Genomic DNA, 72,089 nt, shown 5'->3' on the forward strand with positions numbered 1-72,089 from the left:
TGGATTTCCAGTGGCCACCCATTTCAGTTCTCCATCCCATTCCTTTACTGACATGTCTGTCCATTGTCTCATGCACTGCCAGACTGAGAATTGGAGGAACAACACCTCATCTTCCAACTGGGCACCCTCCAACCAATGACAGTAATATTGACTTCTCTGGCTTTCATTAAACCCCATCCCTGTCCTCTCTCTATTCCCTGTATCCCTTTGCAGATATGATAAATTCCACAAGTCCTCCATCACATCCAATTAACACCTTTTGTTGGTCTGGATTCCTCCCCCATTGTTTGAATTCTGAGACTTTCTGATATATCCTGCTTCTGCTTTTTTTTCCTTCAAGAAGGTCTCAGGGTGAAAACTCAGCAATACATCTTTGTCTCCTATAAATGCAGAAAAGACCAGCTGTGTTCCTCCACCATTTTGGTGTTTTTACTGCAATCACAGCATCTGCAGCCTATCTTGTTTCACTCATTAATGCACAAGTTGCTGTTGGCTTATTTAAACCACCGAGGGTTATTATTGGCTGGAAGAACTGATTAGCTCTGTAGATAACACCAATTCACAGCACATTCTTTCTCTCTGCCTCGTGGTCCAAGTCCCGGACATTGCTCCACGCCAGGTCACGACTGCGGACATCGCTGGAGTGTTGCAAGTAAGGTGTGCACTACACTGAAGCCGAGCTGTAGTACTGCAATAGATCAATACTTGCAGGGAGCCGCACCCCTATTGATCAGGGAACTGGATGTAAGAGTCCCTCTTTGTAGTGTGTGTACTCAAGTGTGTGAGCATATCGAGTACAAGTTCACTATTGTTGGAGGTCTGAGGTGAATGTCAATATCATTGCTTAAGTGAAATAATAATTGTACTATTTAACGTTCTCCTCTCTCTCTTTGTCTTCTGTGTGTTAATTAAAGTTACATGTGGTTGTACACTTGTGTCCAGTAACTTCTGCTTATCATGATCAATTACAAGAAAAATGGACTCCTAAGTTTCAACTTTAGCTGATTATGATGCCACAGAAAAAGATCCTATGGGATATTATCAGGTCTGAGAGTCATCAGTTATGTGCAGACTCAAAAATGTGGCAGCAGAGTGGTGCAGCAGTTAGTGCTGCCACCTTGGCTCCAAGGACCCAAGATTAATTTTAACTGTGGCTATGTGAAGTTTTCATGATCTACATGTGACTGCATGGATCTCTTCTGGATGTTCTGGTTTCCCTTCCATGTCCTGAATAAGTTAATTGGCTACTGTAAAGTGTTTCTTTCTCCCTCCCACCCACCCACCCACCCACCCACCCACCCACAGGTAAAAGGCAAAAGAATAAAAAGTGGAAACTGATGGGCATATGAAATAGATAGCAAGTCAAAGAGTGACAAAAAAAAAATCAGGAGACTGAGTGAGTGTGTAATGGGGATTGTTCATGTTAGTGCAGGGAATTTTAAATGGAAATTTGATGGAAGTACTTAAAATAATTGTCAGAATCTCCAGTGGACATTTTGTTTTTCACATACCAAAATATTATGCACTGGAATGTAGATATGAACGTGAATTAAATAATTATTTAGATCACCAAAGGATCATATCAAAGGAGGCTATTTGGCCCATCAAGTTCATACCAGGCCAGTCCAATTAATCTCATTCCATCCTCTCATCTTGAAGTGCATTTCTTTTCCTTTTGGATATATTTTAGCTCTATTGTAAAGGCACTAAAATTGAATCCATTTCCACTACCATCACTATATGTAACTCCATATAAAAAAATCTTTCCTTTGTTTGAAGATACTGATGCTCCATTTTAGTTGTGGGTTGGGACTCATTTGCCTTGACTTGTGTCAATTTGATTGAAGTGCTTCCAGTAAACAAATGCAAATGAGCAAAATTGAGAATGGCCTTGGAACAATGAAAATCAAAAATATGACATGTTGTAAATCTAAATTGAAAATAGAGAATCCTGAAAGAACTCACTTTAGGCTCCATCTGTGGAAAAAGACAAAATACAAGGTGAAATACCTTTCATCAAACTAAAAAAACAAAGATACAGTGAAGCATGGGAGTAAAATTCAAATCAAGAACTTGAAGCAAAGCTCTGTACAAACACTTCATGTAGTCCAGAGGGAGTGCTGTATTGGCTACCAGTGTAGTCTCAAATATAATGTTAAATTCCAGATCACTATGTGCCCTCTCAGGAAGATTTGAAAGTTTTCTGAAGATCAACCCTTCAATCAGCATCAATAAAAACCATGAGGCCATTCAGCCCCTCTGATCTGCTTCCTTATTCAATTATTATCCCAGATAGGACTGCAACCTCATCCATCACTATGACTTCCCATCTTAAAATCTTTCGAGATTCTGCTTCTGCAGCCCTTCGAGGAAGAGTTCCAAACACACACACCCCTGCAAGAAGAAAAAAACGTGGTCTTAAATGGGCAATGCCTTTTTATTAAGCAATAGCCCCGAGTTCCAGATTGGGGGTCATATTCTCATTGCGTGGTTCAGGATTAATCTCATTGTTTTATTAAATATCTTTCTGCATCCTACGAGGTGGAGTTCCAAAAATTTATGATCCTTTGACAAAAGACAATGTTCCTTCATCTGCCTGAAATGTGTGAGCCATCACTTGTGAATCCTAAATTTTCCCTCCTAACACCCCTTGATTACTTGGTTCTTGGTGGTGGACGTTTTGAACTTTGCGGCTCCCCACTCCAAAACCCACGTTTCGAACAACAAAGTTCTTGATGCCTGTAAAAAACTTTCCTTCAGGTTTCAGACGATTTACCATAAAACATTGGGCACGACCGCCTGATCTCCAACTCACATTTCTTCCCCAAGGGCATCCCCCCACGTCAGCCATTCAGTTTAACCCATGAGTTCCATTGCAGGAAGCCAGCAGGTCTCGCAGCGTCCACACTCAGATTTATAAGCAACCTTTCGGGCCTGAGCCCTTCCTCAAGGTCAGGCCCGAATCGTCGGTAATATAGTTTCACCCCCGATAGACCTGCTGGGTTCCTCCAGCGCCTGAAGACTTTCATGATTCACCATCCAGTTCCATTGCCCCGATAAGGTTGAGAACTTGAGCTGCAAGGGGAAAAGGAGAACTGTTACTGCCAGAACATTATAAAAGTGATTATTAGAGAACCGATTGATTTGAGTTTTTCTCATCTCGAGACACGTGGCAACTCTTCGATGGTCTGTGTGTGTGTTCACCAAATATGGAAACAATGCAACTGAAACCATTATCACTTCGCGCCTGCAGAGCTTTGGTTGCAAATCACAAAGCGGTCGGGAGTGGACCTCAGATATTGTAATCACTTGTTCCTTTTTCACCCATTTTGCGGTTTGCGTGCAATAAACCGTCGGCCACCTTGGTTCGATGTCGGCGTTTAACATACGACTCGGAACTGCAGAATCGAGACAGCAGCAATTCCTGGAATGACGATGGTGTTTCCGGACTGGTGTCAGGTACAAAGCAAAAAAACAGGACGCGGTGTGGCCCGCATGTCGGAGGAAAGCGCGCAGCCACGAATAGAAACATCTGCCTCTCCCAGTCACCCTGAAGTGAACTTCCTTTTCTCCAAACTCCTCGCCCTCTGCCAATCGGGCCCTTCCTGGAACGCGTCCGACATTCCCACCGGTCAAACCCCCTTCACTCTGGCCTCTTTTCCTGCAATAGCCCAGTTGTTCCGCCCCACCTCCAACCCGGGCCGCTTCCTTATCACCCTCGATGCTGCGCCTTCACTCGGAGCTTTGTATGGGGTCCCGCCTCCCCCGACGAGGCGCCCCGCCCATTGCGAGTGGGGACCCGCCTTTTGTCGGGGACTCATTCCTGTTCGGAGTCGTGGTGCTGCAGCCGGCAGGTAGGTGGTCTTACCTTGTCAAGAGAAGGCCAGGATTGGACTGAGCGATGGGTTCGGTTTGGGACTGGCGTCCGCGCATGATCCTGGGCCACCGCGGTTCCAATCCGGTGCTGCCGGCCTCCCCGTGACTGCGTGGGGTTTCCCCGCGAGCTCCGGTCTCCTCCCGCCTTCCCAGACGACGTTAATTGGGCGACACGGGTCTCAGTGGCCGGAATCGGCTTCTGCCGCGTTCTTAAAGGGTTTGGTATTTGAGACTTCGAGCCGGAAACTATTTCTCGCGTGTTCGCCGTCAATTGCCTGTCATCGGACTTCCTCTGAATAGAAACTGACGCTGTGGTTACTCGGAGGTTCATCGATTTTTTTTCTGACGGGTGCCCTCGTCCCGCTTTTCATGAACGTCGCTTCCAGATTCTGGCGGCTTGTTCTCCCCACCCCCATGAATCATTTGCTCGCTCTTCGCTCGGGAGACTGGTGAAGAAAAACGCCGTCAGGCTGGTTTGAGTTGGGGTGAATTATAGTCACTTCTCGTATGCGGTCGAAACGTTGCCTTCGGTCTTTTGCAACAGCGACCGGGGTTTCTTTTTACGCAGTTGGTTCTTGATCCTCCAAAATATTCCGTATGGAATTTAAGCTGGAGGTGGGGGAGGGAGGGTGTGCTGAAGGAGGAGATTCTTGAAGAGCTGTCTTAAATTTAAGTGACTATGGTGGGGGCCGGGGTGGGGGGGGGGGGGGAGTGGTGGGGTCAGGTGCCTGGAAGTTCTTTATCGCAGTCGTGGAGTTGTTTTGAGGGACCCATTAAGACTTCAGTGTGAACCCAATCACGTATGCTGGCTAAAGATCAAAGTAATTAGCTCTGTGCTGTGTAGGAATTGCCTGCATTCTGACTGGTCAGATTTTGTGATTGCAACGATGAGTAAGGAGTGAAACACAGAAATGCTGAAGGAACTCAGCAAGTTTTGCAGCGACCATAGGAGGTAAACCAGTATTTCTGGCCTGAGTTCTTCAAGGTATGTGCAAAAGAAAAGCAGGCAGACATCTGAATGAAAGAATGCGGGGCGGGGTGGGGGGAAGCACAGACAAGATAATTGGACGTGGATAGGACAGGAGAGAAGAGGTGAGAATTAATTGGGGAAGGGGTTGTGAAAAAGAAAGTGGGGGGGGAAGGGGAAGCACAGACAAGATAATTGGACGTGGATAGGACAGGAGAGAAGAGGTGAGAATTAATTGGGGAAGGGGTTGTGAAAAAGAAAGTGGGGGGGGAAGCACAGACAAGATAATTGGACGTGGATAGGACAGGAGAGAAGAGGTGAGAATTAATTGGGGAAGGGGTTGTGAAAAAGAAAGTGGGGGGGAAGGGGAAGCACAGACAAGATAATAGGACGTGAATAGGACAGGAGAGAAGAGGTGAGAATTAATTGGGGAAGGGGTTGTGAATGCAGATGTGAGGGAAAGAAGAACAAGGGGGGAAAAGAGCGACTGAGCAAGGGGAGATGTTGGTGGCTAACGGAAAGAGGAGTTGATATTAATGCCATCCATTTGAAAGATGAGTAGATATGAAGTGTCGTTCGTCCAATTTCTGGGTGGTCTCAGTCGGGCAGTGCAGGAGACCATGGACAGACATGTCAGCAAGGGAATGGGGCAAGGAATTCCACTGGGAGAGCCACACTATTGCGGCAGACGGAGCCGAGGTGCTGAATGAAGCGATCTCCCAGTTGTATCCAGTCTCTTCGATGTAGAGGAGACCACAACGGGAACACCGGATGTAGTAGATGACCCCTGCAGATTCACGAGGCAACTGTTCTTTCGCTCGGGTGGACTTTTTGGGGCCCTAGATGGTAGTGACAGAGGTGGTGTGGGTGCAAGTGCAGCACCTCCTGCATTTACCGGGATTGGTAAGAAGAGAGGTGTGGACGAGGGAATCATGGAGGGAGCAAAGGTGGAGTGGGGAGGAGAAGGTAGAATGTATCTGTTGGATGGATCACATTGTAGGTGGTAGAAATGGCGGTAGATGCAGAAAATGTTGCAAGAGATGGACCAAATGATTTTTGAGGTTGGGGTGAAAGTTGGCAGCAAAGTGGATAAAGTGATGAGCTCCTCATGGGTGGACGAGGCAGCACCAAAGTAGTTGCTGATGAAGAGGAAACATTGAGGAGTCTTGCCTGTGTTGGCTTGCAGCATGGATTGCTCCACATAGGCAATAAAGAGGCAGGCATAGTTGTGGCCCATGTGGCTACCTTTTTGACTTGGAGAAAGCGGGATGAGTCAAAGGAGAAATTGTTGAGAGTGAGGATAACTTCTGCTAGCCGGAGGAGGGTGATGGTGGAAGGGGACTGATTAGGTTTGTGAGAAAGAAACAGAAGGCTTTGAGGCCTTCATTGTGGGATGGAGGTGTTAGATGATTAGGTGTCCATGGTAAAGATGAGGTGGTTGAGTTCAGGGAACTGGAAGTTGTTGAAGTGATGGAGGGCAGGTAAAGTATCACAGATGTAGATGGGGAGGGACTGGGTGGGGGGGAATGACAAAAATGGAGTCCAAGTAAGTGTATACCAATTCAGTGGGCCAGGTGTATGCTGAAACTTTGGGTCTGTCAGAACAATTGGGCTTGGGTTGGATGTAGAACGGGGTTGGGGAAACGATGAGTTTGGAGGCCATGGGAGGGAGATGAACTGAAGTGATAAATTCAGAGATAGGTGTGAGACTGTAGTTTGATGAGTTGTACTGGGGTCCTTTTGAAGGGGTAAGTACGAAGAGATGTGTGAGAGCTGATGTCTGGCTTCAGCCAGATAGAGGTCAGTGCGCCAGACCATAACAGCACCTTGTTTACGGGCTTGATGGTGAGGTTTGGATTGGTGTGGAGAGCAAGGCATTCTGACAGGGTGAGACTGGAATGAGTTGAGTAATAAAGCTAAATGCAACATCCATTGTGTATTTAGTTTTGTGTTAATCATGCAGGGGAGAAGAAATTTACACAACTTGCAGATATTGTTGAAGATGTTGGTAATTGATTCACATGTTCTTTGTTGTAAATATTAAAAAAAAAGTGACAACTGAATGAGATACAAAAGAATAATTGAAGACACAGGAAACTACAGATACTGGAAACTGGAGCAAAACAATCAAGCTGCTGGTCACGCAGCAGAAATGGAAGAAGAAGAATGAATGGTCTTTGAGCAGCAGTCCTGATGAATGGTTCTGTCCCAAAATGTTCCTCATTCTTTTTCTGCCAGTTTTGCTGCTCAGTCAGCTGAGTTCATCCAGCAGATATAGGTGTGGTTTTTTTTTTTACAACAGTTGAGTGAATTTATGAGAATTTACAAATTTTATGATTTTAGTAATTTTTCAGCATTATTGGAGTAACATTATTGGAGTAACCAACTGAAAAACCTCACAAAGATAAGCGTATACAGAGCCGTTGTCATACCCACACTCCTGTTCGGCTCCGAATCATGGGTCCTCTACCGGCACCACCTACGGCTCCTAGAACGCTTCCACCAGCGTTGTCTCCGCTCCATCCTCAACATCCATTGGAGCGCTTACACCCCTAACGTCGAAGTACTCGAGATGGCAGAGGTCGACAGCATCGAGTCCACGCTGCTGAAGATCCAGCTGCGCTGGATGGGTCACGTCTCCAGAATGGAGGACCATCGCCTTCCCAAGATCGTGTTATATGGCGAGCTCTCCACTGGCCACCGTGACAGAGGTGCACCAAAGAAAAGGTACAAGGACTGCCTAAAGAAATCTCTTGGTGCCTGCCACATTGACCACCGCCAGTGGGCTGATAACGCCTCAAACCGTGCATCTTGGCGCCTCACAGTTTGGCGGGCAGCAACCTCCCTTGAAGAAGACCGCAGAGCCCACCTCACTGACAAAAGGCAAAGGAGGAAAAACGCAACACCCAACCCCAACCAACCAATTTTCCCTTGCAACCGCTGCAATCGTGTCTGCCTGTCCCGCATCGGACTTGTCAGCCACAAACGAGCCTGCAGCTGACGTGGACTTTTTACCCCCTCCATAAATCTTCGTCCGCGAAGCCAAGCCAAAGAGAAGAGTAACAAGTGAATGAAGTATGATTATCTAGTGAATGGAGAGGACATTGATCTTAAGGAGAGCTTGGTCATAGATGCTATTATGGTGAACCTTGCTTAAAAATATAGCAATTAAACTCCCATGCAAAAACTTGAATTATTTTTGGAGTCAGCATAGCTTTGTGGGGGAGGTTATTGAGGAAGTGATTCAGCTGATTTTCAAGGGTAGGTCAGTAGTGGCTGTCAATGTGAACTTCAGTGAAGAACATGAGAATTTTAGCTGGCCTTGAAGATTGTCAAATGAGTTTAAGTTGAATACAGAATTTGCTGGGTTGTGGAGATAGAGCAGTGGAGGAGGTCTCTGACTGGTGGTGTTTACAGGGGTTGGTGTTTGTGATTGTATACAAGTTATTTGGATGTAAATGCAGGTGGTCCAATTAGTAAGTTCGCAGGTGACACAAGATAATGGATAGTGAGGAAGGTTGACAAAGGAGACAGCAGGGTAGAAATTTGGTTGGAGAAATGGACTCCATGTCGATACAATCACAAACAAGGCGGAGTTTGAGGCGATTTGGGATGTCACCAAAGACTCTTGCAAATTTCAGCAGGTGTATCTTGGAGAGGATTCTGACTGGTTGTATCACTGTGGTGTGGATGTGCCAAAGCACAGGATAGGAAAAGATTACAGTTGTAAACTTGGCCAACATTATCATGGGCATCAGCCTTCACACCATTGAGGATATCTATAAGAGAAGAAAGCATCCTCTATTCTCAAGGACCCACTTCCCTCAGGCCTCGTCCATCCAATGGCACAAAAAAGCTTCTTCCCGTCTGCCATCAAATTTCTAAATGGATAGTGAACCACAGACACTACCTCACTTTCTCTTTTGCTATAATTTATTTTTTAATGTAATTTATAGCAATACTTGTACCAGTAATGCAATCACAAAGCAATCAATTTTGTGACGTATTTGCAACGATAAATTCTGATTCAATTCTGACGTTTAATCCAGATTAGTGTTAGATGATGTATTTTACAAGGCCAGTGTAAAAGGAAAGCACATAGTAAATGGCAGGACCCTTCAGAGCATTGACTAGAGGAATTTTCTTTTTTGTGAATATTTTATTTGTATTTTCACACAAGCTTGTACAGTCATACAGCGTCCTGCAGTTCACAATCCCATATACATATGTTCATTTTCTTTATGACTCTCTCTCTCTCTCTCTCTATACACAATCCCGTGTCTCTACCAACAGTCCTCCTGTCACGCGTAAAACAAGACAATTCACTCACTATGATCAACACCAACAAAACATTAACATTAAGAAAATGGATTTGAGGAATCTTGAGTGCAAGACCATATCTCCTTGAAAGTGGCAACATAAGTGGAGGGTGCCAAAGACACTTGCCTTCATTAGTCGTGTATAAAAGTCATGTTGCAGCTGTATAAAAGTTTGGTTTGACCACATTTGAAGTTTGCAGTCCTGGCCACCATGTTACAGGAAAGAAATGGAGGTAGAAGTGGCCCACTGGGATGTTCCAAGGATTGGAGTATTAACTATAAATAAAGGTTAAATAAGCTTGGTTTATTTTTACTGGAGCATTAAAGGCTAAGTTGTAATAGAAGTATATAAAATTGAGGCATAGTGTAGATGAACAGTCTTCCTGGGGTGGAAGCTGTAAATACTGAAAAGGCAGAGATTTAAATTGAGAGGCAAAAGTTTAAAGGAAATGTGTGAGGGGTCCCTTGTTTTTAAAGAGTGGTATGTGTCTGGAGCATGCTATCAAGGGCAGTGGCAGGGGCTGATTATGACAGCAATATTTAAGAGAAATTTGGACCAACACATGAAAAGGCAGGGAATACTTATCGGTCATGTGCAGCTAAATGAGATTCATTAGATTGACATCATGGGCCAAAGGACTTGTCCCATGCTGTTCTTTCTCTGTTCCACAGCTTCACTTACTTCAAAATTGTCATGTAGTATAAACATTTTAGTCCTTGCCTGATTGATGTGTAATTTTTCTGTTTAATTTTAGAAGAAAATGCACCATTTGCAGGCAGGAAATTTCCACGCTGTTGAATTTTTTTGTACTGTTGATACAATGCTTTAGTTTATACCATGCAGCATCAGGCCATTGAGGTTGTAACGGAAACTACATTTTTATTCAATTTAAATTTCGACATACAGCTTGGCAACAGGCCATTTCAGCCCTCAAGAGTGTGCAACCCAATTACTCAGTTGACCAACACCCCTGGTACATTTTTGAACTGTGGGAGGAAAATGGAGCCCATGAAGATACAGAGAACATACAAACTCCTTACAGACCGCACAGGATTTGTACCCCAGTCCCAATCACTGGTGCGGTAAAGGCATTGGCATATACCAACCGTGCCGCCCATTCTTTTTCCTGCATTTAATTGTTGGGTTCAAAGTTAAAAATGGCGTCCATTTTTGTTTTCAAGGGTACATTGGCTCATTTGTTTGAAGTGTATCTTGTTGCTGTCAATTGTTAAATCTGGCTTTCTTATTTCATTGCCAGGTTGATAATCCACAAAAATATTATCAGAAATGTTACATTACCAATTGTACTGGATTTAGTTTTGGAGATATATGGATTCCAGAATATGAAATAAAATGGTCAATTTTAAAGTTGCTTCAAACACTGATTCTGAATTGGGACTAAACATATGGAGTAAATGAAAATGAACAAAATAAATTGCTCTGCGCCCAGATAAATATAGTTAAGAGGCTTAAAGTTGATGATGACAATGAGCAACTTGTGCACCAGGTCACTGTATACAGCGACGTCTTCCCTTCCATGACTAGGTCATGTTAATAGCCAGGCTGTTTTTTTGACCCACCTCATTGCTTTGAATGAATGCATGTTTATTGTCATTGCACTGAATCTCTTGCTGCAGCTACGTGGGTACATAAAATACATTAACACACAAAAAGTGTCACTTAAATTACCACATGGCAGAGGAGAATATGAAACTATAAATAAATATTCACAATTGCAATTGGTGTGTAAAATATGATGTTATAGTAATGCAGGCAGATCTATGGTGAACAGAGTCATGTTATGATTAAGGTAGAGCAGGAATGTTCAAGAGCCTGATTGCTGTTGGGGGGGGAAAAAACTGACCGAATCTGAAAGGTTGCCTTCTTTGCAGTTTCTTTGATATGCTGGCCCAAGGAGAAATCTTCTGAAATCTGAACAGCCCGTAACTTGAAACTACCAACTTTCTCCACTGTTATCCCACCAATGAAAGCGGATTCATGGTCCCTTAGCCTTCCCTTCCTGAAGTCCACGGTAAGCTCCTTGCTGCTGTTGAAAGCAATTTTTTTTGTTCTGGTAGCTCAAAAATAATCATTACTGCTTATTTGGCCAACAAAATGGTGTTGTTGGTGAATACATAGATTGCATTGTTGAACTTGGCTATGTTATCATGGATATAGAGCAGCGGTTTTCAAACTTTTTCTTTCCATTCACATACCACCTTGATGTGCTCCTTGTGTTGATTTCAGTCCTCACTGATCTCAGATCTTTGCTGACCTCTTCCTTTGAACCTGATCTTCACTGCAAGATTCAACCTGCCTTTGTCATGATCTGGAATGACCCTCACTAGTGAAATAATTCATGTTCCTTTGCTCTGTACTAATGGATTATTCTCTCCAACTTTGCAGTCTGTTCTGTATTTTTTTTTTTGTACTGTGCATAGTTGACAAGCTGGACTGTTTGTAAAACCAGCTATCTCATTTCTCATTATCCCAATAATCTTGAACTTGATTGTCCTCTGCAGTCCTGCTTTGGACTGCCTCTTCAACATTTTGGCCTAACTCCTGCTGTCAGACTGATCTCCCCATTTCAGTTGTCAAACTGTCCATGCTTTGGTTCACTGCTTCCATTCTCTCTGCTTTGTTGCTGTGGCTTAAAGAACTTGCTCCTCCCCCAATATCCACTCTGTTCAGGTAAGAATGCAGATTTCAAGCTTTGCTTTTCAGATTTCCTGAGTCAAGAGCATCTGTGTGAGCAAGAAATTGGTAGGCTGAGGGTGTCAGGGGCTGTCTACATACTGGGCAGTACTAATTCATTACTAATAGTGGATAAATTGAAAGGATTTCCAAATGCCACACAACCAACTTCTCATTGCATGGCGTGGAGTGTGGGAAAAAAAGATCTGGGAATTGCCATGCTAAAGGAGAGTTGGAATTGGTGGAAAAGCTATAAGAATGAAAACTTGTGCGGGGAGCCAATAATGAGTCATTTTAAACTTGAGGTTGTAGCAGCTCTTGCAGTGGGCATATGCGAAGCAAGGGGCTTTCCTATGCACAAGAACATGGATTTCTCTTAAAGTATTATGGAATCTCCACAGTTCATTGAAAGAATGAGACTAAATTTGGTTAGACGGAAACATAGCCCTGGTGTGCTTTTCTCTCACTCCAACTTGCATGTTGACAAAGCTGAAGAGAAAACAGTCATGGATAAAACTTGAGAGCCTGAGTATTCTGTTTACTTTCAAAATAAAATTATTGTCATTCTTTTTAAAAGACTGCTGAAAGGGAAAATGCCTAGCATTGTTGTGACATGGGCACATATCAAATGATACACAGATTTTGGTTTCAACACAACTCAGTGTTGGGTTTTGGCTATGCTATCTTGAAGGTCGTCCAAGTAATTCTCTATGAAGGTAACTGTAAGATTACAACACTGAGGCGAGCATTAAGGAAGGATGTTCTTGCAATGGAGGGAGTGCAGAGGCGATTCACCAGGCTGATACCTGGAATGGCAGGAATGACTTGTGAGGAAAGATTGCGCAAACTGGGATTGTACTCGTTGGAGTTTAGAAGATTGAGAGGGGATCTCATAGAGACATATAAAATTCTGGCAGGACTGGACAGAATGGATGCAGATGGGATGTTTCCAATGATGGGAAAATCCAGAACCCGGGGCCATGGTTTGAGGATAATAGGCAAACCATTTAGGACCGAGATGAGGAGGAATTTCTTTACCCAGAGGGTGGTGAATCTGTGGAATTCATTGCCACAGAGGGCAGTAGAGGCAGGTTCATTAAATATATTTAAGAGGGAATTAGATATATTTCTTCAGTATAAGGGTATTAAAGGTTACGGAGAGAAGGCAGGGACGGGGTACTGAACTTTAAGATCAGCTATGATCTCGTTGAATGGCGGAGCAGGCTCGAAGGGTCAAATGACCTACTGCTCCTATCTTCTATGTTTCTATTATTCTTTCTGCTATGACAGGATTTGTACATCCTCTACTTGTAGGTGACAATAATGACTTGGTCATCCGACCATCACCTGCTCTAAATTTGACAATGTTGATTAAATTTGGAAATGTTTCATAAACTGGTGATAAATGGGAAGACATCCATGATGACATGTTATCATGAACAAGTTGCAATATTTGAAGTAATCATTTGTCAGAATTTGGGTAAATATAAAATCTTCATAACTTTAAAATGAGTTCAAATATAACAAGTTGCAGATATTGCTCAGCCCACACATCAGAATCTCCCTCTCAAATTCACTGGACTGTTGTGCATCAGTATATTTATGACCAGCTACTCTGCAGGAGCATGTATTGAATGGGTGAGCTTCATTCTACCAGCTTTCAGGACGGTTTCAGTTGAATATCTTGTGTAGATGCTTTTAGAAGATTGAGTTCTGCTTTGTTTGTCTTTTGATGATGTTTGTACCATCAAGATGTTTCATGACATCCTGCAGCTGCTTATTCTGAGTTGTTTCCAAGTTGGTTAAGCACACTTGCTATTTGTCCAAAATGGATTGTGACACTTTTGGTGGGAGCAGTTTTTTGACCTTTGGTTTCATGAAAGAATTTGACCACAGTCTTGAATGTTTGAGGAAATGTTGTGATGCTAGCTGGACTGTGCAAGTCTGGCAGTGTCCACTGAGAGAAATGGGTAGTTAACGTTTCAGATTGGGATTCTTTTGAGCCATTGCCATTAGGATTAAAAAAAATACAGGGATACACATGAGTGCAAATACTGAAATGTAGAGCAAAAGACAATCAGCTGGAGGAACTCAGCAGATCAAGCAGTATCACTGGGAGGAAACAAAGTGGGTAACTTTGTACCATTCATTGAGGCACAAAGTTAGTTGAGTAGAAAAAAGCTAAATGTAGTTTAAAGTCAAGAAATATGTCTTCCTTTATTCCAGTAGTTGATGATGGGTTGGGTAGGGGACAGCTAGTAAATTTGGAATGTTCCTGTCCACATACAGTGTGGTAACAGGCCATTTTGGCCCAGAAGTCAGTTCTGTCCAATTTACACCCAAGTAACCTGCACCCCCCGGTACATTTCAAATGGTGGGAGGAAACCGGAGCCCTGGGGAAAACCCACGCAGACACAGGGAGAACATACAAACTTCTTACAGACAGCGCGGGATTCAAACCCCAGTCCCAATTGCTAGTGCTGTGAAGGTGTTGCGCTAATCACTACGCCAACCGTGCTGTCACTTCTTGAGGAGGAGGCCTGCTCTCTGCTCATTGCTTCGTGCCTGTTAGAAGTCAGGAAAGAATTTGGAACCTGTATTATGTGGTGCTGCAATTTTATTTATTTATCTATTTATCTATTTATTTGCTGCTGTTTTATGTTTATTATTAACAACTTGGCTTTATCACAATTTCCATAAAGGACATTCTGTAGTTAGATGATTGATCCACCACAGGGTCTCTTATTCCTGATATTTTGTGCATTAGGTTAAGTTTCATTTGGAAGGAGTCTGTATTTGCACATGGGTAATGACTTGTGTATAAAACAATAGAAAATATCCAAACCAAGCTGAGAATGTCATACAGTATCTTAATTATAGCTTGCACTTTTATTATAATTTGTTACAGCTAGCTCTTCCCATGCTGTGAACTATGCTGCTACTCGTAACCATTAAAAACAATTGTTACATTAATGAAATTCTTATTATTTACACTGTATTTTCAGTTATTTTTGTTGGACCGTGTATTTTATAGGCCCTTTTATAGGGTAAGAAAATGCGACTGTAAAGGTGGAGATTCTCCACCCTTGCATCGCCGACCTTCATAAATGCTCCGTAAGCGGCTTCAAGGTGCCAACTCCGATCCCTCTTCAGGCTTGTGGCGGAGGTGGAGTGGAGCTATGGGCAGGCCGATGATGTCGTGATGACGCCGTCAGCCCATGACCAGGAGCCACCACCAAGGCTCCCACTGTGATTGGTACTGAGGTTAGGGCTCCCTCCCACCACCCAGATAAACGTCCTCTTCCTGTTTTCCTCCTCTGTGACTTGCTCCTTTACCAAGGCCGCTGAGCAGGAAGGCAGCGAGGAGCCGGAGAGAGTGGGAATAGACATACAAGGTGAATGGGAGTGGAGGGAGTCCGGCCCGAAGAGCATGGAGGCCCAACAGGGACAAGGAGAGTCGGAGCCTGCTGAGCCGCTAGGGCCAGAGGGCGAAGGGACCTGGGTGTTGAGCTCCACAGCTCCGGAGAAAGGAGGACAGATGCTGAGGGGTAGAGATGGAGAAGCAGAGCTGGGAAGTCTGTTGGATGCAAAAGGGGAGAGGTGTGCTTGATGTGGTGGAGGGGGAACGCCGGGTGGAAGAGGGGTCAATGGGCTGTCTTCGTTACCCATAATCCCCCAGGCAGTTGGACCTCATGGTGATGAGTGGCATTACGGAACCACTCATCCTGCCTCCATATGTTCTGGAGGATTTTACAAGGTGCAACTATTCATAAAAGCGGTGCCGGAGCTGCCTTTTAGGGCTGCTCCATAAAAAGTTACGTTCAAATTTTTCTCCACAGATGGAGCCGGACTCAAACCGGAGGCCCCTATTGCTTCATGGGACTGGCCTAATACAATTTTTTTTCCTGTTATTTTGATCTTTATTTTAGGCTGTCATGCACTGTGATAATGTATCCCTCTCTGTGAATTTAATATGTTGTTACTAGTTCAAGTAAAAGGCATTGCTGATTTGAATTTGTGTAGCACCTTTTTTTATGTTAACATTACCATTTGTGTGCCAGAATTTTCAGCCTATTCTCCAAAATAAAGCAAATGGATCAGGAAAACACTGATTGAACCAATTATAATCTAGGAACAGTAAAACTCAAATAATTTGACCATTTGAAAATCCCAACGGCATCTGTCTGAGGTAATGTTTGCAGCCCTTCCTCTTACTCTCCAGAGCCTTAGTTCTTGAACTATTCTTAAATTTTACCTGGTTCAATGGGAAATTGATAATAATGTACAACATTTGAAAAATTGTGAATGAAAAAAAGCAAGTTTTAAAAGAAAAAAAAATCCAATAGTCTTGAAAACCTGTTGGTTTGACCCATCAAATCCCTAAACATGCTGAATTCCATTTGTTTGGACACTTCTCAGTTGTATTGAATTGCCATATAAACGTCGTGTGAAACCTGAATGGGCAATGCCAGCATATAGAAATCAAAAAATCTGGACGTCAGGATCTCTTTTCCTGCTCGTCATCTGAATAATCTTTTAGATGGTGGGTTTCATTTTAAAAAGTCTTGTGAAGCACCTTTGGGGGTGGCACCATTAACGTAGTGGTTAAGGGCAATGCTATTAAAGTGCCAGTTATCGGAACCTGGGTTCAAGTCCAACGTTGTCTGTAAGGAGTTTGTACATTCTCCCCATGTCTGTGTGGATTGTTCAAAACATACTGGGGTGTGTAGGTTATGGGGTGTAAATTGGGCAGCATGGACTTGTGGGCCTAAATAAGGTGATCACATCTGAAAAAAAAATTATAATTATCATGTAAATTATGTTTTTTCCATATAAATACAAGATCTCATTATGCCAATGAGCTATATTCACTTCTACGTCATCCTTCCAAGAAATCGCCACACATTTACGCACTACAGCTAATGCTAAGTGAAGAAAAGCGATCTGAAACTTATCTAACCCCAGATCATTAAATGGAACAATATAACCCAACAAAATTTTTTTTTGGATCTAATAAAAATTTTAGTCTTAAACAGTTTTGAAGAAATTCTCTAATTTTTTCCCAAAATGGTTGAACACTATCACAAAACCAAACTGAATGTAAAAATGTTCCTATACAATGTCCACATCTAATGCACAACTCTGAATTACTAAATCCATATTTCTTCAATTTCTCAGGGGTCAGATACAAATGAGGTAAAAAAATATATATAATTAACCATACTATATCTTACATTAAGCAATTTAGTCACTCCATCATGACACATAATCTCCCAATCACCCTGATCAATATCACAAATTAAATCTCCTTCCCATTTAATCCTAAATTTATCTAAAGTTACTTTATCCATAATGTTTCACAACAATGTATACATATCTGAAATAAAACTCTTATTTAATGAATGAGAAATCAAAGATTCAAATTTCGTCAACTTAGGAATTTTCATCTCTTCCAAAATCGTCTTTCACAAATGCTCTAACTTGATAATACGCAAATAGTTTGCTGAAATTCCAAATTTTACCCTAAGTTGATTGAAAGAAAGAAATTGACCTTCTTCAAAACAATTCCCCAACACTTTTATACCTTTAATCTGCCATTCCTTTAAAAATCTATTATTGAACAAAAAGGAGATCAATTTATTTTGATATAATGGAGTTTGAATTGATATTTTACCTTTCGTACCTCTAATAAAGTTCCTTTTATTCAAAATCTCTAACAAATGTTTTAAAATTGGTACATTTTATATCTGTAATAAAACAGGATTCCACTTAATTATAAAATGATGCGAATAAGACTGAAATAATAGCCAATTCAACCCTAGCCCAACTAGGAGGATGCAAATCATCCAACATACGATTAATGAATTTTAATTGTGCAGCTTCATAATAATTTTGAAAATGAGGTAATTGTAAACCTCCCAAAGCATATTTCCAGTCAATTTATGCAGCGCTAATCTAGCTAATTTTCCTTTCCATAGAAATTGTTTACTACCTTATTTAAATCCTGAAAAACAGATTTTGAAAGTAAACAAGGAATCGACTGAAAAAGATATTGAATACACGGAAAAACATTAATCTTGATACAATTTATTTGACTTATTAATGAGAAAGGAAGATCTTTCCATTTAATCAAATCAGCCTTAATCTTTCTCATTTATGGTACATAATTTATACAATGATTACATTTTTACATCAATCATTATACCCAAATACTTTCAGTCCAACTTAATCTAGTAATTTGTCTACACTGATTGTAATTTGCATCTGAAATTGGTAATATTTCACTTTTGTTGTCCCAGTTCACCTTATATCCAGACAATGCTCCATATTGTTCTAAAGATTTTTGCAAATGAATTAAAGATTGTTCCGGATGTGTTAAATATATCAAAACATCATCTGCAAACAAATTGATTTTATATTCATCGTCTAATATCCTTATTCCTCTAATATTCTCGTTCTGCCTTATCAGTTGAGCTAAAGGTTCGATGACCAACGCAAATAGAGCTGGTGACAAAGGACAACTTTGACGAATTGAATGCAATGATTTAAATAACGGAGAAGTTTGACCATTTGTCGCCACCCTAGCAACTGGATTATTATATAATGCCTTAACCCAACCAATAAAAAACGATCCAAACTTAAACTTCTCCAATACTTTAAATAAAAACTTACACTCCACCCTGTCAAATGCTTTTTCCACATCAAGTGCAACTACCATTGGTAGGTTGGGTTGGTGACGAGATGCACTGATCAACGAAATCACTCTCAGAATATTGTCAGAGGCTTACCTATTCTTAATAAAACCCCTTGATCCAAATGTACTAATTGAGGAAAATATTTAGCATCTATTTGCTGATAATTTCGCTATTATTTTAAAAGGATCTCTATCTTTTTAAAGATAATATTACCATTATTATTGCACTTGAACACAACTCAGGTAAAGCTTGTTTCTGTGTCACTTGTTGAAGAACATCCATAAATAGAGGAGACAAATCATCATAAAAAGCTTTATTAAAATTCAACCGAAAACCCATCATCACCTGGAGACTTACCATTTGTTGTATTCCATCTTTTATCTCAAAATCAATAAAAGTAAAATCCAATTTTCTCATATCATCTTCCCCTAATATTGGCAAACTTAAACTGGACAAAAAAGATTCAATAGAACCATCATATCAAACCCCCTCAGAAATATAGAATTTCTGATAAAATGATAAAAATTGGTAATTTATTTCCTGAGGTTTTTAGTAACTAAAGTACTTTTTTCACAGCATTAATAGTTCTCAAAGCTTGTTCTGTTTTCAGTCGCCAGGCTAAAACTTTATGGGCTCTGTCACCTAGCTCATAATAACGTTGTTTAGATCTTTGAATCAAACGCTCATACTGATACGTTTATTATGTATTATATCGTAATTTTAATTTAGTTAAAGCTATTTTATTATTTTCCATACAATTCTTCTGAAACTCCTTTTCCAAATCAGCTATCTGCTTCTCCAACATGTGCTCTTAGAATTAGAAGGGGGTTAAGTTAGGTTAGTTAAGATAAGTTAAAGTTTGATTCTATTTTCATGTTTAAAGATAATTAAAAGCAACTTTTGTTTAAGTAACCATTTGTCTTGGCGAATATCTATTGGTGCTCGGTTTTGGGGTCCTCTGGGCTTGTAACAGTATGACCATCATTTGTTCCCACTTAATATTAGTGCACTTTTGTGACAATATGAGGGATTAACAAATTTAATGAAAAAACATTTCATTGAGCATCATTTATTATAACACATTGATTTTTTTTTAAATAAAAAATGCAGATATATTCATATTGAATCATCTAATCATAGGGTTCTTGTGTGAAAATCATTTGCAGGACAGAGAAGTGAAACACATTTTGGAAAAAAAAATAACCAGGACTGGCTCAAATGGTCAAATGCCTTCTGTGGGCACAGCACTTCCTTGCAATAATGGGCAAGAACCTACCTGGTCATCAGGTGCAAGTTGCTCTCAGTCCTGCTGTTCGTGGTGCAGGTGTGGCCCATCCCCTGCTCTTCCTTTCTGGCTGTCACCAGAGCAGAATTCTGGTTCATCTTAGATCCAAGATGGAAAAAATCCAAAGGGTCACCAGTCTAGAGGAGCATCCTGATGCTGTATCAGGCTGTGCATGGAGCTAAAGTACAAGGATACCAAGTGTCTCTGTGCTGAGGTTCCACCTGTCCCAGGTGTTGTGAATGTTGTGTCTGGCACTGATCCCAAGCAATGTCTCAGTCAGCTTACGACACCACCTATCCTTCATGGAAAAGTTTTTCCAGACAAACATGTTTCATCACATCATTCAGTGAGTGGTCTGAGGGACCCACTAAGCTAGGTTTAGCCAATGCGATAGCACTATAGGGAAGGACTACAGTCAAGAGTCCTTCCATTACTGGCCATGGAGGGGCTGAGAGGAGAGGAAGCCCCTTAAACTATAGAGGGGAGAGTAATAACATGGTGCCACAGTGGTGGTAATGATGTAAATATAAATAAATGTCACAATGTACAGTGATGGAACTGTATGGATACAACTTTAAGGGTGCAAAGAGTCTTTGAAAGGTTCACTTTTTACAAATAATTTATTGTGAATAAAGTCCACCTTTGGTTTAAAACAAATTTTGATTTCGAGAGATGATGTAGGCCATTTAGTCTGCTTTCAAATTCCTTAAGGTCTGCATCCCTCCTTTGTCATTACCTCCTTGCAAATTGTTAGCCCTCTTCCATTCTTTAGGGTATTCACTTAATCAGTCCTGCAAGGGCCCCACTAGATGCTTTTAAGCTGCAGCACCTGGGTAGCCCTCCTGGGACCCAGGAGCTATTAGTGGGGCAAAGGGGCCTCCAGCACCTTTCAACCTGAGGGGGGGGAATAACCCCAGTAAATTGCCAACCTGGCGATTTAAAAGGGATCATGCCCCTGCGATGAAGCGGTAGGTGACGCATCACACAAAATAGTGTCCCTCCCCCCATCAGCTGTCTGGCTTCCCTTTCCACCCCCCACCCCTCCCAGCTGTCAGGCTCCTTCTTTCCCACACACCCCCCCCAACCCCCCCCCCCCCCCCGGTCAGGCTCCTTCTCCCCCCACCAGCTGTCAGTCTCTCCCGCCCAGTGGCAGCGGCCCCTCCCCCTGATCACTGCAGACACTTCAGCCAGGGTTTCCCTGCGACGCCGGTCGATGCACCCTGGGTAACTTTAACTGGGTTCCCTGACTACCTCCGAGGTAGTGCAGGGACCCAGATGTCTTTGGATGACACTGACCTTGTGAGTGGGGCACTAACCAGGCAAATTGTCCAGTTAACCCCATTTTACAAGGCAGTTTGAAAGCACCTACTGGAATCTCACTGTGCCCAAAAGTCTGAGGTGTGTTTTCTGAGACCTTAGCTGAATATATTTAAAGTTAACATTGCCCCAGCTATTTCACCTGCTGTCTCACCCCCATCAACCCTTTTTCTCCTTTTGCCTTGTTTGAGAAGCCTGTCATCCATAGTGAATCGAGTGAGGAAGCTCCCTGTCCCAACCTTCCCTGGCACAGACACAATGCTTGTATTCAGCTTGGACTGGCATTTTGCTTATTCTCCAGAGAGGTGTAACCAAGCTCAGCATTTAATGTGCAATCAGAATTGCTCTTGAGGAGGTGGTGATGAGCAGCCTTCTTGAACCATGGCGACGATTCTCATCTGGCACACTAAACTGACTTTGTGGCAATGAAGCGGAAGTGAAGTGGGGATATTGGGACACGGCAAAGGAAGAGTCCCTGTGCAACTGTTGCCTTTTCTTGTGTGGGTAGTGGAGCTCATTGTTTTAACATGCTGCTGTTGGAGGAGCTTGATGTGCATTTTGTTGATAGTATCACAGTGCAGCCGGACAGAGGGAAGTAAAAATTCCATGTCGTTAACTGATCACAGTCAGTCACTTGTGAGCTTGCCAAATAGTTTTTGTGTGAAACAGAGTAGCAACTGTCAGCATTGATGGGGAGATCTGAGCCAAGGTTGACATTGTGTGCATGTATAAGAGGATTGAGCTGAGATGGTGCACTTAATCATGAAAGTATTTATTTTGTGATATCATTCATATCCTCAGGACACTTCAAAGGCAAAGTACTTATGAAATGTAAAACAATACTTGTTTGTTGTGGCAATGAAGGTTGCACAACCCAGATTCAGTGTTGTGGACTGGGATTAAGAATACAGTGTTTCAACATCAAGAAGTTCAGTGTGTAGATTCTTTGTTTATCTTTTGTTATTTTTAAGCATTGATTAAGTGTACATTTATTTCATTTTCACACCTGATGTTTAAAAGATGCCATTCGAGATGAGGTCCCACTATGCTTTGCAGGTTATGCTGTAGAATGAATTTGAAAGCAATAAGCTATTAATTTTATTTTACTTCACGAGATCTGTCATGGAGAAATGTATATGACTTAATAATGGTATGTAGCAAGTTCCTATGGTTATAGCTTGAGGTATGGTGTAGTTAAAGCTCGAGGTTATAACAAGAAAGACTCACACGAAGGGAGTGTAGTCATCATCAAATTTACTGAGAGGGAGCTCCGGCTGCGACACCAATGGGGCATGGCTAGAGCGGAGCTGGCTGCCTTGGATCCGCAGGCCCGGATTGGACCCCCTGCAATTTACTGACAGCGATTGGTTGATTCGGCCACTATTATCGCAACCTATGGGAGCGGGCCTCCAAACCCGCGTGCTGCTTGCTCGATTGCCATGTCCGATGGCCACTTCCTGTGTCGGCCAGCGGAGTGGGCTGTGGGCTGCTACAGGTGTATGAAACTTCTTGGGCTGAAGAATTGTGAAATTGCAGTGCAAGACCTGAGAAGAAATTACACATTAAAGTGGTAACATTTAATTTCCAGTTCGGTCAGAACAGTGAAACAGAAAGGAGGCTGAGGAGAAGGTGCAGGAGTTGAGGCAAGTCAAGGACTGGTTTTTCTAACTTCTTTTTCCCTATTACATAGATAATGGAAATGGCAGTCAGGCCAGGAACGTGCTCCTCTTGCAGGATGTGGATTGTTGGGGAAGCGAACAGTATCCCTGATGACTTCATCTGCGAGAAGACCATCCAACTGCAGCTCCTTACAAACCGAGTTGGGGAACTAGATGCAGAGTTAGATGAACTCTGGATCATTTGGGAGGCAGAGGCTGTGATAGACAAGAGTTTCAGGGATGCATTCGCACCTAGGAGTAAGGTTTGTTGACAATCTGGAGGGGAAAGGGAACCATCAGTCAATGCAGGACACCCCTGCGCCCATTCCCCTCAATAACATGAATACTGTTTTGGATACTGTTTAGGGATGACCTACCAGGCACAAATCACAGCAGTTAGGTGTCTGGTATGGACTCGGGCTAAGAAGGGAAGAGAGGAGAGGAGGTGTACTGTAGTGATATGGGATTTTATAGTTAAGAGGAGAGGTAAGAGATCCTGGATATTGCCTCCCTGGTGCCAGGATCTGGGATATCTCTGACTGAGCTCATGGCATTCTTGGAGGGAAGGTGAGCAGCCAGATGTAGGGACCAATGACATGGGTAGGAAGAGTGATAAGGTCTTGCAAGGAGAGTTCAGGGAGTTAGGCAATAGGTTAAAGGACAGAACCTCCAGGGTTGTGATCTTGAGATTGCTATCTATGCCACAAGATAGTGAGATTAGATATGGGAGGATAATGCAGCTTAAAGGTAAAGGTTCCATATCGCCATGTAATACTACATTTAGAATGTAACATGCATGAAATTCTTTAACTTTTGTCTACTGTAAGGCAGACAGAGGATTGCCCCTTTGTCCAGTCCCCCTCACAGAAATCAACAGCTCCTGATGTTCTTAGGCAGTCTCCCCTCCTAGTACTGACCAGTCCTGAGCCTGCTTAGCTTTTGAGATTAGACAGTCTCACTCAGGCATATTCGGGCTATTATGTGCTTTATGCACAGTTAAAGAGATGGTGCAAGAGGGAGGGCTTCAGGGTTCTGGATCGCTGGGCTGTCTTTCAGGGAAGGTGGGACCTGTTCTGAGGGGATGGTTTGCACCCAAATTGGAAGAGGGCCAATATCCTTGCAGGAAGGTGTGCTAGTGCTGCTCTGGGGGTTTTAAACTAGATTTCCAGGAGGAAGGGAAAGTAGATCGTTGAGTAGAAAGAGGAAAAAGATGTGGTGAAGATTGCAGCTGATGTCAGATGTCAAAGGGTTTATACGATGGCAGTTTTCTCAGGTGCATCTATTTCAATGCAAGGAGTATTGTAGGACAGGCAGATGAGTTTTCAGCATGGATTGCCACGTGGATTTAAGACATTGTGGCTATCAGTGAAACTTGGTTGCTGGAGGGGCAGGACTGGCAGCTCAATATTCAAGACTTTTGTTCTTTCAGATGCAATAGAAAGGGGAGAATGAAAGGGGGAGGAGTGGCATTACTTGTCAGGAAAAATATCACAGCTGTGCTCATGCAGGAGAGACCAGAGTGATTGTCTACTGAGGCTATATGGGTAGAACTGAGGAACAAGAAAGGTATGAGACATTTATGGGGTTATATTATAGACCACCTAATAGTCAGCAAGAATTGGAGGAGCAAATCTGTAGTGATCATAGACAGCTGCAGGAAAGTTGTGTTAGTGGGAGATTTTAACTTTCCACATATTGACTGAGACTCTCATTCTGTAAAAGGGATGGATGGCTTGGAGTTGTCAAATGTGTTCAGGAAAGTTTTCTAGATCAATATATGGAGGAACCAATTGAGAGAGCAATACTGAATATCCTATGAGGAATGAGACTGGACAGGTGACAGAAGTATGTATAGGGGAACATTTTGGGTCCAGTGATCATAATGCCATTAGTTTCAAGTTAATTATGGAGAAGGATAGGTCTGGGCCTCGGGTTGAGATTCTGAATTGGAGAAAGGCCAATTTTGAGGAAATGAGAAAGGATCTAGAATGTGTGGATTGGGATAAGTTGTGTTCTGGAAAGGATGTGGGAGATAAGTGGAAGGCTATCAAAGATGAAATTTTGGAAGTACAGAGGTTGTATGTTCCTGTCAGGATTAAAGACAAAGTAAACAGGCATAGTGAGCCATAGTTTTTGAGTGAAACTGGGGATCTGATTTGAAAGAAGAGAGGGGGTAAAGCAGGTATATGCAATAAGGAGAAAACGAGGTACTCAGGGTATTTAAAAAAAAAAATGCAAGAGTAAACTTGAGAAAGAAATCAGGAAGGCTAAAAGAAGATGAGTTTGTTATGGCAGACAATATGAAGGAAAATCCTAAGGGTTTCTACAGGTATATTAAGAGCAAAAGGATACTAAGAGACAAAATTGGTCCATTTGAAGAGTGGCTGGTTATGTATGGAGCCCAAAGAGATGGGGTGGGGGGGGGGAGAGATCTTAAATGGGTCTTTTGCATCAGTATTTAATCAGGAAACTGGCACAGAGACTAGGGAAGCAAGGAAAACAAGCAGTGAGGTTAATGAATCTATACAGATTAAAAAGTAGGAGTCCTTGCTGTTTTCAAGCGAATAAGGGTTGATAAAACCCTAGGGGTTGACAAGATGTTCCCTCGGATCTTGAGAGAGGCTAGAATAGAAATAGCAGGGGCTCTGGCAGAAATATTTTAATTGTCCTTTGCCATGGGTATGGTGCTGGAGGATTGGAGGGGAGTTCATGTTGTTTTCATCTCTTTTTTAAAGAAAGGCTCCAAATGTAACCCTGGATATTATAGACTGGTGAGCCTGATGTCAGTCATAGATAAGTCATTGGAAGGTGTTCTTGGGGATCGGGTATAGTATTTGGATATCCAGGGACTGAATAAGAATAGTCAACATGGCTTTATGTATGGTAAGTCTGTTTAACAAGTCTGATAGTTTTCGGAGAGGTTACCAGGAAAGTTGAAGGAAAGGTCATGAATGTTGTCAACATGGACTTTAGAAAGGCCTTTGACAAGGTCTCATATGGGAGGTTAGTCAGAAAGTTTCAGTCACTAAATATTTTTGGGAGAGTCGACTGCATTTGACATTGGCTACACAGGAGAAACCAGAGAGTGGTAGTGGATGATTGCTTCATCTACTGGAGGCCTGTGACTAATGATGTGCCTCAGGGATTGATAGTGGGATCATTGTTATTTGTCATCTATATCAATGATCTGGATAATGTGATAGTACAGATTCTATCACCAATGTGTATATGTACAGACTGTGATTGGCTGAGAGCGCAGCCACGCCTACTGGCAGGTCTTAAAGGGTTGCTCCTAGCCAGATCAGGTCATTCTGGACTGGTCGACCTACATGTGATACACTCCAGTCTTCTAGTTAATAAAATTGCAGAGCGCATCAAAAGAATCAAAGGCTTGTTGATCCAAACCAAGGCTTTTATTAACTAGAAGACTGGAGCGTATCACATGTAGGTCGACCATTCCAGAATGACCTGATCTGGCTAGGAGCAACCCTTTAAGACCTGCCAGTAGGCGTGGCTATGCTCTCAGCCAATCACAGTCTGTACATGTACACATTGGTGATAGAATCTGTACTATCACAGATAATAATGTGGTAAGTTAGATCAGCAAATTTGCAGATGACCCAAATATTTGAGGTGCTGTGAACAGTGAAAAAATCTTTCAAAGCTTGTAGGAGGAGGATCTCGACCAGCTGGGAAAATGGGCTAAAAAAAAATTGGCAGAGGGAATTTAATGCAGACAAGTGTGAGGAATTGCATTTCATAAGGACAAACCAAGAAAGGACATGCACGATAAATGGCAGGGCACTGAGGAGTGAAGTAGGGATCTGGGAATACAGATTTATTATTCCCTGAAAGTGGTTTCATAGGTATATTGGATTATAAAGGGAGCTTTTGGCATATTGGCTTTCATAAATCAAAGTTTTGAGTATAGGAGTTGGGTTGTTATGGCTAAATTGTTCAAGTCATTGGCGAGGCCAAATTGGAATATTGTATGCAGTTTTGGTCACCTAACTCCAGGAAAGATATCAATCAGATAGAAAGAAGCCATAGAAGATTTACTGGGATGCTGCCAGGACTTCAGGAACTGAGTTACAGGAAAAGAATAAACAGGTTAGGACTTTATTCCCTGGTGTGTAGAAGCATGAAGTGGGGGGGGGGGGGGGTGGGGGGGTGGGAGATTTGATAGAGGTATTTAAAATGATGAGGGGTTTTGACAGAAGAAATGTAGATAGGTTTTTTCCACTGGGGTAGGGATATACAAAGCAGAGGGCATGGATTAAGAGTGAGTGGGTAAAAGTTTAGGGGGAACTTTTTCACACAGAGAGTGGAGGGCTGAAGTGGTGAATGTGGCCTCAATTTTAATATTTAAGAAGAATTTGGACAGGTGCATGGATTGGACATGGGGGAGCTATGGTCAGGGTACAAGTCAATGGGACTAGGGAGAATAATAGTCCAGCATAGGCTAGAAAAGCCAAAGTGTCTGTTTCTGTGCTGTATTGTTCTATGGTTCTAAGGAATAGGAAAATTAATAAAACAGTGTGACAGATTGTTATATTTTATATTGCATATGTTTTATAGGAGATAATTTGTGGCAGGTTTTTTTTAGTGTAGGTCACATACAAACACTTCAAAACAGATCTCATTTAAAATATTGGAGCTCTGCTCAAGCCAGACAGTCCAGTCTCTGAGTGTCTTTGCAAAAACTTGGAAGAATGCCTATAAGTACTTCACAAGTAGGTGTTAATTGGATATGCTGTGGAGTAATGGATTATTATTGTGTGTGTGTGTGTGTGTGTGTGTGTGTGTGTGTGTGTGTGTGTGTTGAGTTAAGAAATGGCAAAGGTAAAAGGACACTTGGCAGTTATATACAGCTCTTCTTCCCACCCCTCCACCATTCTTTCTGCAGTCCTTGCCTGTCCCATCCTGGACTCAACCACTCCATTTCTATTCTTTCTCGTTTCCCATTCCTCTCCTCTGATTTGATTTAATTTGCTTGTTGCATTGAGATATTTCACAAATTTTCATGTTTTAGTTTTTCATTCATCTTCCACAATGGTTATGCAGGGATTCAGTAGAATCCGAGTTCATAACCTTGGATTTATCAAGTATCATCTGGTACAGTCATAATGACAGACATTTTATTAACATATGGGATTTCATTCTCAACTTGTTTTTTGTATTTTTTGAAAATGGAAACTTATCTATAATGCAAATTAAAAAAAAAGTTGTAGTTGTGCTTTTGAAATTATCAAATTGGGAAATGTTTTGAAAGTCCATATAATTTACAGCCCGGAAAAGGAGTGTAGTCTGTTTGATAATAAATTGATGTGGCCCGCTGCACAAAATAAGTGAATTAAAATAGACATGACCCGTGAAGGAAGGAGTAGGACTGCCAGATTTGGCATTAAGCAGCAGAAATTTGGTGCTTTCTTGAATTGGTTGGTGGCAGAAAATGCCGATTGGTGGGTTCTTGGTGGTTTTAGATTTTTAGGCTCTTTTTGGTTCTGTTGACATTTTTTATCTGGTGCCAAATCTGGCAACCCTGTAAAGGAAGTTATTTTGCACCAACAATGGTGAAAATGGGTACAATCAAGCACCTAATCTGTGTTGGAATTGAATGAAAAGAAAGAGTGGGGTGGGCCATTTGGTCTATTTGAGCCTGCTTCACCATTTACTGAGAATACGGCTATTCTTGTATTGCAAATATACATCAAGCTGTTTATTATTGACAAGGCATTCAACACTGTCATACTAACAAATCTGCCAAAAATAGGGATCTGGACCCTGCAAATGAATTCTCAACTTCCTTATCAACAGACACTAATCAGTGGGGATTGACCACATAACCTCCTCATTGCTGACCATCAACACGGGTGCCTCAAGGCTAAGTGCCTCATATCTTGCTATATTCCCTACACACATGATTGCAAAGCCAAGCTCAGCTCCAATGGAATTGATAATTTTCTGACAACACCATGGTTGTTAGTTTAATAATGTGAAATTGTATAGGATGGAGATAGAGAATTTGCACTATTGAAACTTCTTTTTTTCTTGCACTACTGTAACTGAATATTTATTATTCATCTTTTATTTATTATCTTTCTGTATGGTAATTGATATTATTGTATTTTTTGTTTACAAAGTACCTTTTTGGCTGCATCAAAAGAATTTCAGTGCATGTGTACATTGTGCACAAAATCACTGACATTATCATTCATTTTACCATGATATCCTAATCCTATTCTTTCAAAAGCTACTATCTTCGGCTTGAAACGTCTAAATATGTGCAATGTCGTGCATTCCACAGAGCCTTCAGGGTCAAGAAATTTCTCTTTGAATCAAATGAGTGACTCTGTATTCTGGGGGGAAAAGCTCTCACCACATAGATGTATGCTCTCTACGCATCCATGTGATTACCATTCATTCTTTTAAATTACAATTATTGTAGATCAGTCTTTCGCTCCCTCTTAGGGAGCAAACAATTTATCCCTTGAATCAGTTCAATGAATCTCAGCCATCACCTCTAAAGCAATTATATAATTTCTTTTTGCTTTTTAAAAAAAAAGGCCTTTAGTATTCCAATTACATTTCAATAAAATGCATCTACTGAAATTTACCTGCTGTGGTGTCCTCTACATCAGTGAGACCAACCACTGATTAGGTGACACTTGAGCTTCCGAGCAACCATTTTAACTCCATTTATCATTCCTGCAGTGACATATTTGTCCTTGGCCTCCTGTGTTGGTAGGGTGAGGCCAGATTATAGCTTGAGAAACAATAAATCATGCTCCTCCTGGATAGCCTTAAATTTAATGGCATGAACATTGATTTTCAATTTCAGGTATTCCTCACCTCCATTTCACTGTTTCCATCTTTTTACCTGCTCCTGTACTTTCATTTCTTTCTCTAATTTTTATTTTCCTCCCACTCTTCCCTAATGGTTTCTCCCTCAACCTTTCTCTCCATCTCTTACACCTTCTCTCCTACACCTAAGTCACCCACTCTCACCCAGTTTCTTTCCTCCTATATATGTAAGTTTACTTATTTTATCGTAATCTTGATCAAGGGTTCAGACCCGAAATGTTGGTGAACCATTATTACTCATGGATACTGTCTCACCTGCTGACTTCCTCCAGCAATTCTTTGCCTGCTTGCAGGTGATCAGATTTGTTTTAATTCGGTGGTTCTCAACCTTTTTCTTTCCACTCATATACCACTTTAAGTAATCCCTATACCATCAGTGCTCTGTGATTAGTAAGGGATTGCTTAAGGTGGTATGTGGGTGGGAAGGGAAAGAAGAAAATCACTGCTCTCGACCCAATTGTTACTGAAATATTTTGCTTGAGAAAAATTGTCATTGGCCCATTTCCTTTGGAGTTATGAAACCGTGCACATAATGAGTCAAGTAGATATGATTAAAACAGTGGTTTTCAAACATTTTCTTTTCACCCACATCTTCTTTCTCTTTGGCTTGGCTTCGCGGACGAAGATTTATGGAGGGGTATGTCCATGTCTGCTGCAGGCTCGTTGGTGACTGACAAGTCCGATGCGGGACAGGCAGGCATGGTAGCAGCGGTTGCAAGGGAAAATTGGTTGGTTGGGGTTGGGTGTTGGGTTTTTCCTCCTTTGCCTTTTGTCAGTGAGGTGGGCTCTGCGGTCTTCTTCAAAGGAGGTTGATGCCCGCCGAACTGTGAGGCGCCAAGATGCACGGTTGGAGGCGAGATCAGCCCACTGGCGGTGGTCAATATGGCAGGCACCAAGAGATTTCTTTAAGCAGTCCTTGTACCTCTTCTTTGGTGCACCTCTGTCTCGGGTGGCCAGTGGAGAGCTCGCCATAGAACACGATCTTGGGAAGGCGATGGTCCTCCATTCTAGAGACGTGACCCACCCAGCACATTTGGGTCATCAGCAGCATGGATTTGATGCTTGTGGACTCTGCCAGCTCGAGCACTTCGATGTTGGTGATGAAGTAATTCCAATGAATGTTGAGGATTGAGTGGAGACAGCGCTGATGGAAGCGTTCTAGGAGCTGTAGGTGATGCCGGTAGAGGACCCATGATTTGGAGCCGAACAGGAGTGTGGGTATGACAACGGCTCTGTACACGCTGATCTTTGTGTGTTTCTTCAGGTGGTTGTTTTTCCAGACTCTTTTGTGTAGTCTTCCAAAGGCGCTATTTGCCTTGGCGAGTCTGTTGTCTATCTCTTTGTCGATCCTTGCATCAGATGAAATGGTGCAGCCGAGGTAGGTAAACTGGTTGACCGTTTTGAGTTCTGTGTGCCTGATGGAGATGTGGGGGGGCTGGTGGTCATGGTGGGGAGCTGACTGATGGAGGACCTCAGTTTTCTTTAGGCTGACTTCCAGGCCAAACATTTTGGCAGTTTCCGCAAAACAGGACGTCATGCGCTGGAGAGCTGGCTCTGAATGGGCAACTAAAGCGGCATCGTCTGCAAAGAGTAGTTCATGGACAAGTTGCTCTTGTGTCTTGGTGTGAGCTTGCAGGCGCATCAGATTGAAGAGACTGCCATCCGTGCGGTACCGGATGTAAACACCTTCTTCATTGTTGAGGTCTTTCATGGCTTGTTTCAGCATCATGCTGAAGAAGATAGTAAAGAGGGTTGGTGTGAGGACGCAGCCTTGCTTCACGCCGTTGTTAATAGAGAAGGGTTCAGAGAGCTCATTGCTGTATCTGACCCGACCTTGTTGGTTTTCGTCCAGTTGGATAACCATGTTGAGGAACTTGGGGGGGCATCGGAGGCGCTCTAGGTTGGCTTTGGTGAGGTCAACAAAGGTGATGTAGAGTCCTTTGTTTTGTTCTCTGCACTTTTCTTGGAGCAGTGAGGGCAAAGACCATGTCAGTAGTTCCTCTGTTTGCGCGAAAGCCACACTGTGATTCTGGGAGGACATTTTCGGCGACACTAGGTATTAGTCTATTAAGGAGAATCCTAGCGAAGATTTTGCCTGTAATGGAGAATAGTGTGATTCCCCTGTAGTTTGAGCAGTCTTATTTCTCACCTTTGTTTTTGTGCAGGGTGATGATGATGGCATCACGAAGGTCCTGAGGCAGCTTTCCTTGGTCCCAGCAGAGCATGAAAAACTCATGCAGAGCTTTGCTGCCAGCCTTCCAGACCTCTGGGGGGGGGGATTCCATCCATACCTGCTGCGTTGCCACTTTTCAGTTGTTCAATTGCCTTATATGTCTCTTCCCAGGTAAGGACCTCATCCAGCTCTAGACTCAAACGTTGTTGAGGGAGCTTGAGCAGGGCAGATTCTTGGACTGAACGGTTGGCACTGAAAAGAGATTGGAAATGTTCTGACCATCGATTGAGGATGGAGATCTTGTCGCTGAGGAGGACTTCGCCATCTGAGCTGTGCAGAGGGCTTTGGACTTGGGGTGAGGGGCCGTACACAGCCTTTAGTGTCTCATAAAAACCCCTGAAGTCGCCAATGTCGGCGCTAAGCTGGGTTCGTTTGGCGAGGCTAGTCCACCACTCATTTTGGATCTCCCGGAGTTTGCGCTGAAGGTGGCTGCATGAGAGATGGAAGGCTCATTTTTTCTCTGGCCAGGAAGGCTTTGCAAGGTGAGCCTGGTGGGCAGATCGCTTCTTTGCCAGCACCTCCTGGATTTCCTGGTTGTTTTCGTCAAACCAGTCCTTGTTTTTCATGGAGGAGAAGCCCAGTACTTCTTCAGTGGATTGCAGTATGGCCGTTTTCAGCTGATCCCAGAGGGTTTCAGGAGACGTGTCCGTGAGGCAGTTTGCATCCTCGAGCTTTGCTTGGAGGTTTGCCTGGAAGTTTCCTCTCACTACGTCTGACTGCAAGTTTCCAACATTGAACCTCTTTCTGGGGGCTCCACTGTTCTTGAACTTTGGCTTGAAGTGAAGGTTGAGCTTGCAGCGAAGAAGCCGGTGGTCAATGTGGCATTCTGCGCTGGGCATGACCCTGGTGTGGAGCACATCTCGTTTGTCTCTTCCTTGCACCAGAATGTAGTCCAGGAGGTGCCAGTGTTTGGATCGGGGATGCATTCAGGTAGTCTTCAGGCTGTCTCTCTGCTGGAAAAGGGTCTTAGTAATGACAAGCCGCTGTTCTGCGCAGAGTTCCAACACCCACATACCACCTTAAGTAATCCCTTACTAACCACAGAGCATCTATGGCATCTTCTTTGGCTTGGCTTCGCGGACGAAGATTTATGGAGGGGGTAAAAAGTCCACGTCAGCTGCAGGCTCGTTTGTGGCTGACAAGTCCGATGCGGGACAGGCAGACACGATTGCAGCGGTTGCAAGGGAAAATTGGTTGGTTGGGGTTGGGTGTTGGGTTTTTCCTCCTTTGCCTTTTGTCAGTGAGGTGGGCTCTGCGGTCTTCTTCAAAGGAGGTTGCTGCCCGCCAAACTGTGAGGCGCCAAGATGCACGGTTTGAGGCGTTATCAGCCCACTGGCGGTGGTCAATGTGGCAGGCACCAAGAGATTTCTTTAGGCAGTCCTTGTACCTTTTCTTTGGTGCACCTCTGTCACGGTGGCCAGTGGAGAGCTCGCCATATAACATGATCTTGGGAAGGCGATGGTCCTCCATTCTGGAGACGTGACCCATCCAGCGCAGCTGGATCTTCAGCAGCGTGGACTCGATGCTGTCGACCTCTGCCATCTCGAGTACTTCGACATTAGGGACGTAAGTGCTCCAATGGATGTTGAGGATGGAGCGGAGACAACGCTGGTGGAAGCGTTCTAGGAGCCGTAGGTGGTGCCGGTAGAGGACCCATGATTCGGAGCCGAACAGGAGTGTGGGTATGACAACGGCTCTGTATACGCTTATCTTTGTGAGGTTTTTCAGTTGGTTGTTTTTCCAGACTCTTTTGTGTAGTCTTCCAAAGGCGCTATTTGCCTTGGCGAGTCTGTTGTCTATCTCATTGTCGATCCTTGCATCTGATGAAATGGTGCAGCCGAGATAGGTAAACTGGTTGACCGTTTTGAGTTTTGTGTACTAGAGCGCACCGGATGTCCCCCAAAGTTCCTCAACATGATTATCCAACTGCACGAAAACCAACAAGGTCGGGTCAGATACAGCAATGAGCTCTCTGAACCCTTCTCCATTAACAATGGCGTGAAGCAAGGCTGTGTTCTCGCACCAACCCTCTTTTCAATCTTCTTCAGCATGATGCTGAACCAAGCCATGAAAGACCCCAACAATGAAGACGCTGTTTACATCCGGTACCGCACGGATGGCAGTCTCTTCAATCTGAGGCGCCTGCAAGCTCACACCAAGACACAAGAGAAACTTGTCCGTGAACTACTCTTTGCAGATGATGCCGCTTTAGTTGCCCATTCAGAGCCAGCTCTTCAGCGCTTGACGTCCTGCTTTGCGGAAACTGCCAAAATGTTTGGCCTGGAAGTCAGCCTGAAGAAAACTGAGGTCCTCCATCAGCCAGCTCCCCACCATGACTACCAGCCCCCCCACATCTATGGCATAGGTAATACTTAAAGTGGTCTGTGAGTGGAAAGAAAAAGGTTGAGAACCACTGATTTAATTGATTCATTGTAGCCAGTGCATCATGAGGGTGTAATTTTTCACTGATTTCTGAAATAAAAGTTGATACTAAGTCAATGAAGTGATTGAAGAAAAATCAAGAAAACTTGATGTAAAAGGTTTTTAAAAAATGAGAGAATTTGTTGTAATAGATTGTATGTATGGGAAAATAAGATGTACATCTCGAGGTTAGTGAAATATGGGGAACACTTACAAGATTATCCAATAGATTCTTGAACCATTTAGCTGTATAATGGATGCATTTAAAGATGTAACCAGTTATTTGTGATAGTGGCAATTTTAAAACTATGAATTTAATTTCTTAAATAATTTGCACATTTTTTTTTAGCTTCCAATGTCTTGTTATTTTAATGTTGGAAGAAGGATCAATGACCATAGTTTTTTTTTCTTCAAAACTTTATTTATTAATTTTAACATATGAAGAAAGTAAGTAATTCACGTACAGAAAAAATACAAAATAAAGTAATACAAGTACAAAGTAACATAGTTAATACAATACCAATCTCGGCATCTCCCCCTAACAACTAAAAACTAAGACTAAAAAAAAAACTATTTTTAACCCCTAAACCCCCCCTCCCCACCCCCACGATAAAGAGTGAAGAATTAATACTATTAGTATAATAAAAAAAATAAAAAATATACATCTTAAAAAGATCAATGACCATAGTTTATGCCTAATAGACATTTAATCATTGAAAGGATTCAAAGGATTCCAGTTCCCAGTTGGATTCTTTATCATTTCAGTAGCTAATTCATTCCTTTGGTTTGCTTTCTGAGGTGAGCCTCCTCACATACTTGAAGATCTCCAGTATCTTAGCAAGTTAGCCATTAATGGAAAAATGCTGAAAAGGTTTTTACATCCCTTTGGATTCTGCCAAAACTACTCGTCTTCAGACTTCATTAAAGGTTTTGTTCAAACATGAGAAAAAGAGGCAGGTTCCACATGTACTTGGTGCCCAGTCATTTTCAGCTGTTTCATCAGTGATTCCCTCCATAGTGTCAGTACTGGAAACCGCTTGGCCATCTTCATTGATTTTCTGTGGTATTGCTGGTGTCAAATATTATCCCATGCACTAATAACGCAGATACAAGAGCAGGCCTGAGATTAGATGTCATGCATTAAGAAACTCAGTTCCCCAGAGAATTTCTGCTGCTGAACGCCAGTAGTGTGCAGTTGCCACAAACTCTTTGCAAGAGGTCTGCAATAACTTGGCAAACACTTTTAAAAATGATCTGCGAAAAGGTAGTGAAGGATAAGAGCAGCGGGGATATCAATGGAACAAGTTGACCTGCTTTTTCCAAGTTGCGCATCGTGGTTCCTTGGAAATATTTTGCTGTTCCTTATTTGTGTCTGAGTCAAACTCCAAAGCTGTCTTTCTAACAGCACTATGTCCTTTCAACCTCATTATGAAAAGAGAATCAGAAAGCTCACCTCCACCTTAAGGACACTGTGTGGGTGGGCAGTGTGTGCCAGCCTTGGTATTGATATCCAGCCCAGACTTCCACAAGAGTTTGCATTTGGTTTCCCTTGACATAACTTGCCAGTCTTTTACACTCTCGTGTGCTTTTTTACTCTTCATTTATCGTTTGCTGCTTATTGTCATGTGACTGTTCTGTGATTGAGAATTTTGCTTTTGCCACCTTCTTACTTTGGACCAGCTGTTGAGTAATAAGCAGGGATTTGTATTTAATACAAAATACTCTTAGAATTCTGTGATTTTTGAAGTTGATTGGATCTGAAGGTGCCAGAGAATGAGATGTGTCAATCTGATCCCTTTTCCAAAAATTTGTTTTAATACTCTGCATTGACACAGTTCTTCAAGGTGTTGTACAAAGTGTAAATGAATCCCATGTATTTCCGCTACCTAGCACCCCCTCTTTCAACAAGTTTGAGTTCATTTCTCATGGGTAAAGACCACTGTTTAGTGGTGGTTAAGAAAGGTTAGGACTGTTCTCTTGTAGAGTTCACTGCCCCAATTGAGTCAAAAGAAATAAACTATTCTTTCTATTGTTCAGCCATCACATTCAATAGATTGTGCTTCATAATTTCCTCAACCTTCACTGAAATGTTTTAAATAGATTTCTCTTCCCTCCTCCTCCCTTACTTCCTCTGGAACTCTCTGGTTCGCCCTTGCATCTCCAATGTCTTTTCCCCCAGCCCTTCTCACAGCAGTTTCCCATTCATTTACAGGAAATGTAACACTTGCCCTTTCCTTCCCTCAGCAAACATTCCCAGCATCTAAAATAGTAATTCACTTACAATTCTTTATGTAATGTAATGTTTACAGTGCTGACCAAGTACAAAGGCTTTGAAGAGCATGTGTATTTTGTTCACAAGGGCATACTGTGACAGAGTATATAGGTATGTTTTTGGGAATTAAATTGGGAAAGGTTTGTTAGTGTAGGTCACATACAAACACTTTAAAACAGATCCTATTTGAAATACTGGAGCTCTGCTAATGATAGACATGTCGGGGCCTCAGAGCCTTTGCAAAAGCTTTGGAAAGTGCTCAAGAGACTTCACTAATGGATTGTTGTTTACAAAAAGGCAACAGATGAAAAAACTTGTCGGAGCTGCATATATTGTCTGCAATGGAACTTGCTGTTCTAAGAGAGACATGTGGTTTTGCAAACAGAGAGAGTAAAAGAGGCTTTCTGTGTGTGTGAGAGAGAGAGAGAAAAAGAAAGAGAGAGAGAGACACACACACACAAACACACCAAGATCAGTTCTACAGTGTTACAGCCAGCAACAGCAGCTGGGACTGGAACAGGACAAGCTGGGAAGCTTGTGGTAAACCCCATTTGGAAGATGGGTTGTGAGTTCTAGTTCAGCCTGGTCAAAGTCCTATGGTTCATACAAGAGGAGAGGACTGCCTGTCTAATGTTTCACTTGGAAGAGAAACAAAAAAGAACTCTGTGGTGACCTGAAAGAAAGAGGTTATCTACTAGAGAACCCTGAGGGGAAAAGTTTCTTCGGCAAGACACTGAAGAGGCTGGATATCTATCATACATTGAAATCAGTGGTTTTGGAACAGGGCTGGTAAATTTGATACAAAGATTGAGGAATGCTTGAGTTCAGGCCTGTGAGCAGGGAGTCAGGGTTACCCTTTCAAGTTGATAACCTTTCATAATTTTTGGGGTGTGCTTGACTAAGGCTATGGCTCTGTTTACCCTCTCTGCATAAGGAGATGGAGAATAGTGAAAATGCCAGAATATCTCCCCACATCTCTTCTGTGATCCCAATCAGACAGCCTTGGTGAATATTCTTTGATGTACCTGCTTGTGTCACCTGGATCTTCAACATGAATGGTCAGCACCAGCTTGTCTCCTTGATTGAAAATAAAATAGATATTTAAAATAAAGAAATTATTAAAAGTTTCAGATCAAAGATGATCATGCTGGGACCAGGTAAAATCTGGGGATGTTTCCACTATGTCGAGCTGTGTGCTTGAGCAGAGGACAGTTCTGGCATCAAACATTCAGATACAGAGCCTGACAAGGTGCACAAACTTCAACTGCAAACTGGAATAAAAACACAAAGGTCTGCAGGCACTGTGATTGATTTAGCGAGGTTCAGAGGTGTGACAGCAAAAGAGCAAGTGTTCACTGATCTCTTTGCATCAAGGGAGGGTGGTCTGTAGAATTTGGCAAGAGAAGTGAAGAGAACCTCACAAAATGCTTTTCCACCAGCCTCTTCAGGGATTTTATTTATTTGTTAACTCAAATTTGTCCATTCATCAGGATGGAATAAATTCCTTCAGTTTCTACAGTTGCCTTTTCAGTGGCATGAATACATTTAGAAAAGATTGCTGTCAATTCCAGGACATTTGTTCACAGAAATTGCAGGTGTTTGCCTCCCTTTTTATTGTGCTTTAACCTTAGTGTTTCCACAACATGTGCCTGCTTTGCCTAATCCCAGTGTTTATCATTTCCTTCAGTTTACTAATTATTCCCTTTTTGTTCTGCATTTTGAAAATTTTCCATTTGCAAAGTTAAAATTATGACAATAATTTCCTTTTCAAATCTTGGGTTGATTCAAAGTTTACTGCCGTAGCCAATAAAAACCATTTTGAAATCTATCCATTTTTGTCATGAAGTTTGCACGAGGGATCCCATAAAAAGCAATTTTATCTTTGTTTGTTGAGTAGAGAGTTGGGTCCAGGTAAATGGGAGAACTCAAAATAGTCATCATTTATATATAAATCAAGGAATTGAGTTCGGGAATCAAGAGGTCATGTTGCAACTCTACAAAGATTTAATGAAACCACACTTGGAATATTGTCTTCAGTTCCGGTCACCTCATTACAAGAAGGATGTGGAAGCTATGGAGAGGATGCAGAGGAGATTTACCAGGATGTTGCCTGGATTGGAAAATCAGTCTTATGAGGCAAGGTTAGCAGAGATGGGACTTTTCTGTCTGTAGTGAAGAGGATGAGAGATGACTTAATAGAGGTCAACAAGATTTTGAAAGGTGTAGGTAAATTAGACAGCCAGTGCCTTTTTCCCTGGGTAGGAATACCAAGCTCTAGAGGATATCGGTACAAAGTAAAGGGAGGAAAAAGTTTAGGGGAGCTATCAGGTGTATTATTTTTTTTTTACACACACAGTTGTGGGTGGCTGGAATGTGTTGCCAGAGGTGGTGGTGGAGGCTGAAACATTAGGGGCATTTAAGAGACTCCCATCAGGCAAATGGATGAAAGAAAAATAGAGAGTTGTGGGGTAGGGAGGGTTTCATTTTTCTTTTATTGGTAGAAAATTTTAGCTCAGCACAACATTGAGGCTGAAGGACCTGTACTCTGCTGTAGTGTTCCATTGTGGGACGATGCTGAAGCTGTCACCTCCCTCTATGCTGCCCCTTGAACTAAAAGGTTCTGAATGTGTTTTTAATCCCCTTGTAAATGTGGCATTTCCATGTTACTCCCCCAACCCCTGTCCCAGTGATGGTGTTCCCATAAACCTCCCCCCCCCCCCCCACGTCTCTCCCAAAACTTTGTGCTTTATTGTAAATAATAATGCATAATAATGCAGGAATAAAATTGAAGAATATATTTTTGAGATCCATATGTGCTTTCTTAACTTACTGTTCAGTGTCCCAATACTGTCCATAAGAAATGATAAAAATGCACAAAACTATATTGACATTTTGATTCCCAGCCACCTCAGAATTCCATGATTTGGAGGGGATAAGAGCTGTCCTCTACCCCAAAGATGACAATGTGGTCCAAGGACACTCCTATTTATTATTGTTGTGGTGCCTTAAGGGCAGAACTACAAGCAAAATGTCTGACTCAAGTTGTGGTCAGCAAAAAACCTGCTCTAATCAGTTTTACAGGCAACTTTTATGTCACTTCTGGTTCGGCCATCCCAAAACCGGAAGGAAGTGACGTCACAACGCTTCTGATGCATTCCCCAGTCTTCTGACTTTGTTCCCAAGACGAAGGGGGTCCAACGCCATCGTAGCGTGGAGCCCTGGAAGACGTGGTCGGCCGGAATCGCGGGGCCGATTCGAGCATTAAGTCTTGCCCCTCAGCTGCCATTACAGTACCCCTTCCACCACCCGAATTGTCAGCTAGTATAATAGGCTGTCTTGGGTAAGACTAGTCTCCCAGCAACAAATGGACTGACCTGGTGCTGTAGTTTTCTTTATAGGCGTTCCATTTGCTGTGAGTAGGTTGAATTGCTTGGCCCGTGTTTCCCGTTCAAAGATGGCAGGATGCTGCGTTTGGCTCCTGTGTCGACCAAAAATCTTCGTCCGTTGATCCGGCTGACGGTGCAGAAGAGGCCTGTGTGTTTGCCAACCGCTGCAGCTGGCGGCTGGTGGTGCCATTTCCCTGGTTGTCAGCCGAGTAGGTACACAGTGGCATGCAACTGCGGGCGTTCTGGTCCGACCTTCTGTGATAGAAACACCACCCTTCTCGTTGCTGGCCTTTGGGTCCCCCTGCCTGGGGTTGTGGGTGGTTGCCAAGGTGGACAAGATAGTTTCTTGGTTGGGGCTACCTGTTGGACTGTTAGGACAGAGGCCTTTGGAACCCTGTATAGTCTGTATGCCTTGGGAACCCTGTATTGTCTAATTATGCTTTTTGTCTGGATTACCATTTGAAGTTCTTACTTACTGTTCTGTTCTACGTTTATTTTTTTTCTGTTCTGCATATTTTTGGCCCTTTTGTAAAGCTTTTGACTAGGTGTTACTTTGCAAAACAAATACTTTAATAATTTTATCTGAAAGTTTGGATGTTGATATTTCTGGAAAATTTTGGTGGAATGAAATGAATGGATCATTTTCTTGGTATTGGTAAACTTGACATCAACCGGTGTTCAAATGTTGTAATCATTTTGAAAAACCTTTTTTTTTTTACCTTTATTGAAATAGATGGATATTTGTTCAGTTGTTTTTTTTTAAAGATTTAGAGATCAGATGAATGCACATCATTGATTTTTTTTTGTGTTATAACCACAAATATAGTAGTGACACTTTTGAGACCAGCACATGTGCTTCCATTGGAATACAATGATCAATTTATGCTATTTTCTTTTTAATTTGATTTTTTTCTCCAGTTTCCTTCATAATTTTTAGTAGCTGTCAGAAACCAATGAAGGCAATCATTGGCACCCTTGGGTAATTTGATGCCCCTCCAGTGCCTCACCCCGGACAAGAAGGGAAGTAGTGATATTCCATTTTCATTTTGACATAGGTTGCAATGTGCATTGAAGGCATTCTCTTGGGTTTCATTGGAATGCTTTACGTACTTAACACTTCTCTGCCATTGTAGTCTATAGCATGGAAAATGTAAAACTTTCATCTGTCTGAGTTTTTTTTCCAGTTTGCTCCATTTGTTGTATGTGTGTGTGTGTGTATGTGTGTGGATGGCCTGTCTGTGTGTGTGTGTTCATTGTAGTCTTTTGAACCTCACAGGTTACTGTGTGTGCGTGTGCGTGTGCGTGTGCGTGTGCGTGTGCGTGTGCGTGTGCGTGTGCGTGTGCGTGTGCGTGTGCGTGTGCGTGTGCGTGTGCGTGTGCGTGTGCGTGTGCGTGTGCGTGTGCGTGTGCGTGTGCGTGTGCGTGTGCGTGTGCGTGTGCGGCGTGTGGATGGCGTGCGTGTGTGGATGGCGTGCGTGTGTATGGCCTGTCTCTGTGTGTGTGTGTGTGTGTGGATGGCCTGTGTGTGTGTGTGTGTGGATGGCCTGTCTCTGTGTGTGTGTGTGTGTGTGTGTGTGTGTGTGTGTGTGTGTGTGTGTGTGTGTGTGTGTGTGTGTGTGTGTGTGTGTGTGTGTGTGTGTGTGGCTGGCCTGTCTCTGTGTGTGTGTGTGTGTGTGTGTGTGTGTGGCTGGCCTGTCTCTGTGTGTGTGTGTGTGTGTGTGGCTGGCCTGTCTCTGTGTGTGTGAGTGGCTGGCCTGTCTCTGTGTGTGTGTGTGGCTGGCCTGTCTCTGTGTGTGTGTGTGTGTGTGTTCATTGTAGTCTTTTGAACCTCACACGTTATTGTCTGTGTGTGTGTTCATTGTAGCCTTTTGAACCTCACAGGTTACTCTGTCTGTGTGTGTGTGTGTTCATTGTAGTCTTTTGAACCTCACAGGTTACTGTCTGTGTGTGTGTGTGTGTTCATTGTAGTCTTTTGAACCTCACAGGTTAGTGTGTGTGTGTGTGTGTGTGTGTGTGTGTGTGTGTGTGTGTGTGTGTGTGTGTGTGTGTGTTCATTGTAGTCTTTTGAACCTCACAGGTTACTGTCTCCGTAATATCTTAATTTTCAGTTGTGTCTAAATTTCATATTTTCATTAATTACTCGTGATCTGTTCTTATGAGTGGCTGGAGGGTAGCCATCAAAGTATACGAGAAATGTATGAATGGAAAAATTACACAACTGTGGTGGACAAGAAAAGACAAAGCCAAAATAAAAACACAGGAAAGGGCATACGAAGAAGCAAATATTAGCAGGAAGGTAGAGGAATGGGAAGCTTTTAAGAAGTTTACAGAAGGCAACTAAGATGGTCATTAGGAAGGAAAAGATGAACTTTGAAAGGATACTAAAAGCTTTTATGTATATTGAGTTTTTTTAAAAAAGGGAGAGAGTAGATATTGAACTAATGGAAGATAGCAGAGCAACTAAATGAATATTTTTCATCATTCTTCACTGTTGAAGACTTTCATGGCTGTCAGAGAAGAGAGGTGAGTGCAGTCACAATCACCAGAGAGAAGGTGCTTGGGAAGCTGAATGGTTGACGGGTAGCTAAGTCTCCTGGACCATGTTGAATCCACCCTCAGGTTCTGAAATAAGTAGCTCTGGAGATTCTGGATGCACGAGTAATGCTCTTCCTAGAATGAATAGATCTGGCATGGTTCCAGAATACTGGAAAACTGTAAAGGTCTTCTCTGCTATTTACAAAGGGGTAGAAGCAGCAGAAAGGAAATTATAGACCTGTTAGCCTAACATTGGTGGTTGAAAAATTGAAGTTGATTGTCAAGGATCAGGTCATGGAGTACCTGGAGTTCCATGACAAGATAGTCCAAAGTGAGCATGGTTTCCTTCAGTAGACCTACTGCAATTTTTTTTTAAGGAAATCATATGCAGGCTAGACTAGGCGATGCAATGGAATTTGTATATTTGGATTTTCAAAAGGCCTTTGACAAGCTGCCAATCGTGAGGCTCCTTAACGATATGGGAGGCAATAGAATTGCAGAAAAGCTGTGAGCATTGGTTGATTAGCAAGAAACCGAGTGGGAATAAAGGGATCCTATTCTGGTTGGTTACCAGTGGTGTTCCTCAATGGTCAGTGTTAGGGCTGCTTCTCTTTACCTTGTATGTTGATGATTTGGATTGCTTAAGAAATAGCTTGATGGCTAAGTTTGTAGATGATACTAAGAATGGTGGAGGGGGAGATAATGAGGAGGAAATAGAAAGGTTGCAGAGAGACTTAGATTCAGAGAATGGGCAAAAAAGTGGCAAAGACAATGTTGGAAAGAAAATTGGGGACAAAATTTCTGAAGTGCAGAGGGGCTTGCGAGTCCTTGTGCAGGATACTCCGAAAATTAGCCTTGAGGTTAAGCCAGTGATGAAGAAGGCAATTGCATTGTTGGTATTCTTAGGATACAAGGGCATGGATGTGATGTTGAGGCTTTATAAGTATTGGTGAGGCTGGTTATAATTTTTGCTCTATTTTTAAGAAAGATATTCTGTCATTAGAAAGGGTTCAGTGAAGTCTCACAAGAATGATTCCTGGAATGAAGTGATAAGCATACGAGGAATATTTGATGGCTCTTGGACTGTACTCCTTCGAGTTCAGAAAAATAACGGGGGGACCTCATGGAAGTATTTTGAATGTTGAAAGGCCTGGACAGAGAAGACATGGCAGAGTTGTTTCCCATAGTGGGGGAATCTCGAACAAGAAGGCACAACTTCAGGAATGAAGAGCATCCATTTAAAACAGTGATGTGGAGGCCAAGTATTTGAGTGTATTTAAGCAGAGATTGATGGCTATGGGGAGAAGGCAGGGGAGTGGGGCTGAATTGGAGAATGGATCAACTTCTGGTGGAATGGTGGTTACAGACTCAATGGGCCGAATAGGACTGGAAGTAGGCTATATCTTATGGTTTCGTGGACTGAACTGCTTCAGAAAACAAACTTGCAGGAAGAAGAAGAGAGCAGTTCTTTTCTATGGGTAGTCCTTCAGGATTGAGAATAATTTGCTTTCACTCCTGTTGATGGTATTTGGGATGATTGAAGGCAATGCCATGTTGGGAGGATAATGCTTGATGAGTTAAGAAATAGATAATTTGGCAAGTGGTTTGCTCCTTCCCCCTTGATTACTGAGCTGCTGTGTGCTCTGGAGGTACGACCTCAAGATTCTTCTTCACTTTGAGCATTCAGTAGACAGGAATTCTTGGATGTCATTGAGAAAGTTGTGCTTTTTCAAGGTGGTTCTGAAAAGATCCTTGAATCCTTCACTTTTTCCAAAATGGAGCTCTGAGCAGTGTCTTGGGATTCTGATATGGGACTTGCAAATGATGTGGCCTTGCATGGTGAAGATGTTTAGATTTGGGAAAAGCTTTTCTTCACTGGGGAAGCAGTAGTTGAGAAAGATTCCATCAATAATTTTCCCAAGAAAAATCTTGGAGTAAAATACTAAAGTCTGCAGATGCAGTGATTATAGTAAAAATACAGAAATGCTGGAGGAGCTCGGTAGATCTCACAGCATCCATTGGAGGTAAAGATATCTGACCGACGTTTCAGGCCTGAGCACTTCTTCAAGGTATAGGAAAAAGCAGGCAGGGTCCTGAATAAAAGAAATGGGGGTGGGGGTGGGGGGGTGAGGAGTACAGGCTAACACACAAAAGGTGATAAATGGATATGAAAGGAAAGGTGAGAAATGTCAGGGTTTGATTTGTCTTATTTCTTGATGATTGTCACGGTATCAGCATCTCAAGAAAAGAAATAGCACAAGTCTTACAGAGAAGCCCCCATTGATACCACTCTTTTGTGTAATATTCTGCTAAATATATTTTTTTGCCAATCTATGGTGCACGAAGGTCCTCTTTGATCAGGTAACTGGAATGGATCTGCTTCAAATCTCATAGTATTTTAAGAATCCAGGACCTGGACATTTAAGCTTTGGGTCAAAAGCCTTAAGCCCTCCCCTACTTCTGTCGTGACTCACACCCTATGCTGCAAATATATGGTCACTTGATTAAATCTGCATTTAATTGTCTTGGTGCATATACCAGAATGCTGGTGTTGGAGCATAGCAGCTCCTGTCTGAGTGGTGACATAGATATGTTAGAGTTCACCTATTGTAACATCAGAGCCCCGGAACACCTGGACAGCAAAGATTCATTCATCAGGATGCACTATCGGTGTTGAACACAATCATCCCCTCAGAATGGATCATCAAACTCCAAGACCTGGGACTCAATACTCTTCTGTGTAATCGGATCCTTGATTTTCTCACCTCCAGACCATAATCAATGAGCAATGGTAAGAACATCTCCTCCACCATCTCCATCAGTACCGGAGCATCATAGGGCTGCGTTCTTAGCCCCCCTGCTCTACTCACTTTACACCTCTGACTATGTGGCTCAGTATGACAACACCATCTACAAGTTCTCTGATGACACCATTGTAGTGGGTTATATAAAAAGGGTGATGAATCAGCATACAGGAGGTGGACTGAAAACTTGGCTGAATGGTGCACCAACAACAACCTCGCACTCAATATCACCAAACACTAAGGAGCTGACTGTTGACTTCGGGGAGGGAAAATCAGAGGTATACAATCCAGTGATCATGGGTGGGGGGGGGGGGGGAGAATCAGAGGTGGAGAGGGTGAGCAAATTTAGGTTCTTGGGAGTCACTATCTCGGAGGATCTTTCCTGGACCCCAATACACAAATGACATTGTGAAAGCACGTCAGCACCTTTACTTCCTCAGGAGTTTGTGGAGGTTTGGCATGACCTGGCAGATTTATACAGATGTGTGGTGGGATGTGCGCTCATCAGCTGCATCACTGTCTGGTATGGGGACACCAATGCCCCCAAGTGAAGAGCTCAGGAAAAGGTAGTGGACACAGTATGGATAAAACCCTCCCCACTATCGAGAACATCTACAGGGTACGCTGTTGTCGGAGAGCAGTTGTAATCAGCTGTAATCCACACCACCCAGCACATGGTCTATTCTTACTGCTGCCAGAAGGAAAGAGGTTCAGGGTCCTTAAGACTCGCACCTCACCTCTGCTACCCTTCCACCATCAGACTTCTCAACAACAAACTCAATCAGGAAGTCATTTAAAGACTCTTTTACACTTTATTGCAAAGTTTGTTTACTTTTCTTTGTCTGCATGTGTATGTTGAGTTGGTGTTTTTTTTTGCTCTGCCAATAAGTGGTAATTCTGCCTTGCTCACAGGAAAAAGAATCTCAGGATTGCATGTACTCTGACATTAAATCTAAATCTGGTTTTGCTGTTTTAGAATTGTGTAAAATTGTGTTCTGTGGAAGAGTTTGCTTCTATGAAATGTGGCCTCAGTGAAAACCTGGAAAGTCTCCTTGAGTTGTACACAAAGGTAAAGATGAAGGGGATCAGCAGTGCAAGGCAGAAGGGGTGTCTTCTTGAAGACGTTCATAATTTTTCATTCATGATTGCCATTGGTGACATTACTACTTTCAAATGTAATGCTTTTCTTTCCCACCAAAAGGGCTTAAATTTGTGAGGAGTTTATTCAAGCAGGAGTTTGTTCTCCTTCTTGATGATGTCATGCTTTTCCAATTTGATTGAAGACTTTTGGAATTCAAATGTTTTATCTTGAATGTTAAAATGGATGGGGAATCTGGGTGGAATACAAATGCTAAGTCCAGGGACATTGAAATTATCCACTTGCAGTTAAATAATGGCCTTGCATTTGTGGATATGATGGTTGCTAGCCAAAATTCCGTACTATTACCTTAGTTCAAATGCTACCATGATGGTAGAAGCTGGATGTTGAATGATTACATAGAAAATGGATTAAAATTAAAACCATTTTTTGTGAGAAATTACTTTATAAAAACCTACCTAGGTCACTATACGCCGAGTTTGTCCTATATGTGAGTCCAGACCCACCACAGTCTTTTAATTGCCTCCTCAGTTAAGCCACAATGAGGAATGAACATTAAATGACAGCCTTTTTTTTTGTTTTGTCCATAAACTTGAATGAGTTAATAAGAAATATTTTATCTGCTTATTTAGTCACTGGCATATCAGCAGCTCTTCTGTTTTATTTGATTCTGCTTCCACTTTGTAAATGTCTCTTTTTGTTTTACAGTTATGAAAAAATGAGCGTGGGACGCAAAAGGACAAAACTGATTGGGATTATAATGATGGTAAACTTCTTCATTTATGTCATGGTGGAGAATTCATGGAATGATACTGAAGACAAAAAATCAACCAAAAAGATGATTATTGTAGAAGGTCAATTTTGGAAGACGGTGGTTCATATTAAACCGTACTGGAATCGAGAACAACACAAACTGGATGAATTGTACAACCCTTTAACTGCTTCTCTACGTAACAGAACTGTTATCAGCATTGCAAACATGCACACTTGCAAACCCAATTTGAACATAAAGGAGGAAATCAATAATTTTGATAGTTTGCCTGACCAATTCAAAGATTTTCTTACATATTTACGATGTAGGAGCTATCCCTTAATAATTGACCAACCAACAAAATGCATGAATAAGCCTGTGCTTCTATTGGCTATAAAATCACTGGAATCACATTTCGATAGAAGGCAAGCAATACGTCAGTCCTGGGGAAGTGAAGTCACAATAAGAAACAAGACCATTGCAAGGATCTTTTTACTGGGCAAGTCATCTCAAGTAGATGACTTTCCTGACTTGTCAGATATGCTTAAATTTGAGAGTGAACAACATAATGATATTCTTCTGTGGAATCACAGAGACACATTCTTTAATCTAACATTAAAGGAAGTGTTGTTTTTAGAGTGGATCAATAAATCCTGCTCTAATATTCAATACATTTTTAAAGGGGATGATGATGTCTTTGTAAATACATTACAGATTCTAGAATATTTAGACACATTAAATGAGGATAAAGCTAAAGATCTGTTTATTGGTGATGTTATTACAAATGCAGGACCTCATCGAGATAAAAAGTTGAAATATTATGTTCCTGAAAGTGTATATGAAGGTGTGTATCCTCCTTATGCAGGTGGGGGTGGGTTTCTCTACTCTGGACATTTGGCAAAGAGACTTCATGATATTTCACATCATGTAGCATTGTATCCAATTGATGATGTGTACACTGGAATGTGCCTTAGTAAACTTGGCCTTGCTCCAGAGAAACACAAGGGTTTCAGGACTTTTGATATTCTACAAAAAGATAGACATATTACCTGTGCATACAAAAATTTGATGGTAGTCCACAGCAGAAATCCTCAAGAAATGATTAGGATCTGGAGCAGGCTGCAGAATCCTCAATTGAAATGTTAGTCTAAAATATATGAAGAAAGTGGTTGAGGTAGTTGATATCAGTTTCCATTGGATACAAAAGGTTTTCAGATTTGTTTTTCTTTGCACAGTTAATAACAATGATATCATGTTTCTGTGCAAAATCTGTGTGAAGGTGTCTCTCTTTGAACGTTGGGGAAGCATCATGTATTGAAAGGAATCTGCATTTCTCTATCAGGATTTGCATTTGTTGTGTTGATCAACTTGGATGCTACATTTCACTGAATGATTTTATGGACTCCACTATTTCCACTGTCTCTTGCATCTCATCAAATGATTATTCCTATTCTCCATTGGAAGGAATAACAGGAGGTGATTCTGGAAGCAATTGAGACAAGGACTGGTGCTAATTGGAATAGAGTGGTTCATTCAGTACATTGTCACCAAATAAAAGGTGTGGCACAAAGAAATTATAGAATAGTACTCTGGACAAGTTAAGCCATGTTCATAATGTCTCTCTAAATATTGTGAAACAGATTACTTTTGAGATTCACTATCCATGATGTTTGATTATATGTGCTGTATGTCAGGAAAGAGGATGTTTCTTGTCTTCGAAGAAGAATAAAGGAATTATGTTTAATAAATTTAATTTCTGAATAGAAGGTCGATGCTATTTAAGTTTTAGTGTGAGTGGCAAAAGAAATCCAGAAGTTTTATAAAAATTCTGGATTTGTACCAGATTACTTCCAATCTATTAAAGATTGCTGGATATTCTCTATAATATGTAAGCATGTGTGCTTCCTGTGTTTTATGTGGAAAAGTGCCTGCCATTTTATTTATTCAGATTGAAGACCAAATTGTTTTTAAAAAGGAAAGTATATGCAATGTATTATTTATCTGTGAAACTTGTTAAGTGTGACTTGTCTCTAAATAAAATCCTTTGGGATTTTTAAAGGTGTAATAAAAGATCCTCCAGAATGCATTTCTTTAAACCTGAGAAAAGCATAGCTCTAACTGGATTGTACAGAGTATAGTGGCTGCACTTGGGTTAAGTCAAGAAAAGTCTCCACCAACAAATAGATGAAATTTAAGTCGCCCAATCCAGAATGTTGATGAAGTATTAAGTAGCTTTAATTTGTTGATAAAATAAACAAACATTTTGCATAACTTCACATTAAGATTTTGATAATCATGAATAAACAAAGAACACTGTATAATGATATAACAATATTCAACTTTAAACAAATATAAGAAGAAATAGACAAAATAAGATGAATTAAGATGAATTCAAAGATAATTATCTCAAGCTTATGTCCCATTCATAATTCTTTGAAGAATGAGATGCAAGCTCTCGGTCCTCTCGGATATTACAACATATGACATAATAGTCACTATGGTAACACCACAAATAAATTTTTTTCTTAAAGGGATAGGCACAAAATTAACTACGAATCAAAAACAGAAGGTTTTAACCTTTACAAGGTAGCATTATTTCAAAAAGACCAAGAACATTGACTATTTCTACACACATGCTGCCTGTCCCACTGAGTACCTCCAGTTTCTTATTACTTGCTAAATGATGAAAGGTATCTCATCCAATATGACAAATATCTTTGTGGTTGGTGGTTTATAAAAGTCCCTGTGTGTTAAAGGCGATAAAAGTGTTTCCCTTTTTCTGGTGATGCCCATGACATAAGCTTTTCTTGTGTTTTTGATGTGGCTATTTAGTAACCCTTGGAAGATGGTTAGAGATCCAGTTAGATCCTATTGATTTTAAGATGCAAGCTATTTAAGACTAGCAGAACTTGAAAGTTATGAGCACTTCATGTTATATGATTCGGTATCTGAAGTTTTACTCTACAGCATTTTCATTTTTAAAAATTTAATTTTTCAAGAGAAGTAACTGTTCATTTCTTGAGATGTATGCATTTAAAAATGAATGTCCTTAAAGAGCTTGGTTGCATTTTTGTAATTTTTATTTCACTGACACTGAAGTTATTATATATCTCACAGAATATTGCTATATTGTGTTACGAGCCCAGAGGACCCCAAAGCCCAGCAGCAATAGATATTCACCAAGACAAATGGCTACTTAAACAAAAGTTGCTTTTAATTATCTATAAACATGAAAACAGAATCACATTTTAACTTAACTAACCTAACATAACCCCTTCTAATTCTAAGTGCACGTGTATGTGATGTGCATGCAAGTTCAAAAAAGTTCTTTGATTCACAGTCCAATCTCACTTCTCATTCCTCCAAGTTCACTGGTTGCAGGCAATTCTTATACTGTGCACAGAATTTAACATGTATGAAGTTCACCAGGATTTGGTGCTTGAAAGGTAAATGGTTACTGCTTGGGAAGGTTCTTGTCAGTTTTCAGAGAAAGGTTTGTTGTTCACTGGACACCCACAACTGATTCCTTATAACTAGCCATTTCAATGACTTGCCGAAGAAACTTGCCCCATCAGGGTTTTCCAGATGATAAGCTTTCTTTCAGGTCATCACAGAGAAACTTTAGGCAGCCAGTCCTCTCCTCTTCTATGAACCATAAGGGCTTTGACCAGGCTGATCTAAGCAGTCATAACCCTTCTTCCAAATGGGGTTTTTCCACAAGCTTTCCAGCTTGTCCTGTTCCAGTCCCAGCTGCTGCTGCTGCTGATTGTAGCACTGCAGAACTGAATTTCCCTCCTCTCTCTCTCTCTCTCTCTCTCTCTCTCTCTCTCTCTCTCTCTCTGCTTGCAAAACTACATGACCCTCTTAGAACAGCATGTTCCATACCATACAGCCTGTGGCTCCGACGCTTTCTTTCATCTTGCCTTTTTGTAAACAACAATCCATTAGTGAAGTCTTTTGGGCACTCTCCAAAGCTTTTGCAACGGCTCTTGGAGCTAGCTTGTCTAGCATGAGTAGAGCTCCAGTATTTTAAATAAGATATGTTTTTAAAGTGTGTGCATGTGACCTACACTAAAAAACCTGCCCCAATTGATCTCTGAAAAACATCTATATACTCTGTCATATTGCTACATCAGCACTACTGATTTTGATACTCAATTGTGCAAAGTATGCTTGCATTCACTTGGTGCCACATAGGAATTAAAATTGAATTTTGTGAAATAGGAAAAAAAGGATCGACTGCATGGCATTTCAAGGAAGTGGGAGAGTGTTGTGCTGCCTTTAATAATGAAGATAATGAAAAATAATGGCTTTTGACAAATATGGAGTTCTGTAGTGTGGAGTCCTTTTAGTTTGGCTGATAAATATTAAACCATGGACCTGTTGCATAGACTGGGCCTATCTAAAATTAGAATTTGTTTTGTAAGCATTTCACCCATTTTTTTCAACTCTCAACTAAAGTATGAATGAGCTCATCAATCTTGTTCCTTTGGCTTGCCTTGTGCCCCAATTTCTGGATTGCAGTTTATAACAAGCATTGACATGCTTTTGCTCAAAGCATGATGAGAAGTTATTTAATGAGGAAGAGTCGGTACTAGTAATTATCTCAAAAGTTCATAAACCATTCATGTAAATTACCCCAGATGTCCAGAATAAAAGATAAATGAACATTTCCATGAGACTCCTCTCAATTACACATGCTTCATAATTTTCTCTCTACAATTTAACTTTTAACATGTTTTTCAAAAAGATGAAAGATGTACAAGAGAATGCTTGCAAGTAAAACATCTAGGCTGTTATTTGAACCTTCAAAGGAAGAGAATTACATTTGTATGTAATATTGATTTTATTGTCATGCACATTGTACCATGTACATATGCACCAAATTTCTTTTTTGCTGCATCCTGGCAGGTACTTCATGGATTAAAAACTACAATAGTATAACATTCAATTAAAAATAGATAGTAAACACAAAAGTAGTTAATAAATAGTCAAAATAACTACAAATAGCAGCTTACCCATGAAGCAAAGTTAGAAATTCAGTGTTGGAGACTGGATTTTCTTTGTCATCCTTGAATGTAATAACTTAATTTTAATTCCTGTTTTCTCTCTACAAGATACTTTTCTGAATTAATCTTCTTTGGGTAAATTTAAAGGCCTGAATTATCCAACAAAGAATCTCTATCTAGGTATGTGCGAAGACTCCAAGGTAATTAGGCTACTTGTATATAGATACAGTAATGATTGTTTCAAAAAAGATTTTGACAAAAGGCAGATATATATGTGATTTAAAGCATTGAGTATGCTTGCAAGTTTAATAAAACTATCTAGGATGAGAGCTGATGAGCAAGCAATTATTCTTTATGTCTGCTTTTTACTGAAAGACTACATTTATTTTTCTCTCTGGGATTGCTTGTTCTATGTGCTAAAATGATTGCTCCCTTTCAAATTCAATAAAATAAGAGTAGATCACTTTCGGAAGTACAAGGCCATTTTTGGAATACAATGGAGAATTGTCAGAAATTGTCTTAAGTGTGGAATTGAAATATTCCTGTTAGTGAGATGAAGCAGTTAACAGTTAGTATCTAACCATTCCTCAGGTATTTCCATAGCTGATGCAAAGAGCACCTAAACCAAAAACACGAATATCCACCTCCCAAAAAAAATGGGTTATAACTCCGACCTTTATAATTAAAAAGGGACCCACTTTTTCTTAGAGTGGCAGTTTAGAGAAAAACTGGTACCGTCATCAGCTGTGGCAGGTTCTTTGTATCAGCCATAAGGTGACTTGAGAGTTACCACCCCACCGGGGCAAACTGGCCAAGTGGGTGGTGACCTTGAGTATCACATTTAAAGTAGACTTCAGCCAAATCTATCGAAGATTTTAATTTTAGTTTCTAAATTATATTCAGAAAATTGGTCCATGGATACATTGTGCAAAATAATATGATCTTGCCCATATTGTGCAAAACTATCCATGTGAGACCTAAAAATACAAAGTGTACTAGCCTACAAGAAGAAATTTGGGAATGAAAATGTAAGGAGCTACACTGCTTGCACGTGATGCTTTTTTTTTTGCCAAATTTATGTTGCCTTAAAACAGGCAGAATTTACTACTTTGCCGAAACATTTTTTTTTTTGCTTTGATTTCATAAATGGTATCTTTATGTATTTCTTTAGCAAATCCTTTCAAATGTGTGTTACAGGTGGCGTGAAATTAAATTTAAATTGAACATGTTTGCATTAAGTCCAGATTGAAATGGCGAGAAAAATTTGACCTTTGGAACAATTTGCTTTTGCCTGTCCTTGGTGTTATTTTTCAAATTTAATTGTCTTTTTTAATAAAAAGTGCATTTTTTGGAATATTTTATTTTATTTTTTCAAAAAGTTATGCAGTGACATTTTGAAATATACAATATTAAACTTTTTCTCACAAACAACAATACTGTCCTTCTCTCCCTCCTCCACTTCCATACATACAGATCCATTCATTATCAGAGCTTACGTATATTTTAAGTATATAGAGTGCAGCTGGGGAAATTGTTTTTATATATTTAATACTTTTACTACCCTTTTTGTACCTTTATTACTGTTTCTGGGCCCCTGTGTGGTCCAGGTGTGGTTGCCAGACCTTTACAAAAGTGTAATTTTTTCTCTGTGATTTTTTTTTTTCTGTAGGTATACAGCTGTTTATTTCCGCAGTCCATCGTGTTATAAGTAGAGGATAGTCGAACTTCCAAGTAATTGCAATACATTTTATAGCTACCAATAAAAGTTCATTTTTGGTTTAACTTTCCACTTTAGGTTCTGGTATGGGTAGGTGTCAACAGCCATTTGCACTTTACTTCCTCACTCACCTGCACAAATGATGCAGCTCCCAGGATGTCTGGCTCCTGCTATTTCCATTAACAGTTCCAATTAATGTTTACCTATTTCATTAAAATGTCCTCGACCTGAAATATTCCTCTCTCCATTGCTATCTGAACTGCTGCCATTTTCAGATTTCCATATTCAACACTATGGAAACTGGCTGAGTCACTTCCAACCTTGTGTTGCAGGCCACTTCTATTGAATTTTCATCTACAGTCTCACTAATCCTTTAGTTCTTCAGATGTTATGGCCCACATTCCACAAACCACCCTGACAACACGATCACCTTTCCTCATCAAACTGCATGATGGATACTGCTGATTCAAGGGATAACTGGAGGAAGTAGTGGCTGTGAAATCGTGATCATTTTGTGAGTTCAAATTAGTAATGTAAGTGAATATTCTTTGATCCAGATGGGATTATGGACTCTCATCTGCTGGAGCAAGTTTAAATGTAGAATGGTGAAGATTCAGTTGTGCTGGACACTTATTATTGATGTTATTGAATAGGATTGGACCTTTTAAACCATCTTGGTGAAGGAGGGAACAAGGGGGGTAGGCCTATGTTTCTTATCAATTAAAGTAGGGAAAAGACCATCACATTTTTGAACTGGACTCCAAGTTCACTAAAGCCAAGGGATGTATTTTTGACAGAATCCTTCAAATTAATCAAGAGCCTCTGTCTCGAGTTTTGCCATTGCTTGATGAAATAATTTTCCCAAGTACCTCGTGTATTTTTTCCTACTGCTTTCTGTTCACCTCTTATATTTTAAAAATTCTGAAGAATTACTCAAGATGATAGTTTGTGAATGTATGCCATCTGGAACCATACTATTTGTGTATCTGCTCTTTGAATATTTTTGGAGTTTTAGTAAAATGTGTGTTACACATGTTTTTTTCAACAATTATTTAAAGGATGTCCTTTATAAAATATAAATGTTAACACTTATGTATGTCTGGTGTTGAAAGAAATGTAATGTAAAATGTACTTTTTAATAAAGTAATTTTGTTTTTGCTATTTATTTGAAATTTGGTTCTATGAGAAACTTCTTCAGTGCCTGAGTTCATTGAATGAAGTATCATGTATCTGTGGTCAAAAGTACCATTGTTTCTTGTTTAATCTTGGGCTTGTTACATAGAAAAATACAACGCAGAAACAGATCTTTCTGCCCAAAATGCCTGTACTCAACATTGTACATGACTCTTTATTCCCTACATATGTGTTGAAATATTTTAAATGTTACTATCATGTCTGCTTCCAGCATAACCACCCAGCAGACTGTTCAAGACAGCCACTACTCTCCTTTAAACCTCCTCCTGTTCCCCCATCTTAAACACATGCCCTCTAATATTTGATATTTTTACCCTGGGAGAAAGATGTGTATTGTCTATCTTATTGCCTGCCATATTTTAATAAACTGCTATCAGGTCTCCCCTCACTCAGCTCTAGGGAAAACATCCCAAGTTTGTCCAACTTTCCCACAGTTAATATGCCCTGTTTGAATTCTTCCCTGTGATCTTTATCTTTCTCTGGGGCTCTTTCTGATTTCAGCTCTTTGAACTTGCTCTCAGTTGTCTTGCATTTTAGCAAATGTAAATTGAATCCACAAAAAGAAATTAGAGTAGTTCAGTTGTAGAGACATGGTATTTGTGGATCTGTAGAGGCATGGAACTTTGTAACTCTTTAATCTTTAGCCTTTGATAATAGTAGCTGTCTAAATAAGTATGTAAAATTTGATGAACATTTTAAAAAATGTATAATGGCTCAGTACAATTCTCCACTAACACTTTGGGATTACGTCATGTCTGAACAGTAATTACAAAGTTTCACTTCTGTAAAGAGCAAATTTTTTTCTATACAACTTTTTTTGATATACAATCATAATGTTTGTTTTGATCAGCATTTATAAACGAGAACTTAACTTCCAAGTCACAAGGAACAAATCATCTGGATAAAATAAATGAACCCAGATTGATGATAAATCAGGATGGGATTCTGGTATGTAGCACCCTGAGTCAATGGCATTTGTAATTATGGGTGTGTCACCACATGAGAAATGAGGATGGAATCTACTGATTCATAATGACTCAATAAATAAAATTCCACTTTAACTCAGTGATACGCCATGATATTACCATGTTACACATTGTATTATTCTATCAAAAAATCCTGCACCACATCTGAGAGGTGAGAATCTCAGCAAAATCCCCAAATGCGTCAGTCGTACTCAAATTTTTCCTAGCAGCTTTACAGCTACATCTTAAAAATAAATGCTATGCATTAAGTACAAAAGCACGGTGTCCTGATGTGTGGTGCACTTCCTGGGTGGTAATGGAGGTCGGGAAAGAATTTTATCAAATTCTTGTGGCTTATAGATGGAAAAGTTTTGAGTACAAGGCAAGGTGATTACTTTTGCAGCACAGCTTTTGAAGCCAATGTGTTTACGTCACTGACACAGTTCAGTGGTGAGCCATTTGGTCAGATGGCAATGCATTTAAAGTCCATGTGGAATAGTCAAACTTTGTTATTCTATGCCATATATTTCCTGTCATTTATCAGCCCAAATCAGAATGTTATCCTAATCTTGCTAAACATGGGCACAAAGTACTTCAAAGATGAATGGGCATCCTTAATTCTGATTTTATGTTGATTAAGCAGGTTGCCCGGCTTCTGAAGTATTTGTGTGTTTAGGATGCTGATGAATGGGAAGCTTAAAATTGGTCATGATGCTGAATATCAAAGTTAAATGTTATCAATTTCCTCTTGCCTGGTGGTCATTTGCACAAACACTCCTTGGTATGTAACAGGCCAGGCTTAAGTATTATTTGGTATTGATTTCTGCAGTGGGATGGGGATGACTCCCTTATTTTCTACAAATGGAGTTGAACTTTGTGTAATTAGGCAGGGAAACTGTTACGAGCCTAGAGGGCCCCAAAACCCAGCAGCAATAGATATTTACCAAGACAAATGGTTACTTAAACAAAAGTTTTTAAATTATCTTTAAAATGAAAACAGAATCACACTTTAGCTTAACTAACCTAACTTAACCCAGTTCTAAGTGCCTGTGTATGTAATGTAAGTTCAGAAAAGTTCTTTGGTTCACAGTCCAATCTCACTTCCCATTCCTCCAAGTTCACTGGTTGCAGGTTTGTCTTTTAAAATGATGAACATAGAGTTTGCCTCCCACCTGTCTTGAAAGGTCCTGTTTCTGTCTTTGGTTTGGCCATTTTTCGTATGGGGTTTATTACATGTGAGTTAGGCGACAGGTCGCAGATGCTAATAAAAGTAAAGAGAGGAGGTGGGGGCGATTAGCGGGCTGACGGGCCGGCGCCAATGAATTTGCAAAGCATTCTGGGATTTGTAGTATTAGCTGTGCATGTGCTATACTGGAGCAGCAGCCAGCGGGCCAGCTCTAATACATATTTGATAAGATCTTGTGGGCCAAATATAATTATATCACGGGCCAAATTTGGCCCATGGGCCTGAGTTTGACATGTGTAATCTAAATGCATATATCAAATATAATGACCACTTATTAACACAAAAGAATAATTACCATTGAAAACATATGTAATTTTTTTCCATAACAATACAAGCTTTCATTTCATTATGTCATCGCATTATATTAACCACTGTATTATCTTTCCATGTACTTGCTATACATTTTCGAGCTACGGACAATGCTAAATATACAAATGCAATTTGGAATTTATTCAGCCCCAATCCCTTTAAAGGAATCACATAACCTAATAAAAAAATGGATGGATCTAATGGTAACTTAAACTTATACAATTTTTCCAAAATTAACTTAATTTCTTCCCAAATTGGTGGTACATATGCACAGGACCAAACAGCGTGTAAAAAAAGTTCCAACACATACACCACATTTAAAACAGAAATCTGAATTACTAAAGCCATAATTTTTCAATTTCTCAGGAGTTAAATCTAACTGATGCAAAAAATTATAATTAATAATTCCATATCATGCATTCGTCAATCTAATAACACTGTCATGACACATATCTGTCCAGTAGTCTTCAGGAAAAACAAAAGTTAAGTCATTTTCCCATTCTGACTTATCCATATTATCTTGTAATATCTGATACATAACAGAAATATAACCCTTTTTAGGCATAGAAGAAATCAAAGACTCAAACTCTGATAATACAGGCAAAATCATCTCTCTACCATACAATTTTTTTAACCAATGACCGAAGTTGATAGTAAACAAATAAAGAATTTTCAGCAATATCAAAACGCTCTTTCAATTGAGAATTAAAGAAAGAAATTGACCTTCTACAAAACAATCCTGCAATATTTTTATACCCTTGAAATCCCAATTCTTTAAATGACTATTAAATAATGAAAAAGGAATAAGCTGATTATTATATAATAGTATTAAATTAGATAATGTACCTATTGATCTTATAATCTTATTCCTTTTTTGTCCATAGAATCAATAGATGTTTTAATATCGGCACATTATACATTAAAAAACATGACCAACCCAAACTCTTTTCAATGTATAATAAATATAAATTGATGTACTTTAGTTTCAGAAATACATTCCATCTCAACTTTAGCCAAACTTGGAGGCCAATCCAAATCCATCAAACCACTAATAAGCTGCTTCATAATAGTTCTGAAAATTAGGTAATTGCAATCCACCTAGTGCGTACTTCCAAGTAAGTTTATGTAATGCTACCCTTGGTAATTTACCTTTCTATAAAAAATTCCCTAGTGACTTTATTTAAATCCTGGAAAAATTTCCTTGTAAGTGAACATGGTATTGATTGAAACAAATATTGGATACATGGAAAAATATTCATTTTAATACAATTAACCCAGCCAATTAAAGTTAACGTAAGGTCTTTCCACTTAATTAAGTCTGCTTTTATCTTTTTCAACAATGGAACATAATTTAATTTATTTAAAAATACTCAGTATTCACAATTATTCCTAAATATTTAATTTTATCCAACCATTTCAAATTAATAACATTTTTATAGACTGAATAAACTCCTTCAATTTCTGGTAAAATTTAACTTTTATCCCACTTAACTTTATACCCAGATAATGATCCATACTGTAATAAGCATTCCTGTAAATGCGTCAAAGATTGTTCCGGATTTGTTAAATATATCAGAACATTATCTGCAAATAAATTAATCTTGTATTCTTTGTCCAGAACACTCATCCTTGTATCTGCTCATTTTGCCATATTAATTGAGCTAACAGTTCAATGACCAATGCAAACAGGGCTGGTAACAATGGACAACTCTGTCGAATAGAACGTGTTAATTTAAATGACGATGAAACCTGTCCATTTGTCACCACCCTAGCAGTCAGGTTTGTATATAAAGCTTTAACCCAGCCAATAAAAAAGGGACCAAATTTAAACTTTTTCAAGACCTTAAATAAAAAATTCCATTCAACCCTATCAAAAGCTTTTCCCGCATCAAGTGCAACCACCATTGGATGGTTGGGTTGCAGTCGATATGCATTGATCAAACTAATTAATCGAAGAATGTTATCCAAAGCATGTCTATTTTTAATAAAACCTGTTTGATCTACATGTATCAATTTAGGTAAATATTTAGCAAGCTAATTTGCTAACAATTTAGCTATTATTTTATAGTCCACATTCAATAAGGAAATAGGTCTATATGAAGACACCTTTAACAGATCTCTATCTTTCTTTGGAATTACAGTAATTAAAGCACTTGAACAAGATTCTGGTAACTCATAGTGTTTAGTCACTTGTTGTAATACCTCCCTAAACACCGAGGATAAATCTTCATAAAAAACTTTATAAAATTCTACCTAAAACGTGTTATCACCTGGTGACTTACCATTAGGCATTTCCATCATAGCGGTCTTAATTTCTAGGTCTGTAAACGGAGCTTCCAAATCTATTATATCTTCTTCTCATGCTGGTAACTTTAATGTAGATAAAAAAGAATCAATAGATCCATTATCCTGTCTCCCCTCAGAAGTATATAACTTTTTATAAAACAAATAACACTGTTCATTGATTTCCTGAGGTTTATAGGTAACTGTTTAATCTTTTTAACAGCATTAATAACCCTTGAAGTCTGCTCCTTCTTTAACTGCCACACAAGTACTTTATGTGCCTTCTCACCCCACTCATAATATCGTTGTTTAGTTCGATTAAGTAAAATTCAAATTGATAGGTCTGTAATGTATTATATTGCAGTTTCAATCTAGTCAAAGTTATTTTCTGATCTTCTGCCACTCCCTTCTGAAATTCCTTCTCCAGTTCATCAATCTGCTTTTCTAATTTAAGACTTTCAGCCATATACCTTTTCTTAACTTTTGCAGCATAACTAATTATTTGTCCTCTTAAATAAGCCTTTAACACATCCCATAATACAAAACAACTTTTAACTGAATTATTATTTTCAGTTAAGAAAAAAATCAATCTTTCTTAACAAAAGTAACAAACTTAGGTTTTTTCAACAACATTGTATTAAATCTCCATCTATAGGATGAATGTACCACCTCCAAACTTTCATAAGAAAAAAATAATAAAGAATGATCTGATATAACTCAACTCTTATAATCTGCCTCCAATACCTTTCCTTGTAAATGTGCCAATATTTAAAAAAAATCTATTCTGAAAAAGGTATCAAGTCGGGAAGAATGAAAATAGAAATCCTTCTCTGTAGGGTTAATCCTTCTCCAAATATCTACCAAATTTAAGTCTTTCATTAAAACCCCAATTTTTATCGCCATCTTTGACTTTCTGATACATTTTGGGGATTTATCCATCAATGGATCCAAAACAGAGTTAAAATCTCTCCCAACTCGAATATTTTCATTAGCTTGACTTAGTAACAAAAATGCATCTGAAATAAAACCTTCATCATCTACATTAGGTGCATAGATATTAAGCAAGGTCCAAAATTTGTTAAAGATTTTAGAGTCCACTTTTAAAACCCTCCCAGCATTCCCCTCTACAGTCTGTAACTCAAAAGATAAATTCTTATGAACTAAAATCGCTACACGTTTTGCCTTAGAATTAAATGAAGAAGAAAAAACATGACCAACCCAAATTCTTTTCAATGTCAAATGTTCTTTTTCAGTCAAATGTGTTTCTTGTAAAAAAGCAATATCAATTTTCATTTTCTGAATATGAGCTAAAACTCACTTTCGCTTAATTGGATTATTTAATCCCTGAACATTAAAAGTCGCAAATTTCAAACTAGACATTTTAATAAACTAACAACATAGGCACTTAATACAAAAAGTCACTTTCCTACTAATAAACAAAACCTACTCTCCCTCCCCTAATATTATAAAAAAAGTTGATATAAAAAGGAATACAATTAATTTCTCCCCCCAAAAAGAAAAAAAAACACCCAAAGGTAGTAATTCCCTAAAAAACTGGAGATATCAGTGCCATCCACCTCCCCCCCAGCCAGAAATACAATATATATAATAATGTAATTCAACATCATTATTATATTCAGCCCTGGGACTCCAGTCCCAAAGATTGGTTCGAATCTTCAACATCGCTAAGACTATGTGTCAAAGCCACCTTCTTCCCATTTTTCCCATTCTTTCCATTCTGTGCATTTCCATGTCCATTGGCCCTTCTTTTAAGCGATGACGGTAAGGCTCTTCCCTGACCACGTAGATCTGGTAACGAATTAGCAAAAACCAATGTATCATGATCATTCTCAAAAAATTGAGACTGATAATTGCCATAAAAGACCTTCAACACAGTAGGGTATCGAAAAGCAAATTTATATCCTTTCCACCACAGCACATCTTTGGCTGAATTAAACTCCCGTTGACGTCTAATAATTTCTTGACTCAAATCAGCATAGAAGAAAACTCTATTATTCTGACTCATCATTGGAGCTTGACTTTGTCTTCCCTTCTGTTCCGCCAACCGTTGAATCATTTCTCTATCCTGATAATTCAGGCACCGAATTAAAACTGCTCGTGATGTTTGACCTGGTAACAGTTTCCTCCTTAATGCTCTATGTGCCCTTTCTAATACCAAACCACTCGGAAAGAACTCTTTTCCTAACATCTCAGGGATCCAATCCTAAAAAATTTTTATTGGATCTGCGCCTTCCATATCTTCTGGAAGGCCCACAATTTTTACATTATCTCTCCGGCTTTGATTTTCCAATGAATAAATCTTCTTCAATAGTTCTCTCTTCTGAATTCCCCAATCCACGAATGAATCTTCCACTTTCTCTATTTTTTCTTTATTATGTATAATTTGCTCTTTACATTCAGAGAAAGATGATTCAAACTTTAAAAAATTTTCCTGTACTACATCAACATTTATTAACACCTCTCTTAAGCGTAGATAGATCTTCAGACATTGTAGATTGCATTTGGGTCATTTGATGAGACATATTATCCATATAGTAAGCAATCCCTTCCAGCACATTAAAAATAGAGTTCAGTCCGGATTCCAGTACCACATCTTGAGACCCGCCTTCTACAAGCTCCTCCTCCAGTTGTTCCTGTGAACTAGTTATGAAAGGTAAGTTCTCTTCTTGTTCCATCGTTGTCAGGACTTTTCCCATGTGACCACATCGGGGCGCTGCCGCTCAGGTTCCCCCACAGCCCACACCTGTTCCAATAAATCGTGGACCCTGAGAGCACTGCGCATGCCTGGCAGAGCCAAGGGCTGCGCAGGGGTGATCTCCAGCGTCTTCCTGTGTGTCCCCGACTCCCCTGATGGCAGCACGGGCTCAAGAGTTCTTTGTTCCATTGGATCACCCGTGCACCCGACTTCGCGAATGTTCAGGTCAACGTCAGTCGATTTCTTCAACAAGCCATCTCCGCCATCTTGCGGAGACAAGACCGGTGCCAGCATAATGTTTAACCTGGGTGGAGTTCTCATAGAAACATAGAAAATAGGTGTAGGAGTAGGCCCTTCAATCCAACACTGCCATTCATTTTGATCATGACTGATCATCTGCTCAGTCCCCTGTTCCAGCTCTCTCTCCATACCCCCTGATCCCTCTAGTCACAAGTACTAAATCTAACTCTCTCTTAAATATAGCTATGGAACTGGCCTCAATCATTTCCAGTGGCAGAGAATTCCATAAATTCACCACCCTCTGAATGAAAATTTTTTTCCTCATCTCAGTCCTAACGGACTTCCCCTTTATCCTTAAACTGTGACCCCTGGTTCTAGATTTGCTCAACATTGGGAACAATCTTCCTGCATCTAGCCTGTCAAATCCCTTAAGAATTCTGAACGTTTCTATTAAATCTCCTCTTAATCATCTAAACTCCAGCGAGTACAAGCCCAGTCGTTCTAGCCTTTCTTCATATGCAATCCCGCCATCCCTGGTATAAATCTGGTAAACCTTTTCTGCACTTTCTCTGTGGCTTGGAGGTTCCAGACGGCAGCTCCGTGGTTCCAGCTGGACAGGTAGGCCTCAGTTCTTCAACACTTTTAAAAAGTAGTTTTTTCTGTAGCTGAGCTTTAGGTTTTTTAATATAAGCCACCATTATAGACAACTATTATATTTAGAAACAGAAATATAATGTTTATATACTTAGATTAAAGCTTAAAAACAGGTGTTTAAAAAAATTGGCTGGGGAGGATTAGGACCACACGTCTGCCCTCTGCGCCATCTTGCCATCCCCCCTGGCCAGGGCATTTCAGAAGTGGCTGCCAGTATGCCAGAAATAATATACATGAGGGTAATGCCTAATGGTTAATGATAGTATTTTTTGTTATTTATATGAATATACTGTTGAAAATATTGTAAATAAGTTATGGGAAGAATATTTAGAAAGGAAATGGTCTGGGAGGGGCTGAGAAGTAGATGGGTGCAAAATGCACAACCTTTAGAAATGAGGGGGATAGTGATGGAGGATAAAATCACCAGAGGTTGGGGTGAGGAAGGGTTAGAGGGAACTAGAGGCAGGGAAGGAAAGTATATGGGCAAGGGGTTTAAGTCTGGTGTAATATCTTTTGTTGTCTTTGACTGTTTTTTCTTTTCCTTTTTTTCCTTTAGTTGTACATTTTTTTACTTGCGCTTCTGGGGCATATGGCCCTGGTCTCTGTTTTACCTTTTCAGGGTTTGTTGCTGGCCCAGTGGGCTGGAAATCACGGCTGGAGGAATAAGATCAGACGAGGACGGACAAGGGACAGTGGGGACATGGAGAGAGTATGGATTGGAGGATCTCTGGGACAATGATCAACAACATAAAATACGTTAATTTTAATGTTAATGGTTTGAATTGGAAAACAAAGAAGAAACATGTCTTGGCACACATTAAACAAAATGGGGGTGGATCTGGCCTTCCTTCGGGAAACACATTTAATGGAGCGGAAACACCAAAAATTAAAAAGGGGCTGGGTGGGCCAGGTAATATCCTTCTCATTCAGTTCATATGCAAGGGGTGGTGGCAATATTGATAGGGAAGAGTGTTCTGGTGGGAGTGCAGAACACGACTACAGATAAAACGGGAAGATTTGTAATGGTATACTGTCAGATACATTTGGAATCCTGGACCTTAGTAAATGTATATGCCCCCACTTTTGATGACAATAGGTTTATACAGACCACTTTCCTAAGATTGGCAGAAGGAAAGGAGAACATCCTGTTTGGGGGAGATTTCAATTTTTGTCTGGGCCCTGTGTTAGATAATTCAACAAAGAAAATATCTAAAACAAAGGCAATGAGGGCTAACATTGGCTATATGAAGGAGCTGAATTTGATAGATGTGTGAAGACTGAAGCATCCGAGGGAGAGGGACTATTCCTTCTACTCAAAACAACATAACTCCTACTCTAGAATTGACTTTTTCCTGGCTTCAACCCATATAGAGGGTAGGATTATTGAAGCTGAGTACATGGCAAGACATCTCTCAGATCATTCACCCTTGACACTAACAATAGAAATGACAGATAAGCATGATATGGCATACAGATGGCGTCTTAATGTATTGCTGTTAAAGAAGCCAGAAATTTGTAGTTTTATAAGAACACAGATAGATATATTTTGTGAGGCCAACCTTACCTCCAATCCAGATAAATTCCTCCTATAAGATACCCTCAAAGTATATTTGGGAGGCCAGATAATTGGATACACCAAGACAGTGAAGAAATAATATATGAGGGAGGTGAATGAATTGGAACAAGAAATTACTCACTTAGAAAAAGATTATCAAAAATCAGGCTCAGATGATCACTACAGGGATCTAACAAACAAGAAAATGAAATATAATACGCTTTAAACATATAGCATGGAAAAGGCCATAATACAGTCAAAACAAAAATACTATGAATTGGGGGAGAGAACCCATAAAATCCTCTCTTGGCAATTGAGGACAGAACAGGCTTCATGGACAATCAATGCAATACAACTGGGAAGGGCAGTACCACATAGAAACCAGAGGAGATTAACGAGATCTTCAGGGAATTTTATGAGTGTTGATACAAATCAGAAGTAATGCGGGGGGGGGGGGGGTCTGATAAAATTAATGGGTTCCTTTGCAAATTAGTGCTTCAAAATTTGGATCCAGAAGAACAGGGTAGCCTAAATCTTTCTTTCACAAAGGAAGAGATAGGGAAAGCATTGAACTCGCAGCAGACTAACAAGTCTCCAGGGGAGGATGGGTTTCTACCCAAGTTCTATAAAGAATTCAAGGATTTACTGATGCCCCTCTGTATGGAGGTGGTGAACTAGGCAATGGAGACTCATACTCTCCCAGAATCTTTTTCGACAGCAATCATTACAATGATACTTAAAAAAGACAAAGATCTGTTATTGCCGTCTTCCTCTAGACATATTTCTCGGTTAAATACAGATTGTAAGATACTTGCTAAAGATCTGGCAAATAGATTGTCTAATTATTTGCCAAAACTGATAAACAAATACCAAGCAGGCTTTGTGCAAAAGAGACAGGCAATGGACAATATTGGCAGACTGTAGAGTATAATGCATCTGGCACAAACCAGGAGTATGAGAGGCTGTGGCCCTGGATCCAGAAAAGGCATTTGATAGACTGGAGTGGGATTTTCTATTCAAAGTGTGAAAAAGTTTGGATTTGGGCCAACTTTCACAAATTGGATAAAGGCACGCTGTACCATGTGCCCAAGGTTAAAGTTGTGACCAATGGACAAATCTCTCCAGCATTCCCACTGATAAGATCAAATAGACAAGGATGCCCACTGTTTCCAGCCCTGTTCCTATTGGCCATGGAGCCTTTAGCAGAAGCTATTAGATAGGACCCAGACATAAAAGGTTTTAGAGCAGGCCAGGAAAAAAAAAATCAATTTATTTGGAGATGACGTACTGATATATCTGACAGACCTGGTAAACTCATTGTCTAAGCTGCCCTCTGCATTGGAGGATTATGGGGAGATCTTTAGCTACAAGATTAATTGGAAGAAAAGTGACGTGAAATTTTACCACTCACTAAGGGGGACTACAGTCAATAACAGCAAAGCGGTTATTTAAAGTGGCCACAAAAATGGAATTACATATTTAGGAGTGAGAATAGATAACAACTTGAATAATTTATACAGGTTCAATTATACCCCCTTGCTGGAAAGGATTGAAGAGAACTTAAATAGGTGGATGTCCCTGCCAATAACCTTGGTGGGCAGGGTCAATTGTATTAAAATGAATGCATTGCCAAGGCTTCAGTCCCCTATTCAGACACTGCCCATGATGCTGCCCCAGGGATTCTTCCAAAATCTGATCTCATGGGAAAGAACGTTCCTATGGAATGGAAAGATGGCCAGGATCTCTATGGAAAAATTGACCTGGAATTACAGTCTGGGCAGTTTACGATTTCCAGACTTTAAGAAATATTATTGGGCAGCTCAGTCGAGATACATCGCCTCACTCTACGGGGGGGGGGGGGGGGTATGCACCATCCTGGGCACAAATTGGCTTGCATATTGTGGGGGAGAAGGTGGCAGAGGACTTTATTTATAAATGGGTTGCTAAATTGTTATCTGGAAAAGCAGGTAGCCCTATTTTAAAACGAGTAATTGCTATTTGGATTAAAATTAATAAATATTTAGCTATCAAAGTAGGTCTGTCCCAAAACCCCCACCCCCAAGACTCCAAATAGATTAATACTTTTAACGGTAGGTAACAAGATCCTGGACACCTGGTGTCAGAATGGCACCAGGTGCATAGAGGACTGTTATGAGCAGGGACAATTTATCTCATTCGAACAACTCAGACAAAAGTGTGTTTATCGAACAAGACGTTCCACTGCTACCTTCAGATAAGATCTTTCTTACAGGACAAATTATGTCCAACCATGGCCCTGCCAAAATTCAGCGACATAGTGACTGTGATTCGAAGGGGGAACACTCGGAAGTTCATATCGGCAGTGTATTTCTTGGTCTATTTGCAAGGACCCAAGCTGGGCCTTCATAAATCAAGACAGAGATGGGAGTCGAACTTGGGAATAGCAATTGATGAGAGGTGCTGGTCTGACCTGTGTCGGGATAGCATGTCTATAACCATCAATGCGAGGTGCAGGCTGGTGCAGTACAATTTTCTGCACCAGCTGTACCTGATGCTGCAAAAATTGAACAGATCTAAATCAGAATTATCAGACCAATGTTTTAGATGTGGTGTCGAGACAGGAACCTTTGTGCACGCAACCCAGACATGTACCAAGGTGAGACCCTTTTGGGTGGAACTAGGCCATGCCCTAGGGAAATCATCAGTAAAGAATTCCCACAGGACCCTGAGTTGTTCCTTTTGGTGGTCTATTCAGGTCGGCTGATTGACAGCCGGCCAGGTGGAGTCAGTACCTTTAGTGGTCTTCCTGAAGGTACAGAGATCGCCCCCTACAGTAGGCTGGTGGTCATATCAAAGTGAACTTTCAGGTCCTTTTTCAAACAATGGTAAATTTTTGGCATTTTTATTTGTTGAAATCTTAATGTCATGGAGGGACATTTCTTCATCACAGAAAAAGACCCTTCAGCCCAAATTGTGTTAAACACCAAAATCTGCAAACACTCATATCCTTCTAAATCATTCCAATTCATATACCTGTCCAAATGAATTTTTAACATTAGAAGACAATGTCTCCTCCTCACTGATTATCAACACAGGCAATCCCCAAGGATGCATCATTAGCCCACTGCACAATTCCAGTGCCATTTACAAGTTTGCCAATTACACTATGGTTGTTGGCAGAACCACAAACAATGAGGAGGGAGATAGATCAGCTTGTTGAATGGTGTAACGAAAACAACATTACGCTCAATGTCAGAAAAACCAAAGAATTCAGGGGAACACGACCCAGTCCTCATTGAGGGCTCAGTAGTGGAGAGGGTCAAGAACTTCAAATTCCTGGGGGGGTGGGGGGGTCAACATCTCTGAGAATCTGTCCTAGAGGCTCCTCATTGATGCAATCACAAAGAAGACTTGCCAGCAGCTATACTTTGTGAGGTGCCTGAGTAGATTTGGTATGTCACTGAAGACTCTCGTAAACTACAGGTGTACCGTGGAGAGTGCTCTGGCTGGTTGCATCACTGCCTGGTATGGAGGCATCATCTTTCAGGACAAGAATAAATTCCAGAGGGTTGTTAACTCGGCCTGCGACATCACAGGCACCAGGACATCTACGTGAGGTGGTGTCTTAAAAAAACAGCCTCTATCCTCAAAGACCCCACCCCTCCCACCACCACCACCCTCTTCACTCTGCTACCCTCGGAGAAAAGATACAGGAGCTTAAAGGCGAGCACTCAACGGCACAAGGACAGCTTCTTCCCCACTGCCATCAGATTCCTGAATAATCAATGAAGCAAAAGCCTTACATTTCGGGCACTATTATCGGTATTATTATTTAATTTTTTTATAGTAATGTCATAAGATGGTTGGAAAGTGTATGTTCACACTGTGAAGCTGCTGCAAAACACTGAATTTCATGACTTGTTCACGACAATAAATCCTGATTCTGATTCTGAAAATTCTCTGTGCTTCCACTACTTCCTCTGGCAGGTCATTTCATGTTCCCACCTCAGGCCTATTTTAAATCTTTCCCATTTCAACTTAAATCTACACTCTCTGGTTTGAGATTCCCCTCCCCTTGAAGAAAAAACTCTGACATGACCTTATTTGTGCACCAAATCCATCCTTGCTCACAGCAATGCTTACAGTGGAACAATGGAAGATCAGTGCTTCAAAGGTCTTGGTTAGGTGAATATTCAAAAGATATTCTTCATTCTCCAACCACATACCAAGCCAAGGTCTGCCACTGTGAGAGTGGATGATAGTGGCAAGTGCCATCACGATGGTGGGAGACAGAAAGACTGTTAGCAAGGAACACTGGTGAAATGCTGAATATGGGGGTTGGGGGGAGGTTTGGAGGGAAGAAGGATTAAAAAGTCATTGTAGAGTAACTGAAGAGATGCTATTTCCATTTGCTGGTCAGAGTTCAGGAACACCAGCTTAATTTTGTTCACCAAAAATAGACTTTATTCATGATAAATTCTTTGCAAAAGGAAAACTGTACAAACTCTCTTTGCACCCTTGGTTTTGTATCCGTACATTTCCACAGCTCTGATGCCTTGTCTTTACTACCTCTCTGCTGTTTGAGGGGCTTTCCCTGGGTCTCAGCCCCTCAATGTCCAGTAACGGAGGTGCTCTAGACTGTGCTCCTTCCCCACAGTGCCCTCGCATCGACTATACCAAGCCTCAGTGTGAGCCTCAGCACATATCCTGCAACTTGGAATGTGCCAGCTGGCAGCATGCTGAAAGACAAACAGTTTCTGGCAGACCAATGTGCCTTTCACCTAGTTCTGAATGTCCGAGTCTCTGTATGTCCCTGAGAACAGCTTGTAAATCAGAGTGTCATCCATCACACTGCTGCAGGGGATGAACTGTGACAAGGACCCTTCACAAGATCACAAGATATAGGAGAAGAAGTGGGCCCATTGGCCCATCGAGTCTGCTCTGCTATTCTAACCATGAGCTGATCCATCCACCCACTCAGCCCCACTCCCAGCTTTTCCCTGGTAACCTTTGATGCCCTGACTAATCAAATACTTGTCAATCTTTCCCTTAAATTCACCCAATAACCTCGCTTCCACTGCCGCCTGTGGTATCATGTTCCACAGACTCACGATCCTCTGACTAAATTTTTTTTCTGCATCTCTGTTTTAAATTGTCGCCCTTTTATCCTGAAACTATTCCCTCTCGTTCTAGAATCCCCTACCTTAGGAAACATCTTTGCCACATCATCTCGGTGTTTAATATGATCATACCCCTGAAGCTCATGGATATGATGTCCCTGCTGGGACTCAACACCCATCTCTGTGATTGGATCTGGACTTCCTAACTGAAATAGCACAGTATGTTTGGGTTGGCAGCAGAATGTTGAGTACCATTACACTGCGCATTGGCATCCCTCAAGGCTGTGTTCTCAACCTGCTCTTGTTCAAGCTACTGACCCACAACTTCAATGCCAGATCCAGCTCCAATAGAGTCATTAAGTTTACAGATGACACAACAATGGATGGTCTCATCAGCATCAACGACAAGTCACAGGAGGTGAAATGGTGCGAGAATAACAACCTGCATCTCAATGTGGACAGGACAAAAGAGATTATTGTGGACTTCAGGAGGACTAGGGATGAGCACCTTCGACTACACATTAGTAGCTTGATAGTAAAGAGTAGAGAGCACAAAGTTCCTCAGAGTCCACTTAAGTAGTGACCTATCCTGGACACAAAACATCTCCTCATTTATTTGTCAGGAAGGCACCACAATGTCTGCACTTCCTGAGGAGACTGAGGCAGGCAAGATCACCATCCTCTCAACTTTCTGCAGGAGCTCTATTGAGAGCATCCTGGCCAAATGTTTCATAGTGTGGTATGGTTGCTGTAGAGCACACATGTCAAACTCAGGCCCGTGGACCAAATTTGGCCCGTAATATAATTATATATGGCCCACAAGATCATATTAAATATGTATTAGAGCTGGCCCGCTGGCCGCCGCGCCAGTATAGCGCATGCACAGCTAATAATACAAATCCCAGAATGCTTTGCAAATGCGTTGGCGCCGGCCCGTCAGCCCGCTAATCGTCCCCACCTCCTCTCTTTTCTTTCATTAGCATCTGCGACCTGTCGCCGAACTCACACGTAATAAACCCCTCACGAAAAATGGCCAAACCAAAGACAGAAAACAGGACCTTTCAAGGCAGGTGGGAGGCAAACTCTGACCCCAGAGTTTGATGAACTTGCATCTAAGAAGAGATGCCAAGTATCTGTTTTAGACCCAGGTGCATCAGAGTAAATCACAGTGTAGCAAGCTAAGCTTGGATTAATATTTTCTTTGGTTAACTTTGGACTGTTCATAGTTGAAAGATTGGATTTTCATTGAAGCAAGTTGTTATTTTTTTGACTTGTTTGTTTGTGAAAAAAAATACATTTAAAAGGAGCTTAAAGGCTATAGAGAAATATTAATTATTGAATATTTTATTTCTCATTTGTTAATGCTTCTTCTGGAAAGAGTTTAACCAAAACTATTATTAAACATTTATTTTAATAAGAAAAAATTTAACATTACATATGTTCAAAGAAGAGAAAACATGCAGATGTTGTTGAAAATTTTCAATAAATATTTAGTTTGGCCCACGACTTATTCCAAGTTTTAAATTTTGGCCCTCTGTGAATTTGAGTTTGGCCCTCTGTGAATTTGAGTTTGACACCCCTGCTGTAGAGCATCAGAACGGAGCTTAATCCACAGGTCAAAAAGAGCGGCAGAAAGGATCACTGGGATCCTCCACCACCCCTATCAGTGGAGTTTACCAGGATCATTGTTGAAAGAAGGTATCCAAAATCACATGCCATCTTTCAGCTTCTCCTGGTGGGAAAGAGATACAGGAGTATCACAGGTAGAAGCACCAGTCTAAGAAACAGCTTCTTTCCTTGGGCAGTGAGACTGCTGACGACTAATGAACTACTCATACTTCCTCCTTGACTCAACCATTTATTTAACAATAATATTTATTTATTTTAATATTTGTAGAAAAGTACTGTGCAAATTTATCATTCGT

General features: G+C 40.7%; 1 protein-coding gene and 1 long non-coding RNA gene across 7 annotated transcripts; one reads left to right on the forward strand and one right to left on the reverse strand.

Annotated features, from left to right (window-relative positions):
• Window positions 1-1,316: 1,316 nt before the first annotated feature.
• On the reverse strand, window positions 1,317-4,495 carry LOC138760707 (uncharacterized). Its single transcript, XR_011355818.1, has 3 exons — window positions 3,869-4,495; window positions 2,816-3,075; window positions 1,317-1,977 (listed from the first exon to the last, which is right to left on the reverse strand). It is a non-coding gene; the product is annotated as an uncharacterized lncRNA (long non-coding RNA).
• b3gnt2b (UDP-GlcNAc:betaGal beta-1,3-N-acetylglucosaminyltransferase 2b) lies at window positions 3,351-48,943 on the forward strand. Of its 6 annotated transcripts, none has more exons than XM_069931673.1 (3): window positions 3,354-3,459; window positions 11,056-11,195; window positions 47,135-48,943. In XM_069931673.1, the coding sequence occupies exon 3, from the start codon at window positions 47,145-47,147 to the stop codon at window positions 48,321-48,323; it is 1,179 nt and encodes a 392-aa protein (XP_069787774.1). In that variant the 5' UTR covers window positions 3,354-3,459; window positions 11,056-11,195; window positions 47,135-47,144; the 3' UTR covers window positions 48,324-48,943. The 6 variants fall into 6 exon arrangements, with proteins under 6 accessions (XP_069787776.1, XP_069787774.1, XP_069787775.1 ...); XM_069931671.1 differs by lacking the exon at window positions 3,354-3,459 and adding an exon at window positions 3,682-3,854; XM_069931672.1 differs by lacking the exon at window positions 3,354-3,459 and adding an exon at window positions 3,887-4,361.
• The last annotated feature ends 23,146 nt before the right edge of the window (window positions 48,944-72,089 follow it).

Source organism: Narcine bancroftii, chromosome 4 (assembly GCF_036971445.1).
Source record: "Narcine bancroftii isolate sNarBan1 chromosome 4, sNarBan1.hap1, whole genome shotgun sequence".
In the NCBI taxonomy this organism is placed as follows: Eukaryota; Metazoa; Chordata; class Chondrichthyes; order Torpediniformes; family Narcinidae; genus Narcine; species Narcine bancroftii.

What these genes read in the sequence shown, in the direction of transcription:
- b3gnt2b (XM_069931675.1), top strand. Translation starts at nt 47,145, where the DNA reads ATGAGCGTGGGACGCAAAAGGACAAAACTGATTGGGATTATAATGATG.